Source organism: Globicephala melas, chromosome X, assembly GCF_963455315.2.
Source record: "Globicephala melas chromosome X, mGloMel1.2, whole genome shotgun sequence".
In the NCBI taxonomy this organism is placed as follows: domain Eukaryota; kingdom Metazoa; phylum Chordata; class Mammalia; order Artiodactyla; family Delphinidae; genus Globicephala; species Globicephala melas.
In genome coordinates, this window is record NC_083335.1 from 13,351,271 (window position 1) to 13,423,359 (window position 72,089).

The window sequence follows — 72,089 nt, forward strand, 5'->3', positions numbered from 1 at the left end:
AAAGAAGGCAAGAATATACAATGGAGAAAAGACAGTCTCTTCAATAAGTGGTGCTGGGAAAACTGGACAGCTACATGTAAAAGAATGAAATTAGAACACTCCCTAACGCCATACACAAAAATAAACTCAAAATGGATTAAGGACCTAAATGTAAGGCCAGACACCATCAAACTCTTAGAGGAAAACATAGGCAGAACACTCTATGACATAAATCACAGCAAGATCCTTTTTGACCCACCTCCTAGAAAAATGGAAATAAAAACAAAAATAAACAAATGGGACCTAATGAAACTTCAAAGCTTTTGCACAGCAAAGGAAACCATAAACAAGACGAAAAGACAACCCCCAGAATGGCAGAAAATAGTTGCAAATGAAGCAACTGACAAAGGATTAATCTCCAAAATTTACAAGCAGCTCATGCAGCTCAATATCTAAAAAAGAAACAACCCAATCTAAAAATGGGCAGAAGATCTAAATAGACATTTCTCCAAAGAAGATATACAGATCACCAACAAACACATGAAAAAATGCTCAACATCACTAATCATTAGAGAAATGCAAGTCAAAACTACAATGAGGTATCACCTCACACCAGTCAGAATGGCCATCATCAAAAAATCTAGAAACAATAAATGCTGGAGAAGGTATGGAGAAAAGGGAACCCTCTTGCACTGTTGGTGGGAATGTAAATTGATACAGCCACTATGGAGAACAGTATGGAGGTTTCTTAAAAAACTAAAAATAGGGTTTCCTAAATTTTCCTAAAATTTTCCTAAAAAACTAAAAATAGGGTTTCCTGGTGGCGCAGTGGCTGAGAGTCCGCCTGCCGATGCAGGGGACACGGGTTTGTGCCCCGGTCCGGGAAGATCCCACATGCCGTGGAGTGGCTGGGCCCGTGAGCCATGGCCGCTGAGCCTGTGTGTCCCGAGCCTGTGCTCCGGAACGGAAGAGGCCACAATGGTGAGAGGCCCGTGTACCGCAAAACAAACAAACAAAAAACAAAACAAAAAAACCCCCTAAAACTAGAACTACCATACGACCCAGCAATCCCACTACTGGGTATATACCCTGAGGAAACCATAATTCAAAAAGAGTCATGTACCACAATTTTCACTGCAGCTCTATTTACCATAGCCAAGACATGGAAGCATCCTAAGTGTCCATCGACAGATGAATGGATAAAGAAGATGTGACACATATATACAATGGAATATTACTCAGCCATAAAAAGAAACAAAATTGAGTTATTTGTAGTGAGGTGGATGGACCTAGAGTCTGTCGTACAGAGTGAAGTAAGTCAGAAAGAGAAAAACAAATACCGTATGCGAACACATATATATGGAATCTAAAAAACAAACAAACAAAAAGGGTTCTGAAGAACCTAGGGACAGGACAGGAATAAAGATGCAAACGTGGAGAGTGGACTTGAGGACCCGGGGAAGGGGAGGGGTGGGCTGGGATGAGGTGAGAGAGTGGCGTGGGCATATATACACTACCTAATGTAGAATGGATGGCTGGTGGGAAGCAGCTGCATAGCACAGGGAGATCAGCTCAGGGCTTTGTGACCACCTAGAGTGGTGGGGAGGGAGACTCAAGAGGGAGGGGAAATGGGGATCTGTGTGTACGTATGGCTGATTCACTTTTTTATACAGCAGAAACTAAGGCACAATTGTAGAACAACTATACTCCAATAAAGATGTTGAAAAAAAAAAGACACAGGAAGAATAAACTAGAGACTAACAAGATCCGTTCCCTACAGGGTGTGGGTGGGAACATGGTTGAAAAGTAGATACGAATGGAGTAGGCGTGACACTTCTCTGAGGATTCCTTTTTGAATATTTCTAACTCTTGGAACCATGCTAATGTTGCACATACTCAAAAAAAGAAAATCAATAAAATCAACAAGGATTGGGGAAAACCCTACAGTGGAACACAAATAGTAACAAATGTACTGAACTTTATATTTTTAAATGAATAACATAACTACACTAATTCACGTAACTTTTTTCTTTCACACGTGAGGTTGTATTGATTGTCTTGAAGATCAGCACACAGATATTATAAACAATTTGTTCAAATTTTAATGAACACACCAAAAATATACAAAGCCATGTAGTTGTAAATCTTTTCTAAGTAGTTATTTAAGTGACTTTCAGTTTAAAATTTGGAGGCAAATTTTCCCTAAGAGGATATCAAGTACCAATACCTTCAAATGTTTGGTAAGCTGCTACACTGTAAGTCTCACTAATTCACAATTTAATATCATACATGCTACATACACGAATTTTCAACCTTTCACAGCATATAACAAAGTTATCAGGAAAACTGGACTACCATAACCAAAAATACATTACAAAGTGCAAACAATTCTGACAGGGAAAGACAAGGTAAGGGGGTGCTTTTCTTTAAGAAACAATTCTATTAAAAAATGACATGGAATAGAAATCATTTAAAATGTTGAAGACATTAAATGCATGACTGTGGCTCCAAATTGCCATTTCATATGCTCTGTATTATAGGATATATTTAAATCTGCCTCTTCTCAATCTACAGAATGTTAAGTTTACACCCAAGATAGTCAAATCTGCCCATAATTCAATATCGCACCATTTTCTGTTTGCACCCAAACAAAAAACAAAGCAAATAGAAACCAAAAAACCCACCCAGCAAATGATTTCATTTCTTGAATAAAAGCATTTACACTTAACAAATGAGATGAAGCAGCATTCCCTTCTTAAGAAGTTTCCTAGAGCTACAAAAAAAAGCTTGCATTCACAAAATAGTTGAGAAAGATATTCCTATGATAGTACAGAGATATAGGGCCCACTCATACAACTTATAAACAGACTTGGCTTCTTTCTCTCCTGCTTCATTAGAGGCTGGATTCTTCTTGGTTTCAGTTCTTTTTCAGCAGGTCAATCTTTAGTTGCTCCGTTAGTCACTTAGGCCTGTTTGCCATTTGTTTCCCTTTTCGCTTTTGTTTGCGCTTTCTTGCCTGAGGATTTATGCTTTCCTGCTGCCTTCTGAGGATTCATTTTCACATTTGCAGGAGCAGGTTTAGCTGACAACCTCGCACATCTCTTGGGCTCTCTCTTCACTGCCCTTTGGACTGAACTGACTTTCCTCTGGGGCATCTTGGCAGCGGAGGGGTGTATGCCCGGTGCCTACAGGCCTCTTAGTGCAGAGAACCTTCTTGAAGCTGGGCTGCCAGTCTGCTATCCCTCCTTCCGCCCTCCAATAACTTTTGAACACGGTATTTGGACAATGACCTCAGAGTAAAGATAAAAAGAACTCTAAAAAATATTAAACTCTAGTTTGTAGGCTTCTTTTTCTCAGAGGCATGGGTTAGCCATACTGAATTACTTTCTGTGTATTCTAGGGTTGACCAAACACATAGATATATTGTGGATAAAGCCAGCCAGGTTTCTCCTTGTCACTGAAGGGAGTCACAAATACAAAAAATTGGAAAAAAAATATAATGAACACTGTATTGTTGCATTGGATTTGGAGGTATCAGTGTGACCAAATGGATGTTAATATATAGGTATGTAAATAGATATAGATGTATATGGGTGAATATATGTGTCTACTTTCTAGCTTTGCTCTCAGAGGAGGCCTAGAAGGAATGACACCCAAGAAACACTGGGCACATCTAATGCCCAGATCTTGGTTTCTCAATACTCAAAGGAACCTGAACTCATTGAATAAATGGCTGATTTCAAGGCTGGGGCAGGAAAAGAACAAGATGAGTCTGTAATACCTTGGTGTGCCAGAAACTGTTCAAACCATGAAGGGAATATGTCAAAAGGAAATAGGAACCATTTGTTAGGGGCTTCCACTGACCAAATGAAGGATAATTTGAGTTTCTAAATAAATGATAGTAAGAGATTTTATTTCATTAAATAAAATAAGAATTCATGAGTCGATATTAATATACTAAATAAATAAATAAGAAATGAAAGGAGAATGGGAAGATCCTTCTTAGACTAGAAAGCCAACTAATAAAGGTAGAAGTAAGCCAGACAGAGAAAGACAAATATCATATGATATCACTTATATGTAGAATCTAAAATATGACACAAATAAACTTATCTAAAAAACAGAAACAGACTCACAGACATAGAGAACAGAATTGTGGTTGCCAAGGGGGCGGAGAGATGGGGGAAGGATGGGTTGGGAGTTTGGGATTAGCAGATGCAAACTATTATATATATAGAATGGATAAACAACAAGGTCCTACTGTATAGCACAGGGAACTATATTCAATATCCTGTGATAAACCATAATGGAGAATAATATAAAAAAGAATTATATATATATACAACTGAACCACTTTGCTGTACAGCAGAAATTAACACATTGTAAATCAACTACACTTCAATAAAAAAAATAAATTAAAAAAAATTAACATTACCAGTAATGGGACTGATCAACATCATGTGTCCCCTAATGTGATGCACAAAGAACCCAACTTCACTTCAGAGTTATTCCTGCCCAAATTGCATAACCTGAATATAATTAGGAGTAAACATCAGACAAACCCAAACTGAGGGGTATTCTATCTAGTCAGTGCTGTTAAAAACGTCTTAAAACATAAAGAAAGATTGTGTTTCAGGTTAAAGGAGATTGAATAGACATGACAACTGAATGCACCACGTGTTTCTGAATTTTTGGGGCAATTGGCAAAAGCCCCAAAGAGCATTATTGGGGCAATTGGCAAAACCTGAATGAGGTCTGTAGATGGATAAATAATATTGTGTCAATGTTAATTTTCTGATTTTGATCATAGTACTGTTGTTATATCAGATTCTGTCTTTGCTTTTAGGAAATATACACTGAAGTATTTAGAGATAAAGGGCCATTATGTCTACAATTTATTCTCAGAGGGTTTGGAAAAATAGACATAATAAAAAGAGCATTATTGGGGCAATTGGCAAAACCTGAATGAGGTCTGTAGATGGATAAATAATATTGTGTCAATGTTAATTTTCTGATTTTGATCATAGTACTGTTGTTATATCAGATTCTGTCTTTGCTTTTAGGAAATATACACTGAAGTATTTAGAGATAAAGGGCCATTATGTCTACAACTTATTCTCAAAGAGTTTGGAAAAATAGACATAATAATATGTATATAAAATAATAAGTGTGTATGCATATATTATATGTATATATGTAATATGATGTGTATACAATATACATATATGTTACATGTACATGTGTAGAAAAGTCCTTACTTTGTAGAGATATTTTAAGGATTAAAAAGAAAGTTGTATAAAGGGATTAGTACCGTGCTTGGTACACTACAGATGCTGTATACATGTTAGCGATTGTTGTCATTTTTGGCACTTAGAATTTAGTTTCTTCACCTCTAAAATGGGATCATTTATGCATACCCCAGAGGGTATTAACCAAGATAATATCTGTAAAAGTGATATGTGAACTCTAATGTTCTCTGAAAAAGTAGTCATCATTACTAAAATTATTTTTAAATTTTTTGAGTGCTTCCATAGCACTTATTGTGTAGCAATCTTGACTCATTTAATCTTCACAGCAACACTTTTGAGGTAGATACTATTGTCACCCCATTTCACAGAGGGGCTAAGTAACTTGCCCAAGGTCATACAGCTAGTAAGTTGTAGATACAAGCTTTGAGACCAGGCAAAATGACTCGTTTGTATTCTTAACCACTAGTCTATGCTGATTGTCATTTCTTTTACTACTTCATTTTAATTTCATGTATCCTAACACCTTCTTCTCCAGGTTTTAGGATGAGGTATTAGACTGCTAATATTCCAGGATTTGCTGACAACCCCATGGTGGCCTTCTCTATACAACTTAACACAGTGCCATTTTGAGTTTCATATATATATATATATATATATTTTTTTTTTTTTTTTTTTTTTTTTTTTTTGGTACGCGGGCCTCTCACTGTTGTGGCCTCTCCCGTTGCGGAGCACAGGCTCCGGACGCGCAGGCTCAGTGGCCATGGCTCACGGGCCCAGCCGCGTTCCCGGACCGGGGCACAAACCCGCGTCCCCTGCGTCGGCAGGCGGACTCTCAACCACTGCGCCACCAGGGAAGCCCTGAGTTTCATATATTTTTTATACACTCCTTTTCTCTTCATACTGAAAGCACATTTTCTCTTTTGTATGTCATTCTGCTACTCTCCCTTATATAAAATTATGAGCAAACTTTCTCATTTCATTTTCTTTTTCTGAATCTTCCCCAGAGCTGCACATAGTGGTCTACGTGTGACAGAATTATGATTTTATAGAAGAAATGAAGCATGATGTTTTCCATTTTGTTTCCAGTCCCATTTCTGAAAATGACCAGCCTTTGGTCAGTAATTTGGGAGGATAAGCTGTTAGGTAACCTGCCTTCAACAAAACTGGTGCTCTTAATCCTGTCTCTGGGAAAACTATTAAAATAGGACTCTGAAAGTGACTTAGGGGAGGAGTCTAGAAATAATTTGCTTCTCTCATGCTTTACCTTTTGCTTTCTTGGTTAGAGTTAATTATTCTAATTATTCAGTTTTATATGTTTAAACATGATAACTAATTTCTGGAAAGGTGACAATAAATACATAACAGCTATTGAAGTTTGTAAGAGATACTGCAACAGTGAAATTGCTGTTTACCTAAAATTCTGAAATATGAATTAAATTTTGGCAAATTTGCTCCTAAATGCTAGCTTTAGAAATCTACAACTTAGCTCTTCTCCCAAGGGACTGCTCCTTCAGTTCACGAATTGGCAAATATATGAGGCAATCATGGCTACAAGTAACAAAAAAATCAACTCTTGTTCTTTTAAGCCTGTCATAAAACAGTTGTGTTTTAACTATTTCTCTTTTAGGAAATTAGGAAGCGTGACTGTTTGGGTGTTTTCATCCTCACTCTTAAAGAAATAACCAGCAAAAAGTGAAAGCAGTAGGGAAATGATTAAAACAACAACAGTAGTTTGGTGTACTAAATGATGCTCCACACTTCCCTGAAGATCTGTTCAATTTTCTTCATTTTAAAATTCTCTGTTCTTCAGATTGCATGTTGTGGTCTGAATGTTTGTGTCCCCACAAAATTCACATGTTGAAATCGTAATACCCAATGTGACAGTATTAGGGAGTAGGGACTTTGGGGGTGATTAGGTCATGAGGATGGAACCCTCGTGAATGGGGTTAGTGCCCTTCTAAAAGACACCCCAGAGATCTCCCTCCCATCTCCCACTTTGTGAAGCAGAGCTGTGGAGCTCTTCACACTCATGGCTTGCCTTTCCCTCTGGACAGAATCCCTATGCCACTGCGCTGGAGCTGGGGCCAGGCAAATTTTCCTGGAGTGACAATCTCACCCTATGAGACTGGTACTGGGCAGTGGTGGCAACCTCTGATCTTCTTCATTTCCCTCTCCAGGCTTAAAACCTTCACCCTGTGAGCAAGCTGGGTTGATTCAGGCCAGTATCCTTGGCTTGCTGCATGTAGCATAGAGCTTCCACCCTACAAGTGGGGCCTTGGTGGGGGAAGAAGACCCACTTCTTTTGGCCACATCTGCTTGGAATAGAGTTTGTACAACATGATCCAGGGAGATGAGAAACACCAGTATCTCGATCCTCCCAAGTCAAGTCCCAGACTGGAAACTGTGGGGAGAGGGAGCTCCTCTCTTCCTGGTTGCATGTCCCCAAGTCAGAGCTTCCATAATACAGAGCTGCGAGGGGTGAGCAAGGCTTTTGCTATTCTCGCAGACATTTAGTAAATTTGCTTGAATGAATGTTTCTCAATTTGGTGTATACCCTTAAGACACTATCCAGAGATTTTAAATGACTGCTTGATGTAAATTTCAACAGTTTGTTTTTTGCTGGAGAGGGTTCACTGAGTTCTTTGTTCCATCATTCCAGAAGTCCTATTCCCCACACCCTTTTTTTTTTTAACAGGATGAAACTGAAGTCCAGAGAAATTGTAAATTGCCTACACAGTGATGGGGCTGGAACCAGAACCCAAATCCAATAGTTTTTTCAGTATTCCAGATGCTTCAGAGGGGTAAAATGCCCATTTCTGTTTGAGTCATAGTTGAGTAGATGTGATCCAAGTAAAGGGTCAAAATCATAGATAGATTCAGTAATCCAAGTTCAAATCTGGTTCACTGAAGTAACGTGTTGTCAAGTGACCCTACTGTTTCCTTGATGCTTTTCTTCTGATTCTTTTGTGATTCACTGATCCTCCCTCTCTCTACTTTATCTCTCACCTCACCCTTTTCATAAACTACACAGGGTCCTTGGGCAGTGGTGAAATTTCCAGAGCAGTTATTCTACTGAGAAGGCACAGGTAGCTTTGAGTCTTTCTGGTGAGTATTGGTTTATCAAACATAAATTTCAAACTGGTGGGTTGATGTAGTAAATAGAATATAGGTTTTGACATCAAACTCAGTTTTATTTCAGATGGGAATGGAAAGTTTATTAAATTGGTAAATGTTATATATCAAAAACTTACAGTGTACCTCATAATTTATGAAGAAACTTTAAGAGGCATTCCCTTCAGAAACAAAATCAGGGACAAAATTACTGTTAGTATTTAACAAAGTATGAGGTATCCTGCCCAATGCTATAAAGAAAGAAAAAGAAAGAAGTATATTGATTGGGGGAAAAAGAGAGAAAACCATCATTATTTGCAGATAATATAATCCTCTAGCTAGAAAAAAACAACAATCATAAAATTATTATAATTAGTAAGATAATTCACAAGTTTGTCAGTAAGGTCAACTTACAAAAAATAAAAGCATTTTTTCCTCACCAACAGTAACCAATTATAAAGTGTATCAAAAAAAAACAAGATATCATTCAGATTACAAGCTGTTTTAGACCACAGCTTGCCCACTTTCTGGTTGGGTGTTCTCTGGCATGTTGGACAACCTTTCAGAAGCTCAATTTCCTGCATCTGAAAAATGGGAATAATAATACCCTACAGAATGTTGTGAGGAATCAGTGTATATAGAATTTAGCCCAGAACAGAGACTCAGTCTGTGGCAGCTCCTTTCCATTCTCAACATCTTTGCTGTTAAAGAAATGTTGGTTATCAGGGTTTCACTCACTGCTCCTTTTCTGCCGATTGTTGCTTAGTTTCTTGTTCCTGATGGTATCTCTTTTGGACATTATGTTGTTCAATTGACGCACGTCCTTAGTACTTTACATAATATAGTGCTTTACCTCATATTTAATTCAGTACATTACATAATATTAAAAGGGCAGAACTACCTTGGAGATAGATAGAGTCTGAATGTCTGGTCATTTTGTCCTAGGCTGTGAATTTGGTGTTCCTACTTCCATCCAGCCTCTTATCTGTTTGTGTGGCTGTCCCATTAACCTCAGTTATCAGAGCATCTAGAAATAGTGAAGTAATTCACTAAATTAGTAGTCTGTAGTTCAAAGGGCAATTGTTTTATGTAAGTGTTTTAAAAGATTCATATCCTCCCAAACGTAAGCAATTCAGTAAATCTGTCCAGTCTAAGTGTGTTATGATTAGGCTGGATTAACCTCCTTCCATTAAAAGAAAAATGCAGAACTTTGTCCTGCAGCCAAAGGGAACTGGTTAATGTCCATCAGGGATCGACAAAGTAGTTGTTTGGTCCTAGGCTGACATTTCATTTCCCAACTTCGGAGTTTGTTCATGAAATTGGTATGAGCCTTAGAGTCTGCTGAGAGTGCACAAAGAATGTGTGTGTGTTTGTGTGTGTGCATGTACTTCAGTAGGAGGGGTCTACCTATGACCTTGAAGGTTCATAGAGAGGTCATGACAGGTCACCAAGGATCATAAAAATAATTAAGAATTACAATGTGTTTATAATGCTGAGGCCCTATTCTAATTGCTTCCTCAGTCTTCATTCCTTTAATGCTCACAACAATCCCATCAGGTAGTTATGATTATTATTCCCATTTTTTTAACTTTTTATTTTATATCGGGGTATAGTTCATTAACAACGTTGTGTTAGTTTCAGGTGTACAGCAAAGTGATTCATTTATACATATATTTGTATCTATTCTTTTTCAATATTCCTATTTTATAGATGAGAATCCTGAGGCACAGAAAAGTGACTTGCCCATGGTCAAACAGAGTTGGTGTAGAAACTAAGATGGTCAGCTTCGAAATTGATACTGTTAATTACTATGCTGCCTCTTGCATAACAACGTGGGCTATGAAGCATCCAAATGGCTTTTCATTATCCCTAAAGCTGCATTCTTACATTTTTTTCAAAATTTTTTGTGGCAAAATACATATACTATAAAATTTACCATCTTAACATTTTAAGTGTACAGTTCAGTGGTATAAAGTACAGCTTTTCTTTTTAAATTTATTTTTTTTCTTTTTTTTCCTCAGCTTTATTGAGGTATGACTGACAAATAAAAATGGAATATATGTATTTAGGGTGTACATTCTTCACCCAAGTAGCCTAAGTAAAGGCTGCCCAGTGAGCAGACAGCAAGATATACTCCTCCCGAACCTTGCCACTGACAGTGGAAGTCTGGCTCAACAAGGATGTCTCTCAGTCAATCTGGGTTTGAAAGTTCTGCTTATCTCTCTTATGGGAAACTGAGAAGATGTTACAGAGAAAGCAGCCACTTTGAGAGCAGCCTACTGACAAGGAGCTCAGCTGGGAAGCAAGGGCAGTGCTCCTGGGCACCTAAGATGCTGGAGCAACACTTCCATCTAAAGTCGACCTTAGGGAGGACCCACATGCCAAAAGCTATCCCAACTCTGAGTCTTCTATTGGACAAGTCCACGTGTCTTCCAACACACAAGATATGGCTGCTGACATCATTAGCTGCTGTTTGTCAATTTAAATGGCATCAGTATGCATAGGATGCATTCTATTTGTGTTGAATCTTTTATTCCTGAGGCTAGTTGCTTGTTTCTTACTTTAAAAAGTATTTCTTTGATGTGATGTAGGCCCCTAAAGAAAGTAGCTAAATAAACCATTGACTACAGAACTCAGATTCAACACAAGCATATTGTGATAATTTGCTGACCATCAATTATAGATTTTTGTCTGCCATTTGCTCTGTTGGGAGAGAGATGGAAAGGGAAAAAAACCTCTGAAAATCCATCTTAAATTCATCAGTAATTGTACCAAAGCAAATGCTGGAGGGGTATTTTCTACCCTGATCTTCAGCTTCATGAGAGACCTTTGCTTTCTTGTCTACACATTAGAAAGTGTCTTTCCTGATAGGATATTGTATCTTATGCCTTGAAGAGGGAAGGAGAAAAAAATTGTATAATAAACTAGAGTTACACACATCTAAGATGTCATTCTCAACTGTTAATTCAAGCAGGGGGCTTATCTAGATTTTTGTCTAATGGAATGAAGCATTTGATACATTGTCTATATTCAAATTGATTTCCTCTTACAAAACAGCAAGTGAAAATGACTGCTCAACATGGATTGATTGATACCATACCTCAGGAGCCACTGACGGAAAATCCCACTTGTTGAGAATCTCAAAAAAGCTTTTGTCCCACCGTGGAATCCCAGTGGGGAGATGGAGAGCAAAGGAGCTTGTTCAACTCCCGCCCCATAGAAGGGAGATAGGAGAAAGGAGATAGACCCGCTTTGTGCTCTGATAGGTTTTGCCGGGACCCTAATGGACCCTGTGCTGATAGGGGTTTCTGTTCTCTCCCTTCCTCTGCCAACATCCTCTCCTCTTAAGCCCTCCACATCCTTCTCCGTTTCTCTTTCTCTCTCTTGTCTTTACCTTTCTTCCACTGGCCCCTTTTCTCAATTTCTTCTTTTCCCTTGCCTTTTCATTTCGAGTTTTCCCTATTGTCATGATGGAGTTTAATTTGCATTTACCTAATGGATAGGCATGTTGAACGTATTTGCATGGTTTATTCGCCATCCTTATATCTTCTTTGCCCATCTTTTACAATTAGGTTGTTTGCTTTCTATTGGTAGAGTTTGAGAATTCCCTGTCTCTCTGTGTCTCTTTCTGTCTCTCTGTCTCTGTCTCTATAGATAGATACACAGATACTTAAATGGATAGATATACATATATAAAATCTATATCTATGCACTGGATCCAAGTCCTTCGGCAAATATTTGATTACAATTATTTTCTCTCATTCTGTGCTTTGTATTTTCATTTTCTTAACATTTATTTTTGAAGAACAGAAGTTGTAAATTTCGATGAAATCAGATTTATCTATTTGTTATTTCATGTTTTGTGTTTTTTGGTGTCATATCTGAAACTCTTTGACTAATCACGGTCCCAAGGATTTTTCTCCTGTTATTTCCTGACAGAAGGTTTTATAGTTTTAGGTTTTACATTCATGACAATGATCTATTTTGAGTTAATTTTTGTGTATGGTGCAAGGGATGGATAAAAGTTTATTTTTTTCACATATGGATATCCAGTTTTTCCAGCACCACTTGTTAAAAAGTCTATCATTTCTTCACTGAATCACCTTTGTGCCTCTATCAAAAATCAGTGCAGCATATATGTGCAGGTCTGGATTCTCTATTCTGTTTAATTGTTCTATTTGTCTATCTTTATGCCAATACTACAGTGTTTTGATCACTGTAGTTTTATATTGAGACTTTAAAACAGGTAGTGTTAATCCTCCAACTTTGCTCTTCCTTTTGAAAGTTACTTTGTCTATTCTAAGTCCTGTGCATTGTCTTGTGAATTGTAAAGCAGCTCATCAAACTCTGCAGAAGTTTGAGTGGGATCACATTAAATTCATAGATCAATTCTGAGAAATTTGACATCTTAACAAAATTGAATCTTCTAACTCATGAACATGACATACCTCCCCATGTATCAATAATAAAGCATAATATGCTGAAAATGTTGTTTTCTTCCATCTTCAATATTAAAATGGCTACACAAAAATTCACCAATTTTGATAAGGTTTTTTTAAATGCACACTGATATGACAGCTGTCATAATATAATCTAACAAAATTGTTTCAAATGAAGTTAAGGACAACTAAGTGCTACTAGAGCCATCTTACGGAAAAAACGAACAAAACTTTTAGCCAACCCAATACTTTGCAACCTTACTAACCTCACTGATCAGTTTCAGGAGCTTTTGTAGATTCTATCATGATTTCTACGTAAATGATTATGCCATCTGCAAATAAGGACAGTTTTGCTTTTTCCTTTCTAATCTGTATTCATGTTATGTCTTTTTCTTGTTTACTGCATGGAATAGAACTTCTAGTACAATGATGAATGGAAATGATGGTCTTTTACTGGCCTTAAAAGGAAATCGTTCAGTTTCTTACTATTAATTATAATGTCAACTATAGATTTTTGGCATATGCCCTTATCAAGTTGAGGAAGTTCCCTTCTACTCCTAGTTTGCTCAATATTTCTATCAAGAATGGTTGTTGGGTTTTGGCAAATGCTTTTACTGCATATATTGAGATGATCATATGGTACACATTTTTTGTTTAATAGATTGAATGAATTACAGTGATTGACTTTCAAATATAAAACTAAGCTTGCATTTCTGAGAAAATCTCACTTGGTCATAATATATTATCTTTTTTATATATCAGTGGATTCAAGTTGCAGAACTTTTGGAAATAATGTTTGTGTTTATGCTCATGAGAGATATTGGTCTGTACTTCTCTTATAATGTCTTTGTCTAGTTTTAATATCAGGGTAATGCTAGTCTTAAAGAATTAGTTGAGAAGTATTCTCTCGCTTCCATTTTCTGGAGGAGTTTATGTATAATTAGCATTATTTCCTCCTTAAATGTTTGGTAAAATGTACCAGTGAAGTCAACTGGGCCTGGAGTTTTCTTTGTGGGAAGGTTTTTAACTACAAGTTCAATTTCTTTTATAAATATGGGGCTATTAATGTTATCTATTTATCCTTGAATGAGACTTAGTAGTTTGTGTCCTTCAATGGATTTGTTTATTTCATCTCACCTGTCAAAATTATTGACATATAGTTCTTCATGATATTTCCTTATTACCCTTTTCAGATCTGTAGTATCTGTAGTGATGACATCTCTCTCATTCCTGATACTAATAATTTGTGTCTTCTCTTTTTTTTTTGATCAATTTGGCTAGACATTTATCAATTTTATTTCTCCTCCAAAAGAATCAGCTTTTGGTTGCATTCATTATTTTATCTATTGTTTTTATGTTTTCTATCAATATTTCATCGATTGATACTCTGATTTTTATTACTTCCTTTGTGCTGGTAACTTTGTTTTAATTTGCTCTTTTATTTTACTTTCTTATGGTAGAACCCGAGGTCATTGATTTGAAGCCTTCATTCTTTTTAATGTGAGCATTTAGTGCAATAAATTTCCCTCTAAATACTTCTTTAGTGACATTCAACAAATTTTGATATAGAGCATTTTTACTTTCATTAATTAGACTTAATGTGTAGATTGCTTTAGGCAGTGTAGACATCTTAACAATACTAAGTTTTTAAATCTACAGATACGAAATGTCTTTCCATTATTGATTTACATTTTTTAAGAGATTAAACATTTCCAAAGAGTATTTCATGTAGGGAAATGCTTTTAAATTTTAACTTTTTATATACAATGCACTGTGCAAATGTAAGGAAATGTAGATAAGTGAATGCAGAAATAAAATATCCTGCAGTTCCACAACTTATAGAAAATCAGTGTTAATCTTTTGGGGTATGTACATATCCAAAATATTTTCTATGCAGTCACACCTCTAGACATCCATTTTAAGAACTGGAGTCAATTTTAAATGCTATTTTTATAACCTGAATTGTTACTTAACAAAGATCATAAATATATCGTAGTAACGGCAAATAGAGATTTATGCCATCACTGCCAATAGCTGCAGAGTATTCCATGTTATTGTCCCACCATACTTCTTTTAATCACCCTTTATTTAAAAAGTATTTCAACTGTTCGTTTTCAAACAAAGCTGTAATGAAAACATTTTTAAAAATAGGCTGGATTTTACCTATAATAACAGATAATAGTACCTCAAATTCATTTACCTCTGGAAACCACAAATACACACACACACACACACACACACATAGAATGCACCACTTAACTGTGTACCCCTTTCTGGCATTTGGCTCAACTGTGCACGAGTTCAGAGAATCATCCCAATTTGTATGATCTGAGCACACACCAGTCCTATGAAAAAAGGGATTTGAATGCCCTCCACCACAGAGGAAAATAAGTAAGTACAAAGCATAAATAACCCCAATATCATTCACGCAATCATGATAGAATTAGTAGAGAGCACTAATGTATAAGAATAAAAACACAAGTGGCTTTTACTGTTTTATTTTTTTAAAACCCTCTCTTTACACCATGGTCAGGTGGGGTTTCTCCCAGAAATGCAAGGATTCTTCAGTATATGCAAATCAATCAATGTGATACACCATATTAACAAATTGAAGGAGAAAAACCATATGATCATCTCAATAGATGCAGAAGGAGTCTTTGACAAAATTCAACACCCATTTATGATAAAAATCCTCCAGAAAGTAGGCATAGAGGGAACTGACCTCAATATAATAAAGGCCATATATGACAAACCCACAGCCAACATAGTTCTCAGTGGTGAAAACCTGAAACCATTGCCTCTAAGATTAGGAACAAGACAAGGTTGTCCACTCTCACCACTATTATTCAATATAGTTTTGGAAGTTTTAGCCACAGCAATCAGAGAAGAAAAAAGAAATAAAAGGAATCCAAATCGGAAAAGAAGAAGTAAAGCGGTTATTGTTTGCAAATGACATGATACTATACATAGAGAATCCTAAAGATGCCACCAGAAAACTTCTAAAGCTAATCAATGAATTTGGTAAAGTAGCAGGATACAAACTTAATGCACAGAAATCTCTTGCATTCCTATACATTAATGATGAAAAATCTGAAAGAGAAATTAAGGAAACACACCCATTTACCACTGCAACAAAAACAATAAAATACCTAGGAATAAACCTACCTAAGGAGACAAAACACCTGTATGCAGAAAACTATAAGACACTGATGAAAGAAATTAAAGATGATACAAACAGATGGAGAGATATACCATGTTCTTGGATTGGAAGAATCAACATTGTGAAAATGTCTATCCTACCTAAAGCAATCTACAGATTCAATGCAATCCCTATTAAACTATCAATGGAATTTTTCACAGAACTAGAACAAAAAATTTCACACTTTGTATGGAAACACAAAAGACCCCAAATAGCCAGAACAATCTTGAGAAAGAAAAACGGAGCTGGAGGAATCAGGCTTCCAGACTTCAGACTATACTACAAAGCTACAGTAATCAAGACAGTATGGCACTGGCACCAAAACAGAAATATAGGTCAATGGAACAGGATAGACAGCCCAGAGATAAACCCACGCACATATGGTCACCTTATTTTTGATAAAGGAGACAAGAATATACAATGGAGAAAAGACAGCCTCTTCAATAAGTGGTGCTGGGAAAACTGGACAGCTACATGTAAAAGAATGAAATTAGAACACTCCTTAACACCATACACAAAAATAAACTCAAAATGGATTAAAGACCTAAATGTAAGGCCAGACACTACCAAACTCTTAGAGGAAAACATAGGCAGAACACTCTATGACATAAATCACAACAAGATCTTTTTTGACCCACCACCTAGAGAAATGGAAATAAAAACAAAAATAAACAAATGGGACCTAATGAAACTTCAAAGCTTTTGCACAGCAAAGGAAACCATAAATAAGATGAAAAGACAACCCTCAGAATGGGAGAAAATATTTGCAAATGAAGCAACTGACAAAGGATTCATCTCCAAAATTTACAAGCAGCTCATGCAGCTCAATATCAGAAAAACAAACAACCCAATCCAAAAGTGGGCAGAAGACCTAAATAGACATTTCTCCAAAGAAGATATACAGATTGCCAACAAACACATGAAAGAATGCTCAACATCATTAATCATTAGAGAAATGCAAATCAAAACTACAATGAGATATCACCTCACACCAGTCAGAATGGCCATCATCAAAAAATCTACAAACCATAAACGCTGGAGAGGGTGTGGAGAAAAGGCAACCCTCTTGCACTGTTGGTGGGAATGTAAATTGATACAGCCACTATGAAGAACAGTACGGAGGTTCCTTAAAAAACTAAAAATAGAACTACCATTCCACCCTGCAGTCCCACTACTGGGCGTATACCCTGAGAAAACCATAATTCAAAAAGAATCATGTACCACTATGTTTATTGCAGCTCTATTTACAATAGCCAGGACATGGAAGCAACGTAAGTGTCCATCAACAGACGAATGGATAAAGAAGATGTGACGCATATATACAATGGAATATTATCCATAAAAAGAAACGAAATTGAGCTATTTGCAGGGAGGTGGATGGACATAGAGTCTGTCATACAGAGTGAAGTAAGTCAGAAAGAGAAAAACGAATACCGTATGCTAACACGTATATATGGAATCTAATAAAAAAGAAAAAAATAATGGTCAGGAGAACCTAGGGACAAGACACGAATAAAGATGCAGTCCTACTAGAGAATGGACTTGAGGATATGGGAGGGGGAAGGGTAAGCTTAGACAAATTGAGAGAGTGGCATGGACATATATACACTACCAAATGTAAAATAGATAGCTAGTGGGAAGCAGCCGCATAGCACAGGGATTTCAGCTCGGGGCTTTGTGACCACCTAGAGGGGTGGGATAGGAAGGGTGGGAGGGAGGGAGATGCAAGAGGGAAGAGATATGGGGACATATATATATGTATAACTGTTTCACTTTGTTATAAAGCAGAAACTAACACACTATTGTAAAGGACTTATACTCCAATAAAGATGTTTAAAAGAAGAAAAAAGAAAGAAAGCGATTAACCACAGAAGATTGGGAGAAAACATTTACAAAACATATATGAGAAAGGATTTGTATCCAGAACACATATAAAACTCCAGCTTTTACATATACATTATTATTTTCTATAGGCACTGTGTTGCAATTAGATCTCTAGGACTTATGTTGCATAACTGAAACTTGTACACTTTGATTAATAGCTCCCCATTTCTTCCTCCCAGAGCCCCTGGCAACCACCATTTTACTTTCAGTTTCTATAAGTTTGACTGTTTTAGGTAGTTAATAGTATTGTATACTTTATTTATTTATTTATTTATTTATTTAATATTTGGCTGTGTTGGGTCTTTGTTGCTGCATGTGGGATTTCTCTAGTTGCCACGAGCAGGGGCTACTGTTCGTTGAAGAGCACGGGCTCTAGGTGTGTGGGCTTCACTAGTTGTGGCACGTGGGCTCAGTAGTTGTGGCTCACGGGCTCTAGAGTGCACGCTCAGTAGTTGTGGCACATGGGCTTAGTTGCTCCACGGCATGTGGGATCTTCCCAAACCAGGGCTCGAACCTGTGTCCCCTGCATTGGCAGGTGGATTCTTAACCACTGCACCCACCAGGGAAGTTCTGTACACTTTAAAATTGCCAAAAGGGTAAACTTTATGTTAGGTGTCCTTATCATATAAACAAAGAGACAGATAAATAAATAAAAAAGGTGGGAGAGAACTTTTGGAGATGATGAATATGTTTAAGGCATTGATTGCGGTGATGGGTTCAATGGATATATACTTATCTCCAAACTTATGAAGTTGTATACATTATATATGTACAGCTTTTTATATGTCAATCATATCCCAATAAAGTGGTTTTTATAGAAAAAGCTGCACTTTATAGCTTACTAATTCCAAGCAACAGTGGACAATAACAGGACTAGATCCTCTGATTTCATTATTATTGAATTTGACCTGTGTGTTTTCAGGACTGCTCTGAGAGAAAGGAGAGTATTCCTGAATAGATTACTGGATTTCTCTAGAATTAAAGGAAAAATCTTACAGGAGAATATACCTATTTTCTCTCACAACTTTAGATTTCCAATGAGTAATTTCATGCTAGAAATACCAAAGAATGTTATTTTCAGTTAAAAATATGTACATATGCCATTTAAAAGTATGTACACATATATACACAGTCTAAATAATCTTATATCTATATATCTATGTCACATCTATAGATATAGATATTAGATTAAGATTAAGTTACTAAAAATAGAAACATAAAATCCAGGCTGCAGCATTAGGCACCATAATGTGCAGTGAACATAATACAGAGGATATTTATGCCTCATTTTATTTTATGTCATCTCATCCTGTTTACATTATTGTTTGATGTGTTCATAGGATATAGATTACCTTCAAACATTCTTGTCAATGACATTTTCTAAAGAGATGCCAACATTCTAGGAAATCACTGTTGTACTTGGAGTTGCAAGGATGTTTTAATCTGTTATGACGCTTCACCTCTTATCAAAAACTCCTAGATCTTATTGAACCAGACTGTGCAGATTCTTCTTCTGCCAATGTTTAGTTTGCAAATTTTTCCAGCCATAAAAAGTAAATTACTTCTTTAATGTGAATGAATAAATATGTATCTTTGCTTAACTTACTTAGCAGTTCTGCAATTAGTACAGACATATTCCAGTTGTAATTTTACAACCTTATCAATATTCAACAAATATTTGAATATTTGTCAATTATTTACTATGTGTAAAGCACTGTATTAGGTGCTAAAATGGGTGTTACAAAGGTGCAAACGATGTCATCCCTGGAATCAAAGACACTAGTAAGGGAGAAAACATGTATGCAAATAACTTTAGTAAAAGCACTAAATTGTAGGTGTGGCTCCAGTAAAGTACTACTGAAGTTTAGAGCAGGGATCAGGAAATGCATAATGCACGATATGGCTTTTGTTCATGGAATGGCAATAGCCACTGAGGCTGAAACGAAGGTTGTGTGAAGATGAATACATTGCCATCAGGCTAGAAATTTAGATTGGTATCGACTATGAAAAATCTTGGATATCACAATAGAAAATCTGACACAAAGAAATTAGATGTTTTTCAGTACACAAGATACTCAGTCCCTTCTGCTGCCATTGGCCACTTTCCCTCATTCACCAAAGACTTTGACTCACAGCCTTCTTCTCCATTCCAAACCTTGCCACCTTCATCATTGGTTACATCAATGTCCACAATGGACAACCCTTCTAATACACTGGCCTCTCTATTCCTTAATCTCTGTTAACTCCCCACTTTAACTCCCCACTTCCATGGCAACATTCTGGACTTTTTCATTACCAAAAACCGCTTCATCTTTGAAATCTTAAATTCATATTTCCCATTCTATCAATAGACACTCATTTTTCCAGTTCTTTCATTCTGTTGCTCTTATTACACCTGTACTTTGATGACACCAAGAGCTCTATCAGGTCGCTCCCATTACTCCCTTTTCTATGTAGCCTGGATCCTGTGGTTCATAACCTCCATATTCTTATTAGTAACTTCACTTACTTGAAACATAATTTTGTATTTACACCTCCTGGCAAAAATTGAACTTCTGGATCAATCAATTTGCTTTCTCTACATCGATACCAAGGTTGCTGAAAAAAAAATTCTCCAATATACAGAACAATTTCATGATACTTTCCTAATTTTCTATCCCAACTGGCGCATCCACATTACTCAGCAAACCTTCTGTATTTCCCTGGTCTGCTGCTTTTCTCTTTTCCACCTCCAACCTATGCTCTCTTTTTCAGAATATAATCTCAACTCCTCCTTCACAGAGAAACTAGAAGCCATCTCAAGGAAATGTTCTCGATTTCCTTGTATGCCAGCTATGAACTTAATCCTCCTCCACATCCAGTATATAGTTGGTAACTGAAGCCATGAGAAAGACTAACATTGTCTAGGAGATAGTGTGTAAATTGAACATTGATTTTCAGTATTTAAGGTATATCTTGATCACCTAGGATGCTGAATTAAAATGCAGATGCTAGGATGCTGTGAGATTCTGAAATGGTAAGGGGCAATTAAATTTGCATTTCCACTGAGCACCTTAGGTCATGATGACACAAGTGATCCCAGAATCACACTTTGAAAAATAACAGTGTGGAGTGAGTATAGAACGGATCTAAGAGCAGAACCTTGAGGCATACCACCATTTAAGAGGAACCCGTATGAGTGATCCAGTAGGGAAGGGTAGAGGGGAAAACCAGGAGAGCATTATACCATAAAGAGGGGGAAAGAGGGAATTTAAAGTAGGCAGATGAGGTCAATAATGCCAAACATTCCAGAGATGTCAAAAAATAAGACTAAATAGGTCTGTTTGATTTATATTAAAAAGGTGGGGGAGATAAGTTGATGGTTTGGTAAGAAGGATTTCACTATGAGGAAAATGGTATATTGCAGTAGTTTATGGAGAGAACTGGAGATAAGGCAGCATATGCAATGAATATAGACTTTTCAAGAAATGCAAGTACAAAGTTGAAAACATTAGGGCAGCATTTGGAAAAGATCATGAGATTCTAGACGGAAGACTCTTGGAAGGCAGGGGCTGTGTTTGCTTTGGTCCTTAGGATCCAGTCCAGTCCCACTACATGTTTGCTGAATAAAATAAAATAATTCCTTCGATTGTATGTAATTATGTGTTTCTCTCTGTGATACCAATTTGATTGGAATAGTCCTCAAAGACCCTTAGTGGCAAAGTCTGAGGAGGTAAAGAGTTGATGACCCCAAACCGCTTAAACTCACTAGTGACTGAGGAAGGAGGAAGGTGGGTATTTCATTTACAACAGCTGAGGGTCTAGCTCATGGGGCCCCTACTGCTTTTTTTTGTTCAATTAATGACTGAGTCAGAAAATACTCAAAGAGAGAGTAGGAAGAAATAAGTCTTGAAATGTGAGTGGGGCCAGGTCACAGAGAGCTTTGACTTCCAGGTAAGAAATTTGTTATGCCAGACAATTAAAGGTTTTTGAGCAGAGAAGTGACAAAATCCATAGGTAGTTAAGCGGATGTTTCAAACTTAATTATCTTAGCTCCTACCTGCCTCATGTGAAATATACCTCTTTCTTTTTGCTCACGGCATCTCTAGCCATATGCTGGGAGCCAGTGGAACGGGCTGGTCAAAAGCAGGGGCTCTAGAGACAGACAGACTTGCTTTCATATCTGGCTCTATCATTTACTCATGGGGTGTTTTAATGAGTCTTCGTTTCCTCATCTTTAAAGTCAGGTTTTGAAGATTCAGGGAGATAACGTGTGCAACGTATTTGACATAGGTTAAACACGAAATACAGGTTGGCCACTATTACTGTTATTATGGAGAATTATAGGTAAGTCCTGCTGGTGTGCCCTCTCTCCAGAGAGCGCCTACTTCTGAGCCAGAAACAACAATTTTCTTTTCTCAGAGCTTTACACCTTTCGAGATGGCAAGGGCACAGATCCTTTTAACTGTTACATTAAATGCATCTTAAACATATCACATGATACCCCACATGAATAATTAAGGTGAAGATAAAAAGCAATTGTTGCTGAAAGCTTGATTACCACTTTATCACTTCACAAAATGGAGTTGTGATGCTTCCATTCTAAGCACTTTTTTAACGTTTCTATTTCCAGAAAGCTTGTAAGAGACTCAGGCAATGTTGGCCAGCATTATTTTTCCTATCTCAGCTGACACACACATGCTCAAATTGAGAAAGTTAAAATATAATCCAATATGGAGTAATTTTTTGATGGTTGAATTTTAAAAAATATTCTCCTGTAGATGGTCTGTGCGCTGGACAGCTGAGATGGCTATGTAAGAATCCTCAATGCCTTGCTTCCATATTTGTGTCAGGAAAAGAGGATGGATCTGTCTTTGCATTTAGTAGGGCATTAAAGTGTCTGCTAGTTATACATTGCCCATCACCAAATTTTATGTATTGTTTTCAAAGGATTGAGCTATAAAATGCTTTTTGTGGGCACATAGCGCTTAAAGTGAGCATCTTGTTAATGATTTGTTTAGCTGATTGCCTTTAGCTAAGATACAATTACCCATCAGGCTGTTTCAAGCCCTTGGACGTCAAATGGGGATTTTTAAGCAATTAGAAGGCAGCACCTCTTGCTTTTGGGATCCCTGAAGCAATAAGCTGATGCTTAAACTATTTATTATTCAATAGTGACTGAGAGGACAATTTGCTGTGCATTTCTTGTAACACAACCACATCAGGTTTTTTTCTTTAGAAATTCTTCAATTGTGCTGGGATGGCTTCAATGATTTCCACTTCTGGTATGGGTTCTAAATCCTCAAAATTACTTAATGAAAGAATTGTTAGGTCTTTGGTTAAAAACCCATTTTCAGTACCAAAAAACTAGAAACTGGATTTTGTGATGTGAATCATAGATATAAAGCAGACTCATCTTAAAAAAAAAAACTAACAGTGAGGGAATGGCAAAATCTCAGAATAAGGTCTTTAATCTGGGATGACTTTTCTAATAGATGGACCAGTAGTTTCAAGAACTGTTACAGAAACTACTGTAGAACATAAAAATAATGGCAACTTTCTAATAGTTTTGTTTTAATCAGGCCATGTTTTCCTCTTTTGAGCCTTTTTCCCATCCTTAAAAACTCCTTGATTATGAGCTTCTTAGCTACATAAATTGTGACATTGAGTACAAAATGAACATGTGAGATCCCTTGCTCAAAAATTATTGAGTTCCAAGATGGCAACAGATGAGCATGAAACCAAGTGCAGGGCCCTTCTAAGTGTGAAACCGTGTGTGACTGCATAAGTCACATACTCATAAAGCTAGCCCTGTTCCTAGCTTTATAGAATCCCAATGTGGGAAACATTGCAGATAAATGTCACCTTTTCGTTGAGTCAACAGTCCAATGATCTTCAAATTTTTGCAATGACTAGGACTTCTATTACCTCTTTCATCTCCTCTCCTTTTCTTTTTTTTTTGCGGTACGCAGGCCTCTCACTGCTGTGGCCCCTCCCGTTGCAGAGCACAGGCTCCGGACGCGCAGGCTCAGCGGCCATGGCTCACGGGCCCAGCTGCTCCGCGGCATGTGGGATCCTCCCGGACCGGGGCACGAACCCGTGTCCCCTGCATCGGCAGGCGGACTCTCAACCACTGCGCCACCAGGGAAGCCCTCCTCTCCTTTTCTTAATGGCTCTTATGAGATATCTTGAAATAGAGCAATGTGCTTATTTTGGTATTATAAAAATTTTCTATGCTTTGCTTCCTTTCAGATTTTTGTCTTTGATCCTTGTGTTTAAAAATCTTGGAAAATATCCCTTGGGTGTGCACTGAACTTTGATGATAAAGCCCCCACTCAGTAAGTGTTTACTGTCATTGGGACTTTTCTTCCTCCTAGTTGCAAGGTTTGTGCTAACCAATTAGATGTTAGAGTGCATATTTTTTTTCTGTTTGCTTTTCTAATCAAGAAACATATACAACTCTTCCTTTGTTTGTGAGTATGAGTATTTAAACTTAGAGCTACTTGTCTCACTTTTAACCTAGGAACTTCCTTTTGATGCTAATTCTGTCTCTATACATAGCTTTATTGGCTCTAGCTGTTACAGCTCAAAGCTTTGAGATGATTTTCATCAATATTCAGTGATTGGATTGGGGATCTGCCTAATTTTTCATATAACAGATTGGCTTAGTTGAATATTTTTTCCAGGTTGAGTTAATGCTCTCATTAGGAGCTCTTGAAGCACAGGTTAGTCAGCACTGGTATATTCATTTGGAGAAGACTCTGTTTGCATTGTTCAAAGATAAAGTAGGAGTGTTCTTGATATCCCTGATAATGTGTTTTCTTCATTGACCTTTCATAGATTTGTTTGTTTAGAACTCTATTATTTATTACTTTTCTGTATTTTCACTATCTCCACACACACTGCCCTATCATATATCTCAATATCCATGAAGCTTTTTTTTTAAAGTAAGTCTCATTTTGCCTAGTAAAAAACTACACATGTAGTAGAGAGTTATCTGGGAAGAGTTCTTTTAAGGTATGTTAAATGCAGTGATGCTCTCAGGAAAAACCTTCCATGGGGACACACTACTTATGAGAAAATTGATTTTTCTTGTCCTTCTTTAACTTCATAGCAAAGAACCCAGGCTCCACCTTTGCTTCAAATCTGAGACCAGACTTTGTAGGTAGTTAAGAGTTAATCATTACTCCTAAGTGGAATCTTACTCATCAGTATTTCTGAGATGAACTCCATCACTTCCACTTCCCAGTACCACTTTTCCCCTTACCAACAAAAGAAACTCGTAGTAGAGCTCAGGCTGCTGGTCACAAGTGTGGAATACAAAGCACAGTAGAAGTGGTGAGGTCCACAAATAAATCAGCCTGGGTTTGGGGCTCCCTGTGAATGTTACGTAGGCATATTAATTGCTTACCGTACCCTCACAGGACACTCAAGGTCTTTTGCTTTTTTTCTGGCTGTCAATTCAGCTCAGATTCTCCAAGGTTCACCATAATTTCAAAAAGCAAGTGGATCATGACACATGGTAGTACAAGTCTGACACTCTTATAAGGCTCAGTGTATATTTGGTAGAAGCCATATATTTGTGTCATAAATATAAAAAAAGCAAGGACTCTAAGCGGCCCTCTGAAGGTGGTTCCCCCCACCTTCTTGCTTTCCCCCACTTGCTAAGCTCAGGGATTGGGGTGAAATTTTGGGTAGAGATCGATTACGGAGGAATTCCATTCATCTCATTGGATAGCAAGGGCAGTCACTGAAGGTCAGGGAATTTCAAATAGGTTTGGGAAATTCTGGGAACTGTTGACTACTCTGCTTTCAGGTGAAGCTACTGTTAAGATGTCTAATTCCTATGACATTAAGTGAGTTGCGGCATTTATGGTTTTACCTAATGCAATTTGCATGATAAAAAGTCTGAGAGGGCTCCCAAGCTTGGCTCAACAGCTGTTGCTGATCATCCAGTGGAGCAGAGGTGTATCCATGGTGATCTTCTTGTTTCAGCCAGAATAGGGATTCCCATAGGGCTTAATGGCCTGACATATTTCTAGCATCCTTAGTAAATAAAATACTGCATCACACAGGGGGAAATCTGAAACATCCTTTCAGAGAGAGGGTGAAGGTAGTGATATTTGCTATATTATGTCAGTCGGGGGTAATAGTAAGAAGAGATTCAAATTGGAGGTTATTAAAACACTTCTACTCTTTGAAGGGTCTCATTTTCTCCATTCTTTAATCATGTAAATGACCAATGATTAACGTTCCCAGGGGTATGCGGTTGATTGCACATTACAAATGATGAGAAGGATGCCATGTTGAGGGAGACAAATAGTAAAAGAAGCGAATTTGATGGAGAGGCATTTCTCATTTTATATCCTGTTAGTTTGGGAACATTTAGGAGAGGGGGGAAATGACAAACGTGTGACAATTTGGAGAGCATCTGTAGCTGGGTATGGGTGAGCATAAGCCAGGGATTTGATTACTTAAAGCATAATGGGAAAGATATTAAATCTTTCTCTCCCTCCCTTTCTCATCTATTCTAGGATATATTTCCCAGATGAGGCAACAAAAATGGTACTGGTGTTGAGAGAGAGGGGGGGAAAGAGAGAGAGAGAGACTGTAAAGTAAAAGGCATGGTCATTGGAGATCCTAGAGGGGAAGATGGCACAAGAGTAAGACACGGAGATCACCTTCCTCCCCACAGATACACCAGAAATACATCTACACGTGGAGCAACTCCTACAGAACACCTACTGAACGCTGGCAGAAGACCTCAGACCTCCCAAAGGCGAGAAACTCCCCACGTACCTGGGTAGGGCAAAAGAATAAAGAATAAACAGACAAAAGAATACGGATGGGACCTACACCAGTGGGAGGGAGCTGTGAAGGATGAAAAGTTTCCACACACTAGGAAGCCCCTTCGCGGGCGGAGACTGCGGGTGGCGGAGGGGGGAGCTTCAGGGCCGCGGAGGAGTGCACAGCAACGGGTGCGGAGGGCAAAGCTGAGAGATTCCCGCACAGAGGATCGGTGCCGACCGGCACTCACCAGGCCGAGAGGCTTGTCTACTCACCAGCCGGGGTGGGCGGGTCTGGGAGCTGAGGCTTGGGCTTCGGTCAGAGCGCAGGGAGAGGACTGGGGTTGGCGGCGTGAACACAGCCTGAAGGGGGCTAGTGCACCACAGCTAGCCGGCAGGAAGTCCGGGGAAAAGTCTGGAGCTGCGGAAGAGGCAAGAGACTTTTTCTTCCCTCTTTGTTTCCTGGTGCGCGAGGAGAGGGGATTCAGAGCGCTGCTTAAAGGAGCTCCAGAGACGGGCACGAGCCGCGGCTAAAAGCGCGGACCCCAGAGACGGGCATGAGACGCTAAGGCTGCTGCTGCCGCCACCAAGAAGCCTGTGCGCAACCGCAGGTCACTATCCACACCCCCTTTCCGGGGAGCCTGTGCAGCCCGCCACTGCCAGGGTCCTGGGATCCAGGGACAACTGCCCCGGGAGGATGCACGGCATGCCTCAGGCTGGTGCAACGTCACGGCGGCCTCTGCCGCCGCAGGCTCGCCCCGCACTCCGTGCCCCTCCCTCGCCCCGGCCTGAGTGAGTCAGAGCCCCCGAATCAGCGGCTCTTTAACCCCGTCCTGTCTGAGTGAAGAACAGACGCCCTCCAGCGACCTACACGCAGAGGTGGGGCCAAATCCAAAGCTGAGCCCCTGGGAGCTGTGAGAACAAAGAAGAGAAAGGGAAATCTCTCCCAGCAGCCTCAGGAGCAGCGGATTAACTCTCCACAATCAACTTGATGTACCTTGCATCTGTGGAATACCTGAATAGACAACAATCATCCCAAATTAAGGAGGTGGACTTTCAGAGCAAGATTTATGATTTTTTCCCCCTTTTCCTCTTTTTGTGAGTGTGTATGTGTATGCTTCTGTGTGAGATTTTGTCTGTATAGCTTTGCTTCCACCATTTGTCCTAGGGTTCTATACGTCCGTTTTTGTTTGTTCGTTTTTCCTTTAAAAATTTTTTTCCTTAATAATTTTTTTATTTTAATAACTTTATTTTACTTTATCTTTATTTTATTTTATCTTCTTTCTTTCTTTCTTTCTTTCCCTCCCTCCCTCCCTCCTTCCTTCCTCCCTCACTCCCTCCATCCCTCCCTCCTTTCTTTCTTTCTTTCCACTTTTTCTCCCTTTTATTCTGAGCTGTGTGGATGAAAGGCTCTTGGTGCTGCAGCCAGGAGTCAGTGCTGTGCCTCTGAGGTGGGAGAGCCAACTTCAGGACACTTGTCAACAAGAGACCTCCCAGCCCCACATAATATCAAATGGCAAAAATCTCCCAGACATCTCCATCTCAACACTAGCACCCAGCTTCACTCAACGACCAGCAAGCTAGAGTGCTGGACACCCTATGTCAAACAACTAGAAAGACAGGAACACAACCCCACCCATTAGCAGAGAGGCTGCCTAAAATCATAATAAGGCCACAGACATCCCAAAACATACCACCAGACGTGGACCTGCCCACCAGAAAGACAAGATCCAGCGTCATCCACCAGAACACAGGCACTAGTCCCCTCCACCAGGAAGCCTTCACAACCCACTGAACTAACTTTAGCCACTGGGGACAGACACCAAAAACAATGGGAACTACGAACCTGCAGCCTGCAAAAAGGACACCCCAAACACAGTAAGATAAGCAAAATGAGAAGACAGAAAAACACACAGTAGATGAAGGAGCAAGATAAAAACCCACCAGACCTAACAAATGAAAAGGAAATAGGCAGTCTACCTGAAAAAGAACTCAGAATATTGATAGTAAAGATGATCCAAAATCTTGGAAATAGAATAGACAAAATGCAAGAAACATTTAACAAGGACATAGAAGAACTAAAGATGAAACAAACAACAATGAACAGCACAATAAATGAAATTAAAAATACTCTAGATGGGATCAAGAGCAGAATAACTGAGGCAGAAGAACGGGTAAGTGACCTGGAAGATAAAATAGTGGAAATAACTACTGCAGAGCAGAATAAAGAAAAAAGAATGAAAAGAACTGAGGACAGTCTCAGAGACCTCTGGGAATTAAACACACCAACATTCGAATTATAGGGGTTCCAGAAGAAGAAGAGAAAAAGAAAGGGACTGAGAAAATATTTGAAGAGATTATAGTTGAAAACTTCCCTAATATGGGAAAAGAAATAGTTAATCAAGTCCAGGAAGCACAGAGAGTCCCATACAGGATAAATCGAAGGAGAAATATGCCAAGACACATATTAATCAAACTGTCAAAAATTAAATACAAGGAAAACATATTAAAAGCAGCAAGGGAAAAAGAACAAATAACACACAAGGGAGTCCCCATAAGGTTAACAGCTGATCTTTCAGCAGAAACTCTGCAAGTCAGAAGGGACTGGCAGGACATATTTAAAGTAATGAAGGAGAAAAACCTGCAACAAAGATTACTCTACCCAGCAAGGTTCTCATTCAGATTTGATGGAGAAATTAAAACCTTTACAGACAAGCAAAAGCTGAGAGAGTTCAGCACCACCAAACCAGCTTTACAACAAATGCTAAAGGAACGTCTCTAGGCAAGAAACACAAGAGAAGGAAAAGACCTACAATAACGAACCCAAAACAATTAAGGAAATGGGAATAAGGAGATACATATTGATAATTACCTTAAATGTACATGGACTAAATGCTCCCACCAAAAGACACAGATTGGCTGAATGGATACAAAAACAAGACCCATATATATGCTGTCTACAAGAGACTATTTCAGACCTAGAGACACATACAGACTGAAAGTAAGGGGATGGAAAAAGATATTTCATGCAAATGGAAACCAAAAGAAAGCTGGAGGAGCAATTCTCATATCAGACAAAATAGACTTTAAAATAAAGACTATTAGAAGAGACAAAGAAGGACACTACATAATGATCAAGGGATCGATCCAAGAAGAGGACATAACAATTGTAAATATTTATGCACCCAACATAGGAGCACCTCAATACATAAGGCAAATACTAACAGCCATAAAAGGGGAAATCGACAGTAACACATTCATAGTAGGGGACTTTAACACCCCACTTTCACGAATGGACGGATCATCCAAAATGAAAATAAATAAGGAAACACAAGCTTTAAATGATACATTAAACAAGATAGACTTAATTGATATTTATACGACATTCCATCCAAAAACAACAGAATACACATTTTTCTCAAGTGCTCATGGAACATTCTCCAGGATAGATCATATCTTGGGTCACAAATCAAGTCTTGGTAAATTTAAGAAAATTGAAATTGTATCAAGTATCTTTTCTGACCGCAACACCATGACACTAGATACCAATTACAGGAAAAGATCTGTAAAAAATACAAACACATGGAGGCTAAAAAATACACTACTTAATAATGAAGTGATCACTGAAGAAATCAAAGAGGAAATTTAAAAATACCTAGAAACAAATGACAATAGAGAGACAACGACCCAAAACCTATGGGATGCAGCAAAAGCAGTTCTAAGAGAGAAGTTCATAGCAATACAATCCCACCTTAAGAAACAGGAAACATCTCGAATAAACAACCTAACCTTGCACCTAAAGCAATTAGAGAACGAAGAACCAAAAAACCCCAAAGTTAGCAGAAGGAAAGAAATCATAAAAATCAGATCAGAAATAAATGGAAAAGAAATGGAAATGATAGCAAAGATCAATAAAACTAAAAGCTGGTTCTTTGAGAAGATAAACAAAATTGATAAAACATTAGCCAGACTCATCAAGAAAAAAAGGGAGAAGACTCAAATCAATAGAATTAGAAATGAAAAAGGAGAAGTAATAACTGACACTGCAGAAGTAAAAAAGATCATGAGTGATTACTACAAGCAACTCTATGCCAATCAAATGGACAACCTGGAAGAAATGGACACATTCTTAGAAAAGCACAACCTTCCGAGACTGAACCAGGAAGAAATAGAAAATATGAACAGACCAATCACAAGCACTGAAATTGAAACTGTAATTAAAGATCTTCCAACAAACAAAAGCCCAGGACCAGATGGCTTCACAGGCGAATTCTCTCAAACATTTAGAAAGGAACTAACACCTATCCTTCCCAAACTCTGCCAAAATATAGCAGAGGGAGTAACACTCCCAAACTCATTCTACGAGGCCACCATCACCTTGATACCGAAACCAGACAAGGATGTCACAAAGAAAGAAAACTATAGGCCAATATCACTGATGAACATAGATGCAAAAATCCACAACAAAATACTAGCAAACAGAATCCAGCAGCACATTAAAAGGATCATACACCATGATCAAGTGGGCTTTATTCCAGGAATGCAAGCGTTCTTTAATATATGCAAATCAATCAACGTGATACACCACATTAACAAATTAAAGGAGAAAAACCATATGATCATCTCAATAGATGCAGAGAATGCTTTCGACAAAATTCAACACCCATTTATGATAAAAACCCTGCAGAAAGTAGGCATAGGGGGAACTTTCCTCAACATAATAAAGGCCATGTATGACAAACCCACAGCCAACATTGTCTTCATTGGAGAAAATCTGAAAGCATTTCCACTAAGATCAGGAACAAGACAAGGTTGCCCACTCTCACCACTATTATTCAACATTCTTTCGGAAGTTTTAGCCACAGCAATCAGAGAGGAAACAGAAATAAAGGAATCCAAATTGGAAAAGAAGAAGTAAAACTGTCACTGTTTGCAGATGACATGACACTATACATAGAGAATCCTAAAGATGCTACCAGAAAACTACTAGAGCTAATCAAATGAATTTGGTAAAGTAGCAGGATACAAAATTAATGCACAGAAATCTCTGGCATTCCTATACACTAATGATGAAAAATCTGAAAGAGAAATCAAGAAAACACTCCCATTTACCATCACAACAATAAGAATAAAATATCTAGGAGTAAACCTACCTAAGGAGACAAAAGACCTGTATGCAGAAAATTATAAGACACTGATGAAAGAAATTAAAGATGATACAAACAGATGGAGAGATACACCATGTTCTTGGATTGGAAGAATCAACATTGTGAAAATGACTCTCCTACCCAGAGCAATCTACAGATTCAATATAATTCCTATCAAACTACCACTGGCATTTTTCACAGAACTAGAACAAAAAATTTCACAATTTGTATGGAAACACAAAAGACCCCGAATAGTCAAAGCAATCTTGAGAATGAAAAACGGAGCTGGAGGAATCAGGCTCCCTGACTTCAGACTATACTACAAAGCTACAGTAATCAGGAGAGTATGGTACTGGTGCAAAAACAGAAAGATAGATCAATGGAACAGGACAGAAAGCCCAGAGAGAAACCCACGCACATATGGTCACCTTATCTTTGATAAAGGAGGCAGGAATGTGCAGTGGAGAAAGGACAGCCTCTTCAATAAGTGGTGCTGGGAAAACTGGAGAGGTACGTGTAAAAGTATGAGATTAGATCACTCCCTAACACCATATACACAAATAAGCTCAAAATGGATTGAAGACCTAAGTGTAAGGCCAGAAACTATCAAACTCTTAGAGGAAAACTTAGGCAGAACACTCTATGACATAAATCACAGCAAGATCCTTTTTGACCCAACTCCTGGAGAAATGGAAATAAAAATAAATAAATGGGACCTAATGAAACTTCAAAGCTTTTGCACAGCAAAGGAAACCATAAACAAGACCAAAAGACAACCCTCAGAATGGGAGAAAATGTTTGCAAATGAAGCAACTGACAAAGGATTAATCTCCAAAATTTATAAGCAGCTCATGCAGCTCAATAACAAAAAACAACCCAATCCAAAAATGGGCAGAAGACCTAAATAGACATTTCTCCGAAGAAGATACACAGACTTCCAACAAACACATGAAGGAATGCTCAACATCATTAATCATTAGAGAAATGCAAATCAAAACTACAATGAGATATCATCTCACACTGGTCAGAATGGCCATCATCAAAAAATCTAGAAACAATAAATGCTGGAGAGGGTGTGGAGAAAAGGGAACACTCTTGCACTGCTGGTGGGAATGTGAATTGGTACAGCCACTATGGAGAACAGTATGGAGGTTCCTTAAAAAACTACAAATAGAGCTACTATATGACCCAGCAATCCCACTACTGGGCATATACCCTGAGAAAAACCATAATTCAAAAAGAGTCATGTACCAAAATGTTCATTGCAACTCTATTTACAATAGCCCAGAGATGGAAACAACCTAAGTGTCCATCATCGGATGAATGGATAAAGAAGATGTGGCCCATATATACAATGGAATATTGCTCAGCCATAAAAAGAAACGAAATTGGGCTATTTGTAATGAGGTGGGTAGACCTAGAGTCTGTCATACAGAGTGATGTAAGTCAGAAAGAAAAAGACAAATACCGTATGCTAACATATATATATGGAACTTAAGAAAAAAAATGTCATGAAGAACCTAGGGGTAAGACAGGAATAAAGATACAGACCTACTAGAGAATGGACTTGAGGAAATGGGGAGGGGGAAGGGTAAACTGTGATAAAGCGAGAGAGCGGCATGGACATATATACACTACGAAACGTAAAATAGATAGCTAGTGGGAATCAGCCACATAGCACAGGGAGATCAGCTCGGTGCTTTGTGACCACCTAGAGGGGTGGGATAGGGAGGGTGGGAGGGAGGGAGACGCAAGAGGGAAGAGATATAGGAACATATGTATATGTATAACTGATTCACTTTGTTATAAAGCAGAAACTAACACACCATTGTAAAGCAATTATACTCCAATAAAGATGTAAAAACAAACTGATAAACTATTTTTTAAAAAATAGGCATGCTCATTAGAAGTCTCTGCAAAAGGAACATGTCACTTGGGAGCAGATGGGCAACTTACTGGCACATCTCAATGAATAATTTAACAGTTTGACTAATTGCCGCTTTGAAAACCACAGTTCTGATCCAGAGATGGGAATAGAGGACATTGTATTGGGGGTAGTAACATGACAAATCAGTGATGGTGTGGAGAGCAATGGGCGGTGGGCTTGGAAGGGGAAGCCCGTAATGATGGAGTGCTGACAGGGTAGATGCCCACGAAATGAATTAGAGCCACAGGGAAATAAAATGGTTATATTCATGTCTGATAAAGAAGCCAGAGGCTTCTTTGTTGTTGTTGTGTTAGTTTCAGGTGTACGGCAAAGTGATTCAGTTATACATATACATGTAGCTATTCTTTTTCAAATTCTTTCTCAAATTCTTTTCCCATTTAGGTTATTACAGATATTGAGCAGAGCTCCCAGTGAAGCCAGAGGCTTCTTGGAAGGGCTTCAGTTTCCGTGATAACAAAGGAGGATGACTTGGTGACTTACATGATCCATTCTAGTCAGAGCCTGTGGATCAAACTGAAGCATTGGCTCCCAACCCCGGAGTCTTTTATTTAGTAGCTATGAATGGAAATCAATAACAGATTTTTAAGGTCTTTAGGAGATTCTGATACATGACCAGGCTTGGCAACCACTGTTTTAGAAGGAAGTAATTGCAAAAATGACCTGAATTCTGTCTAGGCTATATTATCCCACAGTTTTGGGGAAAAAAAAAGAGTTATATAATAGATAAACAATTTACAGATAATTTCTATTTTTAAATCTGTGATATTAAGCATAAAATTCCCTTCCCTTTTCAAGACAAAACGAATCTTTAAGACTGTGTAGTTGAACAAGCACCCAGTGGATCTATTGCTGTTTGGTGATAGAACACTCAAATATTCAGTGTTTTTATTTCCTTATTTTTTTGCTTGTTTGTTTCTTTTGGCTGTTGATGGTAAGATTTTTTTTTAATTTTTGGCTTGTTTGCTTAAGAGGGGAAAAGACCAGTTTTGAAAAGTTAGTCCTCTATCCCTTGAGTTAGAGGGAATAGCAAACATTATATGTGTTCGTATAAATGGATTAAGCCTCAGATGGAAAATACAAGTAAAAAATATTGACAGGCTCTAGTCACAATAGCTAAGAGGTGGAAGCAGCCCACGTGTTCATCTATGGATGAATGGATAAGCAAAACATGGTATATGTACACAATGGAACAGTATGCAGCCTTAAAAAAGGAGATCCTGACACATGCTACAACATGGGTAAAGCTTGAGAACATCATGCTAAGTGAAATAAGCCAGTCACAAAAAGACAAATGCTGAATGATTCCACTTATATGAACTATCTAAAAGTAGTCAAATTAATAGAAACAGAAAGTATAATGGTGGCTACCAGGTGCTGGGGGGAGGGGGAAAGGGGAGTTATTTTTTAACAGGTAGAGTTTCAGATTTGCAAGATGAAAAAGTTCTGGAGATCTGTTTCACAACCACATGATTATACTTAACACTAGGGAACTGTACACTTAAAAATTGTTAAGTTGGTAAACGTTATGTTATGTGTTTTGTTTTGCTTTTTACCACAGTTTAAAAAATAACATTAGCAGTCTCTCACAACCCATCAAGCCATACAGGACTTTCTTTTCCAAGCATGTGAGAATTTTGAACTCTGGCATACATTTGTTCTGAGCTTCCAATAAGTTGTTTTAAAATTGTCTTCAGACATCCTGTAAGTTATTAAGCTTATAAATTCTTCAGTTTTTTCCTTGACGTCCACAGCTTTTCCATGGTTCCCCTTTCCAAATATTGAATGCACAATGGATTTATTTCTTTACTTTTCTATTCTGAATTTCATTGTGTCATGATCACTGTGAAATAGGAAGTACCTGTGGGAAATGCAAACTTCCTGCTTTTCCTTACTTTAATCCCAGATAGCCTACTTCTAGCTCCTATGCAGCAAAATAACACTTCTGTATTCTTGGCACTTACATTTTCCAAGTAATCATGATGCTATCACCCTGCCCCTGTTTATCCCCCTGCTGGTGCTTATTCAAACTCATATCCACTTCAATTATCTTTATAAGAAGTCTCTGTAATCCATCTCTTATTTAATCATGGCATTGCACTTTTCAGAACTCTCTCCAATTTGTTCTGCCTTTTTGGACCTGAAGATCCCTGAGCAATTTATTTGCTCTTTCAGGGGTGGAAGTGGGTTCTGTAAAAGTATCCAGAAATTCATTTCTGAGTGAGAAAATTTTCTTTCGCATAAGGAAACTTTGATGATTGTATAGTCCAAAGGATGCTCATCTTTTGAAATATGAGCATAAGAAAAGTTGTGGACCCTCCATAATAGCATTTTGGACTTTAGCTGTCTGTTAAATGAGAAAATGCACAGTGACCAAAAAATCTCCTCTGAATTCAGTAACAATGTCTTATCAATAACAACATCTAGACACATTTGAAGAATAGGAATATACATATGGGAGAGGTGTATCATTTATTCAATCTCCACACCACATTTATTGGACATACAACTCTAGACAACTTCTCCAACACCATCCCACCCACCACCCTCCAAGAGCTCTACGATCCAAAGTCTAGGAGAACCATTGTATAGACCAGTCTCTGATTCCAGGTAAATTTCACGGAAGTTACTCCAGAGAGAGAGTTATATGATCTATCCTAAACACCTCCAGCAAAGGGGATTCCACAGGCTTGCACTTCCATTCCACAAGCTAATGTGGCAGCACTTAATAATTCCTTTGTTTTAGGCTCCCTACTAGCCTCAGGCATCAGTGTCAGCGAAAGGCAGTAACTCAGGGCAGTTTTTCGTTTCTCCAAGCCTGTGCTTCTCCCCAAGTTGATATATGCAGTCATTTCAGGGGATGGCATATATGCCTCACCTTCATGTTGCAGAGGTGAACAACAGGGAGCCAGTTACAGGGATAAGGATCTAGAGAGCCCAGGTCTCACATCAAATACATCAAATGCATCCAATGCTATATCTGGAAAAGATGACAGCTGTATTTCAAAAAGATACATGAATCCCAATGTTCATAGCAACACTATTGACAATAGCCAAGAAGTGGAAGCAACCTAAATGTCCGTCGACAGATGAATGGATAAAGAAGATGTGCTATATATATATACAATGGACTACTACTCAGCCATTAAAATGAATGAAATAATGCCATTTGCAGCAACATGGATAGACCTAGAGATTATCATACTAAGTGAAGTAAGTCAGGCAGAAAAAGACAAATATTATATGATAACACTTATATGTGGAATCTAAAAACTGTTACAAGTGAATTTCTTATTTCAAAACAGAAACAGACTCACAGACATAGAAAACAAACTTATGGTTACAAAAGGGGAAGGGGGGGAGAGACAAATTGGGAGTATGGGATTAACAGATACACACCACTATATATAAAATAGATAAACAACAAGGATTTACTGTATAGCACAGGGAACTATATTCAATATCTTGTAATAAGCTATAAAGGAAAAAGAATCAAAAAGAATATATATATATATGTATGTATAACCGAAACACTTTGCTGTACGCCTGAAACTAACACAATACTGTAAATCAACTATACTTTGATTAAAAAAAAACAATGCATCAAATGCTGTTTATTGTCATTTCATGTGTTGATCTTGGACAAGTTACTTAAGCTCCCTGAGTTTCTATAGCTTTGTTTGGTAAATGGAGGCAAAAGCAGTGGACAGGCCACTGTGGGGCTTAGATAATTAAGATTCTGGCTCTGGGGAATTTTCCGGCAGTCCAGTGGTTAGGACTACTCGCTTTCACTGCTTCGGGCCCGGGTTCGATCTTTGGTCAGGGAACTAAGATCCCACAAGCTGCGCAGTGTGGCAAAAAAAAAAAAAAAAAGGATTCTGGCTCTGGACTTCTGTTTTCTAAAGGCTGCAAAGCTGATGAATACCTGCCCTCCTCTTTGAAATCATTCATAAAGTTGTTAAAGAAAGTGTGCTTAATGGTGACCCCTTGGTGGAGAGCTACACCCAGACTAGAACCAAAGTGTATAGCTATTAACTATGCTTAGAGTCTTTGTAGAATCTTGGAATTCACAGGGATCTCCTTTATTTAAGTATTTTGGTTTAAAAAATATTGTATTATTAATATTTTTTTACTTTTCGGTGAAAGAAAGTGTAGCCAGAAATGTAGTATCCGGAAAATAGCACTGGACAAAAATCAGATGATAGCTGGTACTGGCTGACTTTATGACCTTAGATACACTCTTACATTGTCTGTGCCTCAGTTTCTTCACCTTTAAAATGAGGTGTTGGAGTAGCTGATCAACAAGGGCTCTTGCAGCTCTGCTTTCTCAAATTCTGTGCTCAGATCACATTGCAGTCAACTGAGACTAATGGCATTATTTTAGAAAACACGTATTTAAGATATAATTTGTGGTAAAAATGATACAATCATATTAGGCTAGTAATTCTCCAAACAGCTATTTAGCACTTATTTCACTATGTAGACTTACCATCTATAAACTAATGATTTGCAAGGTAATAAATACTGGAAATCTGAGTCAAGACCTTGGTTTCTAACATCACTCTGCACGTAAGGGAACTAGGACAACAGAGAGAAATGACTGATTCCAGGTTGATGACAGAGAAGGTACAGATAAACCTTGGACATCTTGTCATATCAGAAAGCAATGAAGTGCTCAAAAAATAATGGAGACGTGTCACAAGGACACAGGAGCTGTCTTGGAGGAGCTCCCATTGGCCAAATCTGGGACAATTTCAGCATGATGATAATTAAGTAATAATTATAAATCGTTGTGGAAAAAGTAGGAAATCATAAAGTCCTATCAATAATAAATAACCAGGGAGAAGGGATAGCTCTTGCCTACAGTTGAATGCTGAATGCTAACTGGGATATGTGAACGAGGTGCTGGATTTGAAAAATCAGTATTTTGTGAGCATCATAATGAAGACTGGATAAAATGAAAATCAATGGATATTAAATCTAGGTGGAGATTTTGGTGAGGAGCAGGATATTTGCATGGAATTAAAGTGTCTTCCTGGGCTTCGCTGGTGGCGCAGTGGTTGGGAGTCCGCCTGCCAGTGCAGGGAACATGGGTTTGGGCCCTGGTCCGGGAGGATCCCACATGCCGCGAAGTGACTTGGGCCCGTGTGCCACAACTACTGAGCCTGTGCTCTAGAGCCCGCGAGCCACAACTACTAAAGCCCGTGCACCTAGAGCCCGTGCTCTGCAACAAGAGAAGCCACCACAATGAGAAACCCGCGCACTGCAACGAAGAGTAGCCACTGCTTGCCGCAACTAGAGAAAAAGCCCGCGTGCAGCAACGAAGACCCAATGCAGCCAAAAATAAAATAAATAAATAAATTTTTTTTAAAAAGTGTCTTCCTACAGACTGCTTATTAGTTGCAAGGGGAAAAGTAGTAATTATACAGTGAAGAAACTGGACAACAATTAGGCCAGGTGATCAACATTAACATCACTATTGATAGACGGGTGAACATTGTGTGCCTTCAATGCAATGCCCTGAGATCACAACACTGATGTAGTGTTCAAGCCTAGAATGCACAGCGGGAATCTAATCATGGATCAGACAAACCCCTCCCCACAAAAAAGGAATGTTGAAAATGTCAATGTCATAAAGAATCAAGAAAGCTTGTGGAATGTTCCAGATTAAAGGAGGCTAAAAATCATGACAACTATATGTAATACCTGATCCTAGACTAAATTCTGCACTGGAGGGAAAGAAACGCTATAAAGGATGTTATTAGGTAAACCGAAAAAAATGTGCAAAATGGATATATAGATGGTAGATTAGATAAAAGTAGTATATCAATGTAAATTTATGAAGTTGGTGACTCCCCTATAGAAGCATACACTGAAGTATTTAGGGGTGAAGGGACGTGATGTATGTAAGACACTTTCAAAGCGTTCAGGAAAAGAATGCATAGGAAGAGAGAGACAGAGAGAGGAGGAGTGAGGGAGGGAGGGAGGGAGAGGGAGGGGGCAAGTAAATGATAAAGCAAATGAAGTAAAATGTTAACAAGAGGTGAAGCTAGATAAAGATTATACATGTATACTCTATGCTATCCGACTTTTGCAACATTTCTGTATGTTTGAAATTATTTCTAAATAAAAAGGTAAAAAAAAAACTTTAAGTAGTAAGAGTTTTCTTAGATACAATCCCCAAAATACAATCTATAAAAATATTGGTAAATTGAATTTCATCAAACTTAAAAACTTCTGCTTTTGAAAGACACTGTGAAGAAAGTGAAAAGACAATCCATGTACTAGGAGAAAATAGTTGTAAATCATATGAAAGACTTGTATCCAAATAAAAGACTTGGATCCAGAATGACCTGCAAGATGATAAACACTAGAAATTTTTTTAAAAGCTGAGCCTGGACCTTGGTCTCTAACACCATTCTCCACCTAAAGGAACTAGGGCAATGCAGAGAATGGCAGAAAATACAGCATGTTAGAAGTACAGAAAAGAACTCTCAACACCAAATAATAAAACAAACAAGCACCAGAGAAGATATACAGATTGCCAACAAACACATGAAAGAATGCTCAACATCATTAATCATTAGAAAAATGCAAATCAAAACTACAATGAGATATCATCTCACACCGGTCAGAATGGCCATCATCAAAAAATCTAGAAACAATAAATGCTGGAGAGGGTGTGGAGAAAAGGGAACACTCTTGTGCTCTTGGTGGGAATGTAAATTGATACAGCCACTATGGAGAGCAGTATGGAGGTTCCTTAAAAAACTAAAAATAGAACTACCATACGACCCAGCAATCCCACTACTGGGCATATACCTTGAGAAAACCATAATTCAAAAAGAGTCACGTACCACAATGCTCATTGCAGCTGTATTTACAATAGCCAGGACATGGAAGCAACCTAAGTGTCCATCATTGGATGAATGGATAAAGAAGATGTGGCACATATATACAATGGAATATTACTCAGCCATAAAAAGAAACGAAATTTAGATATTTGTAGTGTGGTGGGTGGACATAGAGTCTGTCATAGAGGGGTGAAGTAAGTCAGAAAGAGAAAAACAAATACCGTATGCTAACTCATATATATGGAATCTAAGAGGAAAAAAAAAAGGTCATGAAGAACTTAGGGGTAAGACGGGAATAAAGACACAGACCTACTAGAGAATGGAGTTGAGGATATGGGGAGGGGGAGGGGTAAGCTGGGACAAAGTGAGATAGTGGCATGGACATATATACACTACCAGACGTAAAATAGATAGCTAGTGGGAAGCAACTGCATAGCACAGGGAGATCAGCTCGGTGCTTTGTGACCACCTAGAGGGGTGGGATAGGGAGGGTGGGAGAGAGGGAGATGCAAGAGAGAAGAGGTGTGCGGACATATGTATATGTATAACTGATTCACTTTGTTATAAAGCAGAAACTAACACACCATTGTAAAGCAATTATACTCCAATAAAGATGTTTTAAAAAACAAACAAACAAACAAACAAGCAAACAAAACTAATGAAAATGATAAAAATATTTGAATAGGCACATCACCAAAGAAGATACACCCACAGCAAATAAGCACATGAAAAGGTGATGAATCTCAATGATCGTTAGGGAAAGGCAAATTAAAACTGCAAGATACCTCTTCACAATCACTAAATTTAAAAAAGCTGACCATACCAAGTGATGCTGAGGATGCAGAGCTGGAATCTTACATACTGGTGGTGGGAACTGAAAACGATACAACCAATTTGGGAAATATTTTGACATTTATTTAAAAAATCAAACCCGAACTTATCATATGATCTAGCCACTCTACTCTGGTATATACCCAAGAGAAGTTAAAGCATATTTCCACACAAAGACTTGTATAAGAATGTTCATAGCAGCTTTATTTGTATAGTCAAAACTTGGAAACTGCTCAAATACCCATCACCAGGTGAATGGGTAAACAAATTGTGATGGGAAACTACTCAGCAACAAAAAGAAATTAGCTATTGATACATGCAACAACTTAGATAATCTCAAAATATTTATACCTAGTGAAAGAAACCAGACAAATGAAAGCACATACTGCATGATTCCATTTATAGAAAATTCTAGAAAATGGAAACTAATTGGTAGTGACAGAAAGCAGAAGAATGATTGCCCGGAGCAGGAGAAGAATAGGGGAGGGAGGAAGGGGAGAGATTCAAAGGTTCATGAAGAAACTTTGGGGAGCGAACGGTAATGAATATTATCTTGACTGTGGTGATGGTTTCATGGGTGTGTACAGATGCCAAAGCTGATCAAAATTTACACTCTAATTATGACCAGTTTATTGTGTGTCAATTATATCTCAATAAAGTTGTTTTAAAAAGTGGCTAGCGGGCTTCCCTGGTGGCGCAGTGGTTGAGAGTCCGCCTGCCGATGCAGGGGACACGGGTTTGTGCCCCGGTCCGGGAAGATCCCACATGCCGCGGAGCGGCTGGGCCCGTGAGCCATGGCCACTGAGCCTGCGCGTCCGGAGCCTGTGCTCCGCAACGGGAGAGGCCACAACAGTGAGAGGCCCGCGTGCCGGAAAAAAAAAAAAGTGGCTAGCATGGCTGGCATTCACTACATATAATTTCTCATCTATTTCCTCTAGGAACCGCTACTCCCCATTCTTTACTATCTACTTAGGAGGGGCAAATAACACTAATATTTGTTACAGTAGTTTTTTTCCGGAAATTTAAAGACAAAAATAAAAACAAAAAACATATACACGAAAGCTGAGCATTAATTAATTGTGTTCACAAAAAAGGGATGGCAATTATCTGTTCTCCTAGATTTTCAGATAGATAAATGAAGAAAAGAAGGATAGGCAAATGGACAGATGATAGATTCCCTCTCCTGCTCCAACTCTCCACCCCTCCTCTTCCTCCTTCTCCTCATTCTTCTTCTGGCAACTAGGTTTTGCAAAGATTTAATGTAAACAAGATCCACCACCTTGGGATAGAACTTTCCAGGTTAATTTACGAGCAAAAAAAAAAAAATTCAGATTTCATCTCAGAGCACCAGCAACTCAAAAATTCATGGGAATGTAGGCACATGTGCACAAACAACAACAACAACAAATTGAAAAGGGCTAATTGTTCCTAGTTCTTCTTCACAAAGATGGAGATTCAGGGAGGTAGAAAATTATTCTATCCTTCTTGGGGGATATACTCTTACTTGAAGAGTGGGGTGGGGTTGGGTAGCATGCGTTTGAGGTAGGCAATCAGAAAGGGGTTCCTCCTATAATGGAAGAGAATGTAAAAAAGAAAGAATACATATATAACTGAATCACTTTGTTGTACACCTGAAACTAACACAATATTGTAAATCAACTGTATTTCAATAAAAAATTTTTTAAAAAGAAAGGGGTTCCTCTTCATGCTTTGATTTAAAATGAAAATAATGTCCTTTCTTCCAGACTTGGAAATTATCTTTAAGGCAAATGTATTTATGATGCTCACATTAGGTTTTAGGCTAAATAAAATATTTATTCTTTGAAAATGCTGACTCTCTTCTGAGTAGAAACTGGCATTAGTACTGAGGAAGAGTTCTCTGCACAGGTTCATCAGACACCATTGAGAGGATCCAAAGATAGATTATTGTCAATATTTAGTCTAACCCCTTAGATGGGTCACTGAAGTTGTCCTAGAAATGTATATTAATGAGCAGCAGAATAAAGGTAAAGGATTGAAAGACAAATGAATGAGCAAAAAATTGCAAGAGAAACATTTAATCCAAGTTTTAACTTAATACCATCCAACCAGTGGGGCAAGTACCAATAGGCAGAATGATATATGCCCATTGTGAAGATATTAACTAAAACTATGGTTTAAAATATTTTGGTGTGTTCAAATAATTTAAAGGTTTTGAAAAATAAAATAAAAAGGATAAGCTTTTATGGCTTATATGCTTTCTGGTAAAAGAGATAAGTTTAAAATTTTTTCATATAGTGCAGGTCAGTAAGCCAAACCTTTCTCTAAAAATTCCTGTAACTCTTTGGATACTGAATGGAGTTAAGAGGGAATACTACGACAGCTTAAAATCAGAGAGCCCTAAATGGGTCTACAGTAGACTCACAGAAGGAATAGAGTAAGCTGGCAATTTAGGACATGATACCCTAAAAGAAAAAGTAGGCATTTACAAGGTTTTGATGCTCCACAAGCAGACAAGATTGTTTCTCTGTGTAAACAGCAACACTAGATTTTGGAAAAACTGGAAGGGCTAAGAGGCTATACTGAGTTTAAGACCAAGGTGAGTTTAAGGGGGCTGTAGCTTAGCCAGGGAAGGGAAACCAGTGTAGAATTAGTTCAATATTTGAGATTGAAGAAAACATCAATTTTTACCTACATATTTTGTATCTTAAAATTTGTGTTTACATTTTTATATTTATTCATCTCCTAAAGATAACAGCCATATTGTTATTTTTTGTAGATGGCTTTAAAAAAAAAAAGAAAAGAAAAGGAAAAGAAAGGAGCAACATTTGACTGCATTGCATCTTTTAAAATTTGCTTCTCAATTATGTAACCCTGGGGAAAGCTGAACTACAGAGACCTATGCTACACAGACAAGTGCCATTAATAGGGCAGTGACCTAAATGACAGATGTGATATCAAGGAAACTCTAACCCATCTCTAGATCGTTGAGTGTTTCATAAATGTCACCTGATCTAGTAAGGTCTTATCAGAATGAAGATTTTTAATTCATGAAATCCAGTTATGAAAAATGCCTACTTGATCTTAAATGTAATTACACTGGCTTTTAGTTCAGCTTTGTGTCATGCTGTTTCTCCACGAGTGTCAACTAGAAAGAAAACAAAACAAGCAAATAAAGAAATGAAAATAGAAAAAAGGGAACTAATAAGGTAACCAGGTAATTAATTTTCCATATATCAAGACTTTGGAGGTCTAGCTAGTAAATTTAAAACATCTCCAGGATTCCAAAAGAAATACCCAACACATTCTTTTTCACACGTGCAAAGCCTTTCAGATCCTGTGAGAAAATAAAGGCTCCTTTTAAAAATCAATTTTGAAATTTGAAAACAAAGGCAGAAATGTGATCTTATAATGCAGAAAAGAGGGTTTAAATTTGCTAGATTTTCTTAAACTTCTAAAATGCTCGCCAACTTTTCAAAGGCCAGTGTCCACACCAAGACCCTTGGGGAGTTCCACCACCACCTTCCCCAGGAGATTCCATCCCTATCTTTTCCCCTCATGCCTTTGTCACTACGTGAATATCCATTTTTTCTTTCTCACCCAATCCTTGTTCTGGTATCATCTTCCCTGTTCCCTCCATCCTCCTTTGCCCACCCTCCATGAATTGGCTATAACATAGAACAAGGTTTAAAAAAAGATAATATGCGAGCGTAATGTAACCTTTTAATTTAAAAACCAGATGAATAGAAAATTCTATATATTTTCCTCTTGGGGGGAGAAAATGATTACTTTTTACTTATATGACCTTGGATTTTTTTCCCCCTGTGGGTCAACGGTCAGAAGGAAAAGTTCCCCACCCTTGATTTATGTAGCCAGCGCTGGGCACTGCAACAAGGGTAGCGGAGTAAGGAACCAGCAGGAGTCCAGGAAAACTTCTGCTCCATTCCCTGTTGTGAAGGTTGTTCCATTATTAAGCTCTTGCTTTCAACACACTTCCTGAGCAATGGAAGAAAAATGTCCTTGCAATGGTTCTGCCGCCCTTACCATGGAACATGGTTCCTGCTTCTCTTGGTGGGAGGGAGTTGGCCCCTCCAGACTATGTAATGCTTTGGAGATATAGGAAGACGGAGCTTTTACTTGTTAAAAAAAAAAAAAAAAAGCTTGTGGGACTGGCTGTGGAATTTCCTATCCAACAACTCTTGCTACCCCTCCTGTTGTTTTCCTGCTCTCCCATCCACCTAATCCTCTGGCTCCCCTACATCCTGTTGCTGTGCTGCCAACAATTCCACAGGCCCTGGGACACTAACATTTACTGAAACATGTGCTTGTCCTCCATGTCCTTGTTTAGGCTTTGAAGGAAGTGTCGCACAGGGCTTTGTAATCAGGAGATGCCCAGTTGAAACTGAACATGTTCACAAACAACATTCTATATTCAATGTATTTCTTTCTTTCTACAGATGCCTGGCCTCACACTCCCCTTGCACCCCAGCTTCCTTTCTGTCATAAGATCTTATCCTAGAGGCTGACTCAGTACTTTGATGTGAGTGTTCTTAGAATTATCTTATACTTTCTAAACTTAGAACATAACCAGTGCACCCCCCCCCCCGCACACTGCTATTTAACACTTTCGGTGCTCATCAGATGCTGTGAACACAATAAAAAAGCAATATTATCAACAGAAATCTAAGGGTTCAGTCCTCAGAGAATCTTGAGGTTACAGGAGACCTTATTTTGGCTGTTGGGCAATGTTTTTAAGAGGCCTCAGAGGAACAACCATAGGGCAGCCAATGGCCTGTTTAAAATGGCCACAGGCTGAAAGATGCCTCTGCTGTTTCTCTTAGTTTCTAATCCTCAGCTATGATTTTTTTTCAGGGTGGGGGCGCAATCTCCTCATTTTGTATCTTGGCCTCTCCTAGTGACCACTGGATACGGACCCTTTCCAACCTGTCATCTTAGACCATGAACCGTAACTACAACCCGCTCACTCCTGTCCTGTAGAGACCCCGCTGCTCCTGGTTTTGAGGTTGCCTGAGGTGCCAAGGCCAGTGGCTCTTGAAGGGAGTCAGCATTTAAAATACATGTTTCGGGTTTCCCTGGTGGCGCAGTGGTTGAGAGTCCGCCTGCCGATGCAGGGGACGCGGGTTCGTGCCCCGGTCTGGGAAGATCCCACATGCCGCGGAGCAGCTGGGCCCGTGAGCCATGGCCGCTGAGCCTGCGCGTCCGGAGCCTGTGCTCCGCAACGGGAGAGGCCACGACAGTGAGAGGCCTGCGTACCACGAAAAATAAAAAAAATAAAATAAAATAAAATACATGTTTCCTAGACCCCACCTCCAGAGACTGTGATTTGGTAGGTTCAAGGCAGAGCTCAGGAATCTGCATTTTAACTCATCCTTCAGGTGATCCTGAGAAAGTTAGCCCACACTTTGACAAACAGCTGTCTCTTGACACTGCACTCCTATTTCTCCTCACCTACTCCTCTTCCTCAGTCTTTATAAATTTTTTTTCATACACTCTCTGAAAAATAAGGGTTCCTCAGGAATATAATTCACAACCTGTATAGGGCAGACCTGAAAATCTGCCTTTTTAAACAACACCCCAGGTAATTTGATGCATGTTCTCTACAGACCACATCTTCACAGAGATTGCATAAAATATTTTAAGCGGGGCAATGGTCTGATTATATTTGTATTTTGGGAAAACCGCTCTGGCAGCTGTGTGGAGAGTACAACACAAAACCAAAGTCTGGGCTTTGTCGCTTGTGGCCATGTGCCCCCTGTTTCTCTTTCCCTCCCTCCCCTTCCTAGATGAATGGATTCTGAGAGTCTCTGCCTGCAGCCTTTCTCTTCTCTGTGGATGAGCTAGGCAGACGTATGCCTTCAAATGTTATTTGCCGGGCTTCCCTGGTGGCACAGTGGTTGAGAGTCCGCCTGCCGATGCAGGGGACACGGGTTCGTGCCCCGGTCCGGGAAGATCCCACATGCCGCGGAGCAGCTGGGTCCGTGAGCCATGGCCGCTGAGCCTGCGCGTCCGGAGTCTGTGGTCCGCAACGGGAGAGGCCACAACAGTGAGAGGCCCGTGTACTGCAAAAAAAAAAAAAAAAAAAAATTATTTGCCTAAGGATGGTTCCAAAATCTCTCTGCTGTCCTTTTTGCCATAGTCTAGCCCCTCATTTCTGGATGCCTCTTCAGTATATGCTAAATGCAGAATATCCCCAAATTCATTCCACATCTTCTCCATAGAAAGTGTTCATCCTCCTGTGTTTGCTCTTTGAGTGGCACCGCCCTTCCAGTTACCCAAAATCCTCTCTCGTTCCTCCATCACCCTTGGCTTTCACATTCAAGTCTCCTCAATTCTACCTTCTCAAATCTCTGGTATTGATTCCTTTCTATTTGCAATTTTATTGTGCTAGTTCATTCCTGTGTTTCCAAAACTTTCATGACTATTAATTTTCTTCATTCACTGTACTTGTTAGGCTGGCTTTTAAGACATTCTTTTATCTGACATAAATCTGTTCTTCCAACTACATGTCCTACTACTCTGCTTTTATGGAACTTTGATGACAACCTAGTGGGATTACTCATCCTTCACCCACACACACATTGCTCCATCCATAAGATATGCTTCTCTTTATACATTTTGCCTGGATTATCCTTCCCTCTATTACCAACTCATCCTTCCCTGGCTAGCTCAATTGACACATCAACCTAGAACTTTCCCACCCCAGAGCACTGAATCAATGCCTCTTCTCTGGTACTTAACACTTTCCACCATGTGTTGTCAATTATTTACAAACATGGCTTATATGCCATAGAAGACTTTGAGCTCCCTAAGGACAATACTTGTGTCTGATTTTTCTTTTCTTCTTTATTTATTGTGGTAAAATATACATACGTAAAATTTACCATTTTAAACATTTAAGTGTACAGTTCAGTGGCGTTCAGTATATTTGCACTGTTGTGCAACCATCACCTGTCCTCATCTAGAGAAATCTGTCATCATCCCAGACTGAAACTCTGTACTCATTAAACAGTAATTCCCAATTTCTACCTCCTGCAGCCCCTAGAAACCACCGTTCTACTCCCTGTCTGTGAATTTAATGATTCTAAGCACTCACATAACTGGAATTATATGATAATTGTCTTTTTGTATCTGGTTTATTTCATTTAGCGTAATATCTACAAGGTTCATCCATTTTGTAGCATGTGTCAGAATTTTATTCCTTTTTAAGGCTGAATAATATTTCATTGTGTGTGTGTGTGTGTGTGTGTGTGTGTATCACATTTTGTTTATCCATTTATCTGTCCATGGGCTGTGTCTGAATTTTTAACTCCTATGCCCTCAGTACTTAAAGGAATGCCTATGCCCAACAGACACTTGATGCCTGTCGTTTGCATGGCCACTCTTTGGTAAGCCTCTTCCTTTCTCCAAGCTTTAGTTTACCTATGAAATGAGGGGTATAGATTACAATGCCTTTAAGGAATGTTTAGCCTGACATTTAGTAATAATGACTGGGATGGCATTGGTTGCTTGAATGCTTCTGGTGAGTGGAAGTAGGAGATAACCTTTCTGCCCCATATTTACTTACATTAGCTATTTTACATTCAGACTCTATTGGTTAGGGTTCCTTGGCTGCAAGCAACAGAAACCAATTCTGGCTAATTTAAGTAGAAAATGGATTTATAGGAGTGATATAAAGTAGCTCATAGTATCAACGGGGAACCAAATTTTTTAAAAAAAGAACAAATAAGCAGCTTCAGAGATAAGAGTCAGGAACTACTCACTAGTCTTGTTAGGGTGAGCACACTAAAATAACCAAGTTTCAGCCATTTTCCTAGCCTTAGGTATTTCTTCTCAAGACTAATATTCTTGGGAGAGTCCAATGGCTTATCTTGGGTTATGTGCCCACCCCTTGGGCAAAGGTACACCAGGACAGCATATCATGGGAAAGAGATCATTCTTCATGAGAAAATCAAGATGCTAGGTAGCCAAAACCCAACATTATATTTTTCATTATAGGGACTGAAGAACCTACTGAAGGAAAAGAATTTAACTTGTGTCCAACTTCTGGGTCTCATGGACTACAACGACCCTAACTGAGGCCGTATTGCACAGATGAACAAAACAGATTTCCAGAGAGATCTTAAAATGAAAGAATAAGGACTGTATAATGATGAGTAGATCTTCCCAAAGAGCCTGCCTTTAGAGAAGAGGGATGATTCAGGATACCACCCTGACAGAATATGTGTGCCACAGGGGACCATAACTTTGCTGTGGGCAGCCTATCTAGCTGCAATTAATAATGGAGAAAAGATAGTGTTCTCACTTTGCAATATCTAAGGGGAGGTAGTGATCGTGTTGATTTAAAACACAGTTCTAGTCTCAGAGGAGACTGTGGTGGACCTATTTGGAGCCTGCATCTGTGGATTCTAAGCTCTGCTAACTGATGTGGTAAGTGACAACCAGGACTAATTTGTCATCAACTGACAACACTTATGGAAATTCTCAGAAATTTGGGGGTAACTGTCAAAGACTATATTGGTTATATAGTCAAATAAGTGGGATCTGCAGAGTTGGCAAGATTTTGACACTAGTGATACAATCTCAGTACAATCTGGTTGGTGGAATTGGGAAAATAGACAATATTTCAATGAATTTTTGAAGCTATGAAAGCATCCCTCAAACAGGAGGGTTGGATATTGCAGATAGAGTCTGTTAACAGTAAAAATGTAGAGCAAAGTGAGAAAAAGGAAACCACTCTTAGCTCCATTTGTGATGGGACAAAAAATGGCTAATATGTGAGAAGGAACATGCCAATTTTTCTTATAACTGCATGTCACATCCCTATCTGAGATTTTCCTTGTTTATTTATCTATTTGACTAATTGTTTATCTCCCCCTACTACAAGGTAAGCTCCAGAAGAACCTGAATTTTTGTCACTTTTGTTCCCTGTTGCAGATAGCAACACTCAATAAAAATTTGTTCAATGAAAGAATAAGTAACATAGTACATTCCTTGAAAGTTTAAGCAGCATTCAACAAAAATAATTCAAGTATTTGATGGGTGGCCAAAGTATGTCCTTCAAATTCAAGGTGGTGAGTTTTGGGGGGCAGGGTTACAGTGAATTCTACAAGTACCATTTTGCATTCATCTGACATTTGTGTAGTTTGTTTTTTTGTTTGTTTGGTATCTCAGCAACCAATGCTTCATGCAAGTACCATATAACCTGGACTTCAGAGAACTAGGTCCTCTGAAGCATGAATCACGCTAAGCCTGATAAACTTTAATTAAATTTGTGTGTCTCTTGTTTCCACAAGGGCATTTAATGGTTTTTTAGAACATTAATAGGAATTAGCCTTGCAGTAAATTTCCTTGTACCTTACATCGTAGTGTCTTGCATAGTGTTATACATAGAGAAATAAACAGTAAGTAGTTGTAGAATAAATGAAGGAAAGAATTGAATGTACTCTAGAACCAGGTGAACTTAGATTATTGTGCCAAGGTAACTGAAATAAATAAATAACCATGAATCTGATCTAACAGTAGCTCCCATTTTGCTCTGGTAACTGAAGTAGAAGATATTGAGGTTTTTGGAAATATGAGTTATGTGCTCTTCAAGTTTTCTTTCTTTCCTTCCTTCCATCTTCCCTCCCTCTCTCTTTCCCCCCTCCCTCTCTCTTCCCTCTCTCCTTTCTCTCTCTCTCCTTTCTCTCTCTTTCTTTTTATTTTTCTTTTAACAGAACAGATGTTCCAGGACTTTGTGAAGGCTGTGCTGGTTTCAGGGTGTTGTGTTGAGGGAAATAGTTTGTGAACATTATTGAATGTTATTCCTTTTAGAATTAAAAATGACAGCAATTATCTTGGAACACTTAATTATTCCATTAAATCATTGGACCAGTTACCTTAAGGGAAAAAAAAAGACAAGCTCATGACTGTGACTAATAACATCAGAATGCTTTACATCAAGAAGAGTATCTGGTACAGATAAAGAGGAGGATGAATCCAATAGGAAAATATTTGAATTATACATTGGCATCCTTATTTTTAGAAAAGAGAAAAATAAGAAATAATTCAATTGGAATGTAAAGTCAAGCACCTGTTGTCTTAATGTTTTTTATGAAAAAATAAAGAGTGATAGAGAATAAGAGCAAAGGTTGGTAAGGCGTATCATAGGAACAAAGAAAGTGATAAAAATAATATTTTTCAAAATTAGTGTTAATGAAGAAACTACCACATAGCTATGTTGTTAAATTGATCTTAGAATGGTTTTGCACCAGGAGTGGTTCTAGAGAAACAGAATATAAGGATGAGTTTTATGAATTGGTTCTAGGGTTCCTGGGATTGATTCTCTAATCTGATTAGATTTAAAGACACTAATGACTATTTCCAGTAGTAGCAAGAACACTGATTGTCCGTAGTGTGATCTGGCAATAGAGGTATGCAAAACATCATCATTGGGTACTCCTAATCTACTACTTAGAAGAAGCAAGGAGCTAGGTGACTTTCTGTATAATGCTTTTGAACATTTTTGGAAAACTAACAAGTATAATGATGCTGGTTGGTTGCTCCTAATGTTCCTGGACAAAATGGTGAAAGAAAAGGATGAGCTCAAGGATTCAAATTCTCAGCTCAAACGCTGCATGAATGACCTAAAAGCTTCTATATGTGCCCTGAAGGAGACCCTTGTCTCCCATAGCTGCAGGGCTGAAATTGCTGAAAATCAGAACTTGATCTTGCAACTGGCTGAATTACAGCAAAAGTTGAACTCCCAGCCTCCCAGGGTAACTACTGTTAAAGTGAGAGCATTGGTTAGGAAAGAATGAGTTGGGATGAGAACATGTGGAATGATCTTGATGAAGTTGGGTATGTTGAGCCCCTACATTCTGTTGAGTATCTTTTTAATCAGTAGAAGACGTCTATCCACCCCCAACAGAAGTATCCTCCTCCACCCCAGAAAAGCTGCCTCCCCATTCCGAGTGGCAGGGGCATCCCTACCCACAGTGGTTTGGGTCTTTCCACCTTCACCTGCATCACCTGAGGAAACCTTAATGGCCTCCCCTTGAGGCATTTGTCGTGCAAGGCAATGCTGATTCTCCTCAAGACCCACCCCACCACCCGTCCTTCTTCTAGACGTATAGCTAGACTCAAATCCCAGCAGGCCCCTAAAGGAGAAGTACAATGTGTCACAATGAGGAGATATCTTATACCTGAAAAGGACTACTTGAGTTTTCTAATTTACACAAACAAAAATCCAGGGAACACTTGTGGGAATGGAGACTAAGAATATGGTATAATGATTGAACATAAAGTAGGATCAAGCTGAATTTACTGACATGTACTTACTAAAAAGAGATTCTACATTTAACATTGCAGCTTGGGGAGTTAGAATGGTCTCAAACAGTTTGGTTGGTAGACTCAATCATGGACTAAAAAATGGCCCATTTTGGGGTGAATTGGAAATGCCCGACATCCCTTGGTTTATTATAGAGGAAAGGACTCAAAGGTTTAGGAAGATTGGAATGTTACAGTGGAATTTTCATTTAAGACTTTCTCACACGTGCTGGAAGACATACTTTTCATCAATACTGTGAGGAATTAATTTGTGAAGGGAACTCAGGCATCCTTGAAGAGCTCTGTGATCAGTTTTCTCAGTCACTGAATTGAGAAACCAAATGCAATGGGAGTACTTGGATCCCAGAGTGTCAGGCAGTTTAGAGGCAACATAGTCTTTATTTGGGTGTGTTACTCCAGCCATTTACCAAATAACTAAAAAAGTTTTGAATGGGGCTTATAACCAAACAAGGCTCAGCACCAGGTCCAGGCTGCTGTGCAAGTTGCTCCTCCACGTGGGCCACATGATCCGGAAGATCCAAAGGTGCTTGAAGTGTCAGTGCAGATAGGGATGCTGTCTGGAGCCTTTGGCGGCTACCACAGGTGAATTGCCTTGCAGGCCTTTAGGATTTTGAAGCAAGGACCTGCCATTATCCACAGATAATTACTCTCCTTTTCAAAAATAGCTCTTCGCCTATTACTGGGCCTTTGTAGAGACTGAACGCTTAACTATGGGCCACCAAGTTACCATGTGACCTGAGCTGCCCATCATGAACTGGGTGTGATCTGACCCACCAAGTCATAAAGTTGGGCGTGCACAGTAGCATCCATCATCAAATGGAAGTGACATATACATGATCAGACAGGAGCAGGCCCTGAAGGCACAAGTGAGTTACATGAAAAAGTGGCCCAAATGCTCATGGTCCCTACTCCTGCTACACGGCCTTCTCTCTCTCAGCTGCACCTATGGCCTCATGGGGAGTCCCCTACAATCAGTTGACAGAGAAAGAGAAGACTTGGACCTGGTTTAGAGATGGTGCTGATAAGCAGGCACTACCCCAAAGTGGATAGCTGTAGCACTACAACTTCTTTCTAGGACGTTTCTGAAGGACAGTGGTGGGAAAAAAATCCTCCCAGTGGGCAGAAGTCCAAGAGGTGTACTTGTGTGTTCACTTTGCTTAGAAGGAGAAATGGCCAGATGTGCAACTAGATACCTAATCATGGGCCGTATCCAATGGTTTGGCTGGTAGTTCAGAGACTTGGAAGGGTCATCGTTGGAAAATTGGTAACAAAGAAATTTTGGGAAAAGGTATGTAGATAGACCTCTCTGAATGGGCAAAACACTTGAAGATACTTTGTGTCCCGTGTGAATGCTCACCAAAGTGTGACTTCAGGGGAGGAGGATGTTAATAATCAAGTGGATGCCAGTTAGCCTCTTTCCCCAGCCATCCCCATCATCGCCCACTGGACTCATGAACAAATTTGCCACGGTGGCAGGGATAGAGGTTATGCATGGGCTCAGCTGGCTTAAAGATGGAGGGGGCCACAAGGCAAGAAACGTGGGTGGCCTCTGGAAGCTGAGAATGACTCCTGGCCTGTAGCCAACAAGGAAACAGAGACCTGACTCCTATGACCACTTGGAAATGAATTCTGCCAGCAACCTGGATGAGCCTGGAAATGAATTCTCCTCACAACCTCCAGAAAGAAGCACAGCTCTGCTGACACTTCTTGTCAAACCTGGAGCAGAGAAATGTTAAGCCCGTCTGTATTTCTGACTTACATAAGCATGAGTTAATAGATACATGTTGCTTTCAGCTACTACGTGTGTGGCAATTTGTTACACAGCAGTAGAAAACTAGCTGCAGATTTGAAATTTGAAGACTGACTAGGGTTTAGTTGGGTGAATGGTAGAGGGGTGGAGAAGACAGACTTGTTATAGGTACACAGGGTAATATGCACGGTCCTGAGCAGGAGGAAGGATGGAAGGGTGAGGACTGAACGAAAACCAGAGTGACTGGCTCACAGAGAGAGACAGCAGCACAACATGAGGTTGGAGAGAGATGCAGGAGCCAGGTCATGAGGAGCTTTGTGGGTCAAGGTAAGAAGTTTGGTCTTTCTTCTAAAGCAGTGGTCATTCTCAAAATTTTGTCCTCAAAACCCCTTTTTGCTCTTAAAAATTAATGAGAACCCACACCAACTACCACCAAAGCTTTTGTTTATATGAGCTATATCTTTAGATAGTTACTCTATTAGAATTGAAAGCAGGGAAGTGTTTAAAAGTATTTACTTACTAATTCATTTTCAGACAATAAACCCATTAACATTTTAAAATGAAAACTAGCTATATTTCCTAAAACAAACCAAAAATAGTGAGAAGAGTGGCATTGCTTTACATTTTTGCACATGTCTTTAATTCTGGCTAAATAAAAGAAAGATGGGTTCTCATCTCTTTTTCTGCATTCATTGTGTTGTGCTATGTTGTTTTGGTTGAATTATTTGAAGAAAATTCAGCTTCACCAAGATATATAGTTGGAAAAGGGAGAGGTATTTAAATAGCCATCTCAGATAACTGTGGATGTTCTTTTTTGATACTAGACCAAAACTCAATGTGTCTCAAAAGTTAGCTGTAATGTGAAATTTGAAGCCATGTCAACAAAATTTGTAAACTCATTTTGAAAAACATACATTGGTATATCTTGCACTTTGAATGAGTCTTTTACCCACTCATAATTTTACAACACACTGCCTTGGTCGTTTGAATTATATTGGTTCAGTGATTTATGCAGAACTTCCAAGTGTTGACATATATTATACAATATTAAAAAATTGCATTCATTGATTTCACTACCAATCTCATCAGAAAAGTCTTATATATTGGGAATCTTTCATATTCACAGTTGCAGATGTAGGTTTTCCAAAATTCTAATTTTCACTTGAAAGAGGGAATTTCATCATGGCCAAAAAATACTGTCTTTTCCTTGAAGTGACAGGCTCACTTATTTCATTTTTGAGAAAATGTCTGCAAAATACCTGAGACTGAATAACCATAGTTTTGGGGGTTTTTTTGGTTTTTTTTTTTTGTTTTTTTTTTGCCAGTAGTTCTGTCATGTAAAAATGGCGTTCCATGGGGAAAAGCGGCTAGTTCAGCTCACGATTCAAACAATTATACAGGTGCTTTTCCTCAAGTCTACAACAGAAATGCATTATGCAGTTTTCATTTTATAACATTGAACATATTAAAAAAAATATACTCAAGGGTCAATACTTAATAAAAAGTAATAATATTTACTGACTTATCAAGAACACTGTTACATGAAAATGGCTTTGTTCTTTTAAACTGTGAGTGTGTGGTGGTAAAGAATATAATTACTAACTAGTACAGTTTGGTGCCAGTGCCTTGATTTACACCAAGGCACCAGCAGTTTTACTGTCTGTTGCTTTTGCACCATCTGTGAAAATGTCAACAAGTGAAAAAGGCAAATCGTCTTTTAGTATTACTATGAATATAGATTTGACCTTGTCAATCCTTGAAAGGATCCTAGGGATGCCCAGGGGTCCACCAACAACTCTTTGAAAACTGTCGTTCACAAAAAAGAACATTGTCTGTGATGGATTTTAAGCCAGGCAGAGACACAATCAGAATTAATTATAGTAGAAAGTCTCAGTTGCCACATCTGTGAAATGAGTATAATAATAGTACTGACTATCCATGGCAATTGTGAAAATTAAATTAAATAATGCAGGAAAATATGCTGAAAATAGTGCCTGGCACATAACAAGCACTCAATAAATGTCAGTCATTATTATCATCCCTGGTTGAAAGTTCTAAGTCTTATAAGACGGAGAAAGCCTTTTGAAGTAAGTGCATTTTATTCATTGGTGAAATATTAATTGTGCACTTATTATGTGAAGAATCATGTGCAGATGGTTAAATCAAAGCGATAAAGTGTTGTTGTTTCATAGAACTTTGTTTAAGATGATACATGTATCTTATCTGCCTGTTAGGAATACTAACACATACCTAGTAGAATTGTTGTGAAGACTAAATAGGATAAACCTGATCCTAGCTCTAGATATGGCAGAGAAAACTGCTAAATGTACCAACTGCCTTAGTGAATACTAAGAAATTAAGAAGCAAGGCAGTTTCCTGAGGTTCATGGAATATCTAATTCAAATCCATTTTGCTTTCCATTTCTGCATAGTTAAGGATGGGTACATTTTGGCCTGAAGTAGCTGGCAAATGGTTATAGTTCTCTCTTTCTCCTCTGTAGATACAGTGACACCCAGGCTTTGCTAGAAACATCTTCATTGCTCTGTGTTTGACCTCAGAAAAAAAGGCAATGTTCTCAATGTACTGGATAGGAGCAGATGTGACAATAACATCTGACTCAAATTCTATAGCCCAGAGTTCTTTTAGCGGAATTCTTTTGTTGAAGGTCACATACTCTGGAGTCACAAAACTGCTACTTTGATTTATAAACAAAGATCTAATTAGAGCTTAATATGTAATTCTTCAACTTTATAAAGCCAATGATCTAATAGTACTTGTAATATCCTAGAATTGCTCTTTGCTTTGTAAATTAATTACGGACATCTCATCTTGGGATATTGTGCAAAGCCGGAAGAACAATATGGAGAAATTGTGAAAGTAACAGAAATAAAGACATGCAATTTCACTTTTGTAGCCATGTTTTGTCCCCAGTCATTCTTCAAGCCTACCACCCACATTATTTTCCATATGAAGTAAATAATCAAGTGAGTCAATCTTCTCCTCCTACTTTTGTTCATTTTCATAGAAACCGTAGATTCCCAGACTCTTATACTAATGCATAGTTCTTCATCTGTGAAAAAAAAGGTTTCAATATCTTGAAATTAAGTATGAAAAAAATGTAAGGATTTTTGGGAAGTGTTGGTTTTGTCTGATCTAATATTTCTGTTTAGATTCTCTCTAAAAATCACATTCTGGCTTTTTATAAGTCAGTTGGACATATGCCCGGTGGCATAGGGTGCAGCCTGTACTTTGTGCACTTTTAAAGCAAAAGGAGAGCGAAACCTTTGGGAATTTCCTTGGCTTGTTTTGTGTAGAGCTGTCAAACTCTGTAACAATCAATCAATCATTCTTTAATTGACAAGGAACCTTGTGTACCACCCATAAAGTCACGTTAGAGAATGATAGTACATAATCCGTATCTGTGTGTGCCTGTTCCACTTAAAAGGCCCGGCAAAAACTGCCAGATTCTACCCGTAGGCAGTTTCTGCAAAGAAATAAACGTTTGCAACTCTGTCAGTGAACTTAAGATGTGGACTTTTAACACAGAGAGATCTTCAGTTCATCTAAGCAAACTCTTCATTTTGCAGATAAAAAAAAAATGAGGCCCATAGATGGGGCTGACTTGCCCAAGGAAACAGAACAAGCTACAAAGTAGAGCCAAGACTGGAAGTCCGTTGTTCTCCCAGCTCAGTGCTCATTCACGTATGTAGGCTCCAAGAATGGAGGTCATGACACAATGTGAAAAGTTAAAAGAAGGCAAAATAGTTTTATATCCAGTAACATTCCACAGAAATAGTATTATTCCACAGAAATAAAAGTATTAAGCATTGTTATGGCATATTTGCCAAAAAATAGCCTCAAAAGTGTCAATAAGGAACTTAAGGATAGAGGGAAAATGTCTCTGATAGTTTTCTTTATTTTTTTGGCCATACCACGCTGCTTGTGAGATCTTAGTTCCCCGACCAGGGATCGAACCCAGGTCCCTGGCAGTGGAAGCATGGAGTCCTAACCACTGGACCACCATGGAATTCCTTCTGATAGTTTTCTTATAAGGGCTGACTAGTTTGGTTATTACTCTTAGGTTCAGGTGAATTTTCTGAATCATATAACATGCTAGACTACATTTTTCTAATCTGTCATTGGCACTGAGTTCTTAGTCTCATTTTCTTGATTACTAGGTAAAGAAAAAATAAAACTTGAAAAATAATAAAAATTACATGGCCAAATGATTTGCAATTTGCTGGTGACTATATTGCTGTTGAGAAATATGATAAAGCCACACTGCTGGGTATTTTCCCAGAATGAGGTTTCATAGAGTTTGGGCACATCAAAAATTATACATTGATTTATATATTGTCAGTTTAATTCAATGTCATATTCTGTAGCTGATGATATGGTAGCCTGTGGGTTGGTGAAAAATCTTGAAGTACATGAAAAATCTTTGCACACAGATTCTGAGTGTGCTATAATGTGTCTGCCTGCAAACAGAATTTTCAATAACATTGAAGTGACTTGCCAAAAACAATTTTAATATGAGTGTGATCTAATCTAAACCTGAACTTCTGCACAAAAGGTTAGATTTCTATTTGTATGTATATGAATGTTAGAAGAGGTACAAAATATTACCTGTAAATTACAAAGTTTGTTTTTATTTGGGAGGGAAATTACCATTGGACTTATATATAAGAGCTGAGTTATAGTCCAAACACATCAGAATACTGGTATCCTTTTTTTTAAAAAAGTAATCCTTTCCTTTTGATCGGCATACAGAGAAAGTATAAGGTGAAGGTGGAGGAAAAGGAAGAATTTTTCAATAAATGATACTAGACCAAATGGCTAGTCATCGGGGGGGGAATTAAATCATATCTGATGCCTTAAATCAAAATAAATTCCACATAATTTAAAGATTTAAATGTAAAAGAAAAATGAAACACTAACGTAAAAGAAATATTAAAAGTGCTTGAAGAACCTATAGATGAATATTTTTAAAACTCTGTAGTGGAGAATGCTTTTCCAAAGATGATATAAAAAGCAGAGGTCATAAAAGGTTGACAGATGCGAATACATGAATGAAAAACATTTATATATAGTAAGAACAGCATAGTCAAGGTAAATATCAAACTGAGGGAAAATAATTGTTACATATAACAAAAGGTTATTAGATATAATATACAAAAAGCTCTAACAAGTAATTGATAAATGCATATCCCAATAGAAGGTAGGAAAACAATGTAAATAGCAATTCAGAAAAGAAGATATGTAAATGTCCATGTCATACATGAAAAAAAGTCTCACTAGTAATTATGGACTTGGAAAAAAAAAGTGAGACTATTTTTTTTTTGGCCTATCACATAGCAACTTTAGTTTGTTTTTTATTTGAAACACTTGTGTTGGGAAAAAGAGTATATTATATGGGTTCCATTGTCATAGATGTGATCATTGTCATTTTATTTTCCATAAACAGCAATACCAGATTCACTGAAGCCCATTGTTGGGTGTTTGGCAAATTAAAGGCTATGATTATTTGGTCAGGCAACTCTGCCATCTCCTCTGAATCCGTAATATCGTTTAGTGCTGAGTAGGAGATGTTTTCAGTCTGGATCTTCAGGTGGCATGAGCTCTGCATGCCCATGGAGTGATATGCTCTTTGGGGAATGGAGATCAGGCATGGAATGGTGAAATTTCTCCCACTAGTTTTTGGACAGACTGACATTAATGGTTCTACAATTAACACTTGATACTTAAACACAGTTGGAATGTAATCAGTCTCCTCATAAATCAGCAAACCCTGTGATATGACACATAGTCCAGGCTAAATCCTAGTGATCTTTTTTCTTTCAAATTTTATTGTTTGATTTTTTTCAGACATACAAAAAGGTTGAAAGAATAGCAACATGAACAGTCAAATAGCAACCATGTCAACTGAACAATGAAACCACCATATTTTAAACACATTTTGGAGACCTGTTTCTAAACATCTTTCTAGATCTAAAGGCATACAAATATGCATTTACAAGAATGAGGTCATACTTTACATGTTATTCTGCAGTGCTTTTTGAATTTTTTACTTAAAAATATATTACAAATATCTTTTCAAATTTCACTAAATATTCTTCCACAACATCATGTTTAATGGTCCCTTAGTATCTGTTGTATGGATCAGTTATACTTTTCATAACCAATTCCCTATGGTTGTACATTGGTGTTGTTTCTAATTCTTCATTATTATGAAAAAAGAGATCAATGAAATTCATGTGTCTTTTTGCCTTTGGGTGAAAATTTCCTGGGGTAAATTCCTAGACTGAGGATTGAGAGCCAAAGGACATGTGCATTTTATATTTTGCTTAGTCTACTTTTGAGGCAAGATTAGTGGCAGACAGCTTTAAAAGTCTACTTTAGAGATTTGATGACGTCATTTACATGCTACCATTGAGGAAATCGTAGTTCCTTGGAAATAAAATATACCAATACCTGAAGCATACCTATTTTGATACCAAATAATTGTTGGCTACTTGAGCTAAACCATATCCTTACAATGTACCACATAGGGGCTTCCCAGGGGCTTCCCTGGTGGCGCAGTGGTTGAGAGTCCACCTGCCGACGCAGGGGACGCGGGTTCGTGCCCTCGTCCGGGAAGATCCCACATGCCGTGGAGTGGCTGGGCCCGTGAGCCATGGCCACTGAGCCTGCGCGTCCGGAGCCTGTGCTCTGCAACGGGAGAGGCCACAACAGTGAGAGGCCCGCGTACGGCAAAACAAACAAACAAACAAACAAAACCACATAGCCTCCTGATTTTTTAAAAAGACTATGTTCAACATAGTTTAATCAATATTACTTTTTTAAACGAAGATTCAAGTCATGGTGTGTTTTTCTGGACTATTTGCTCCCACACTAAATGGCCCCGGATTCTCCTATCTTCCTTACATTGTCAGATCCTGGTGTGTGGGATACAACATCCCGCTCTTTTCTGCCTCCTTCTGCTCCTCTTCCCACGTCAATAATCTAATAAGAACTGAGGAACAAAAACAATAATTAAACTTATTAAGCCACAATTTATATCCAATTCTAAGTCAATAGACTCTGACCTGAAGCTACTTTCACTCCAGTGTTGCACATCGCTTCTCAGAATCCTTTGACACTGACTTCCCAATTGACATCTTTGTACAGTTGTTGAGATTGGTAAGAATTGACTTGAAGATAATAAAAGTGTTTCCATCACAATGCAGTAAGTTCTTTTTTAAAATTTTTTATTGGAGTATAGTTGCTTTACAATATTGTGTTAGTTTCTGCTGTACAGCAAAGTGAATCAGCTATACATATGCGTATATCCCCTCTTTCCTGGATTTCCTTCCCATTTAGGTCACCGCAGAGCATTGAGCAGAGTTCCCTGTGCTATACAGTAGGTTCTCATAGTTATCTATTTTATACATAGTATCAATAGTGTATATACGTCAATCTCCACAATGCAGTAAGTTCTTATCAACGTAAAATACTTTCAGTTAAGGCCAAGTCTACATAAGTTTATATTATTTGTCTTGACTCAACTTTGTCCCACAGCCTAGCCTCTCCAACAAAAGGAAGAAAATATTAGAGGCAGAAATGTCCACTGCTGACCAGGTTTCATTAAACTTTTTCTTCCCAGTAATTGTTTCCAATTATGCATTAAACAGGAAGTCCTATACTTTTATTCTGTAAAGTGATTGTTTTGTCACCAAAATTAGCCTATAAACATAGTGTGCCAGGCACATTTTATGGGAGAAAAAAAAATGATGCCCATATAGCAAGAAATTATCTGCTAAATTCACTCACACTCAAGCATGAGCTGGGTCTACATAATCAAAGTGAAATGGAGAATTTAAGTAATTTGAGATAATTCAGACCAGAAAAATCTACCCCAAAACCTTTCACCTAATTGCATCAATTATCTAATTGAAGCAGACCTTGGAGAATTGGGGCTTGAATTATTCTGATAATGGATTTAATTTTCATTTAGTTGTGTGTATGAAAATACACCCACATACACTCTACCTTGAAGCTTTCTATTTAGTGACAAGCTAATGCAGCCTTCATTACTGCAACTGACACAATATTTCACTTGTCATTTCCTCACATTGGCATATCCTGACCATAAGATCTCATTGGCATGGTTATAATACAGCTCTAGGGGGAAAGTTTCAATTTTCTACAACTTGAATTATGTAACTGGATATTGTTTTAGGAGGTGAGGAATGGAGAATTCGTACACTTCTGATATAGACTCAAATTTTTTCTATTTTCCTATTTTTGCTTTTTACAAAATGATTTCTTACTTTTCTTGTATATCTGACATTTTGCTGGAGAAGCTGGAAAACCTTCGTTGGAGAGAAGAGGGCCAGGGAAGAGTTTCACTGCTCAGTTCTGCTAATTCAATAAGAAAGTATTGATATACTGTGCTCATACAGAGCTCAAAAGATTCCACACATTATCAAATATACAGCTCCCCACATTAATTAAACCCTCTGAACTGGCAGTAGGGGCCCACTAGTTAGTCCCTCTGCTCTTGAAAGCAAACCATCCTCTTTCTGCTTCCCTGCTCAATCACTACTAACATGGAGTAGTTCAGAAGCATCAAGTATTTGCCTATTCAGACTTTGCCACTAATGGATACCTAAAGACTATTCAATCCAAGCCAGTATCACAAACAAAAACTTATAAGTACAGACTATTGTAGGAGTTATTTCATTCAACAAACATTTAGTGGCACTGCGATGGGCCCCGGAGATACAAGATAAGTACAGTCCCCACCCTCCAAAAATCTTCAGCGTAGTCAAGGAGGAGACAAATAAACTGACAAATTTCAATCTAAACTGAGAGTGTTCCAGGAGGGTAACTGATCACAGGGTACTGGGGGAACACACAGAGGGGCCTCTGACCAAGGCTTGCCCTGGGGGTCAGAGAAAGCATTCCAGGCTATAGTCAAGCTTCAGTTTTAGGGTAATAGGACACTATTCAAGAGTTATAAGGTAGGAAATGAAGTTATGAGATCACTCTGGCTGTGTGCCAAAGAAATTGGTGGGGAATGGGAAGGATGGAAATAGGAAATGCAGGAGGACCAACTATCAGGGTGTCACAGTGGTTCAGGTAAGAAAGGATGCAGTGAAAGATGGAGATTAAGTGAAGAGTTGAAAAAGATATTAGGAGAGAGAATCAAAAGGATTTGGTGATTAACTGGATGTGTGGGGTGTGAAGGAGGAGAGGGAGAGATGTTCAACAAGTCTCCTTCATTTCTGGCTGGGGCAGCTGGGCGAGTGATGACACCATTCATTGAGCCAGGAAATGCAGACAGGAAGAGGAGCAGGTTTGGTGTAGGGGAAAGATGATGAGGTCAGTTTTGAACCTGTAGAGTTTGAGGTGAGGTGTCAATAGGATTTTCAAGTGGAGATCCAGTAGGCGGTGGGCAGTTGGCAATATGGGTTTAGACTCAGGTAGGAGCTCTGAGCTGGAGGCACTGAGGTGGGATTCCTCAGTATATAGCTGGTAACTGAAGCTATGGGAAAAATTAACATGTCCTAGAGGAGAGTGTATAGAGTTCAAAGAGACAAGAACCCAGGATAGAAACAGCAAGAATTCCATTACATAAAGAATAGGTAGAGGAAGAGGGGCCACCATAAGACAAGAGTAGCCAGGGGAGTAGGAGAAAAAACTGGATATTAGAGTCAGATAGACCTGGGTTTGTTCCCCTGCTCTAGTTACTTGTGTCCTTATGCAAATTACTTAGCTTTTCCAGCTTCATTTTCTTAATCTTTATTGAATTAAAATTAGTAACATCTACTTCCATGTTGTTAGGACTAAAGAAATAAACACAAGCAAAAAGAAAGCTCATGACATAATAAATCACAGTCAATCATAAAGGAAAGAATCATTTTACCTATAGATTTATTCTGGGAATGATGGAAGCAAATGCAGATTTCTGTTTGTTTTTTAAGATTATTCAATGACATATTACTTATTAATAGCAAAATCTTTCGTATGATCTTGAACTAATACAAAGTGTTAGATGTCAATTAAGATACACAAGAATAAGAGATTTTATCCCATACCAGACTTAACTATTTTGAAAGATACAGGCTATTTAAACAATAGAAGTAAATGTACTGGCAAAACCTAGAGAAGCACGGGATCAGCAACCCTTTGGTGTAAGTGAAGAATTTTTCTTTAGTATAAATAATTGCCTATTCTGATTTATCAATTTCATAAATTCAAATTTTATTACAACAGATTTTCTTAAATCAGGGCCCACATCTGGTTATATTTACAGCCATTGTTAAAGTACATGAGCAAGAGTATTATCGATGCCATCTTTTTATTATCACTCTTAGATGGATTTGCGGTAAAATGGATGTTTAAATTAATTACTCTAAATACAGATGTAAAGTTATTGAATATTCCCATTTTTTTTCACAGAACCTTCTGTCTTTCACTTTGCTAACAGCATTTACAAATTTAGCTCATCATGATTGAACCCTTAAAAGTTAGCTAGAACTCTCAACATCTATAGCAACATCCAGGCTGCAATGTCATTAGTATTTTCAGACTTGCAGTTGGTCACATTGGCTAATGTTTGACAAAAGGCAGAACATGAATGCAGCTGGGTTCCTGGGAGCCATTCATGGATGTGGCCAATCAGAGTGTACCTGCAGGCCTCTGGTCAGGATACACTGACCACTCTTTGGCAGTCTCGTGCAGTGAAAGAACATTTACGGTGTCAAGTGAGGAGCAATTGGATGTGCATGTGACAGAACAAACAGGGTAATAAACTCTACAGCAACCAACTGCAATCCTGAAATCTGAAGGGTTGTTTTCCATTTGAGAAAGTAGGAGAGGAAGAACTGTGAGAAAAAAGGACTCCTTCATATAAAGGACAAGGACAATACTGGACCACCCACCTATCTACTCCACTCTCAGGTGATTTCTATGATCTAAAATTACAACAATGTTATTCACGTTAACTTCTGTGTATTGAACATGCAATATGAGCCAGGCCTAGAGCTACAAGGATGAATACAGCAGTTCCTGGCCTCTAGGAACTCATAGTTCGGTGAGGGTGACAGGCACATTAATGAGTAATTACCCAACAATGGAATTAGGGCTTTAATAGATGTGTGAACAAAGTGCTGTGTTGGAGCCAGAAAGTACAGGGACTTAACTGCATCACAAAGGGTTTGTACTTTGTCCAGTAGAGAGTCCTTGACGCTTTGTGAGCAGGGAAGTGACATGGACAAATAAATGTTTAATTTAAAAAATCTGGTGGCTTAGTGTAGTAAGAACAAGGATATGGGAGAAATTATAGGAAAGAAAATACTTAGGAGACTAATTAATTCTGACATATTACAAGAAGGATTTGAATTAAAAGAGTAATGGTAGTAACTGAAATAAAAGAACATATAGAGGTGTCTGTTATTTCAATGGAAGAATTGGAATCAACAGGGCTTGGTGGTTGAGGAGTTGGGAAGGACAAGGCAAGAATGGTTTTGTGTCTATGTAACTGACAGTGTGGTGGTGCCATTGATAGAAATGGAAACTTTATGACAGGAGAATACTGTGAAGGAAAGAGGCTATGGTGTGTTTTCAACATGCATGTTTTGGGCAGCAATTGAGCATCTCAGTAGAAATGTTCAGCATACAGCTGGACACATAGGCTTGAGCACAGAAAGGAGGACAGGTGTAAGGAGGAATTATAAGTGTTCCACAACTAGAAGACAGCTGAGGGGGTAGGAATGCATATATACTTTGAGAAAGTGAGTGGAACAAGAGAAAAATGAAGAGCCATAGGACATAACTTTGAGGAATGCTGATACTTATGGGGTAAGAGTAAGAAAAGCAGATAGGGAAGAGTATAGGAAAATTCCAGATATGTTTTCCCAAAAAACACAAAGGAGAGACATTCCGTGTTAATCCTATGGTGAAGTCACAGAGGAGGATGGAATTAGAAGAAAAGGCTATGGTTTCCAGATTTTAGATATCACTGGATATCTTTGAAAAAACTTGTTGAGTATTGCAGGAGGAAGCCAAAGTGCATGGATTCAAGGGAGAATAGATGGTGAAAAGTAAAGGCAGCAGAGATAGAGATCACTCCCTTTCACCAAATGAGCCTTTTCACCAAGCTTCCGTCCAGTCCGGTGGAAGTACCACTCCATAATGGAGCATTTGCCAATGATTCAATCTAGGGTTTTGACCATGAACTGAAGAAAATGTAATACTCTGTTGGGGGAGCAGCACCAATATCTTTGAGATATAAGGAAAGGCCTTGGAGGATGGACAGAGAGAGAGAATGCATTGAAAACTCATACTGTATTGCTTCTATCTTCTTCAGAACATAGGCAGACAAGTGAAGGAGAGACCTGGGTGGGTAGAAGAATATGTGAGGCATGAGTTGTATGGAGATTAAAAATAAGCATTGAGGGGGCTTCCCTGGTGGCTCAGTGGTTGAGAGTCCGCCTGCTGATGCAGGGGACACGGGTTCATGCCCCGGTCCCAGAAGATCCCACATGCCGCAGAGCAGCTAGGCCCGTGAGCCATGGCCGCTGAGCCTGCGTGTCTGGAGCAAGTGCTCTGTAACGGGAGAGGCCACAACAGTGAGAGGCCCGCGTACCACACACACACAAAAAAAAACCAAAAAAAGCATTGAGGAGAGTGTGGACAAGAATCAACAAGAGAGGAACTTCCTCGGTGGTCCAGTGATAAAGAATCCACCTTCCGGGCTTCCCTGGTGGTGCAGTGGTTGAGAGTCTGCCTGCCGATGCAGCGGACACGGGTTCGTGCCCCGGTCCGGGAAGATCCCACATGCCGCGGAGCGGCTGGGCCCATGAGCCATGGCCGCTGAGCCTGCGCGTCCGGAGCCTGTGCTCCACAACGGGAGAGGCCACAACAGTGAGAGGCCCACCTCAAATAAAAAAAAGATTAAAAAAAAAAAAAAAAGAATCCACCTTCCTATGCAGGGGCTGCGGGTTCGATCCCTGATTGGGGAACTAAGATCCCACATGATGCGCCACAGCTACTGATCCCACGCACCTCAATGAGACAGCCCATGTGCCATGAAACTACAGAGCCTATGCACTCTGGAGCCCGCATACCACAACTAGAGAAGAGAAAACCTGCATGCCACAACTAGAGAGAAAGTGAGTGGAACAAGAGAAAAATGTGCCACGTGCCTCAACGAAGAGCCCGTGCCACAACAAAAGATCCCACGTACCTCAACAAAGATGCCACGTGCTGCAACTAAGACCCAAGGCAGCCAAAAAAAAGAATCGATAAGAGAAAGAATAAGAGGGAACAGGAAAGGGACTCATATTCTTAGCACTCCTACTATGAGCCAGGCACCCTACTAGTGATTTGTCAGATAAGTAACAATAGTGAGTCTTGAAAGGAGTAGTTGGTCCAAATTAGAATGTTAATGGAGGGAAACTAAGTGCAAGATCTCAGAGTAAGAGCATTTCTTCATGAAATTGGAATTCAGGAAGTCACCAGTATAGTGCATAACTAATGTAGCATGGAGTCTGGGCTCAGTGGAGCTGAGGATAGGATGCCATTCTGTTTGCTGAAGTCATCAAGTATATACCAAGGGAAGGCAGGGAAGAGGAGAAAACCATGAACTAGTCACCAAAATAATTGAGGAAGGTAACTCCCAGAGCACTAGGGGGTGAAAATTTAGCTAACGTTTATAATTAAAGAAAAAATTCTCAACCCTTCTAGTGAAGAGAAAACTAAACCCAAATCAAGCAAGAAATAAATGAAAAAATAAGGATTAGAGTGTAAATTTAAAAATAGAGAATGGAAAAACAATAGAAAAAATCAACAAATTAAAAGTTAATTGTTTGAAAAGATAAATTAATTGACAAACCTTTAGCTAGACTGATAAAGAAAAAATAAGCAAACTCAAATTATTAAAATTAAGAATGAAAAATTACTACCTACCTTAGAGAAATAAAAAGAGTTATAAGGGAATACTATGTATGATTGTATGCCAATCAATTCAATAACCCAGATAAAATGGAGAAATTCCTAGGAAGACACAAATTATCAAAACTGACTCAAAGAAGAAATAGAAAATCTGAAAAAAGCTATGACAAGTAAAGAGATTGAATTAGCAATAATTTTAAAAAAAGAAAACCCAGGCTCAAATGGCTTCACTGGTGAATTCTACCAAGTGTTTAAAGAAAAATTAACACCAAGTTTTCACAAGCTCTTCCAAAAAATAGAAGTGGAGGGAACACCTGTGAGCTCATTTGATGAGGCCATTATTACCCTGACACCAAAACCAGACAAAGACATCACAAGAAAAGAAACTACAGACCAATGTGTCTGGTCAATGTAGATGCAAAAATCCTCAACAAAATATTAGTAAGCTAAATTTAGCAGCTTAAAGGATTTTTATACCATGACCAAATGGGGCTTATCCAAAAATATAAAGTTGTTTCAACATACAAAGATCAATCAATGTAATACACCATATGAAGGGATTAAAGGACAAAAATCACATGGTCATCTCAATATGTGCAGAATAAAGCATTTTACAAAGTCCAACACCCTCTCAGATAAAATCATTGAACAAAATAGGAATAGAAGACAACTCCCTTAACCTGATAAAGGCCATCTATGAAAAACTCATAGTTAGCATCATACTTAATTGTGAAAGCCTTAAAGCTTTCCCCCTAAGAACAGGACCAAGACAAAAATGTTTACTTTTGCCACTTCTATTCAACAGTTTACTGGAGGTTCTAACCAGGGCAGTTAGGCAAGAAAATGGAATAAAAGGCATGCAGATTGGAAAGGAAGCTATAAAACAATCTTTATTCATAGATAACATGGTCTTGTATAATACAGAAAATCACAAATATTCCACTAAAAAAAAACTATTAGAGCTAATAAAGGAGTTCAAAGTTTGTAAGGAACATGATTAATATACAAAAATCGATTGTACTTCTATACAGTGTCAATGAACAATATGAAAATGAAATGAAGGAAACAATTCCATTTATAGTACTGTCAAAGGAATAAAATATTTTGCATCCAATTTAACAAAGAAAGAGAAAGACATGTGCACTGAAAACTATAAAAACATTTTTAAAGGAAGTTAAAGAAGACCTAAATAAATGGAAAGATGTGCCATGGATTGGAAGACAATGTTGTTAAGATGGCAGTACTTCCCAAACTGATCTACAGATTCAACATAATCCCCCTATCAAAACCCTAGCTGAAAATTCAAGGGACGCAAAATAGGCAAAACAATCTCAGAAAAGAACAAAGTTGGAGGACTTACACTTGCTGATTCCAAAACTTACTACATACCTCCAGTAATCAAAACAGTGTGGTACTTGCATAAGGATAGACATATAGATGAATGGAATCAAATTGAGAGTTCAGAAATACACCCTCAAACTTAGTCAATTTATTTTTGACACATGTGCCAAGACAAGTGAACAGGGAAAGAACAATATTTTCAACAAATGATGCTGGGACAATTGGATATCTACATTCACGAGAATAAATTTGAGCCCTTACATATCACCATATTAACTCAAAATGGATCAAAGACTTAGACATAAGAGCTAAAATTATAAGAAACCTAGAAGAAAACATAGGGGTAAATGTTCAAGACCTTGAATTAGCAATGTTTTTTCTTATATATGACACCCAAATTATAAGCGACAAAAGAAAAAATAAATTGAACATTATCAAAATTAAAAACTTTTATGCCGCAAAGAACATCATCAAGAAAGTGAAAAAACAACCCACAGAATGGCAGGAAATATATGCAAATCATAAATCTGATAAGAGTCTTGTATCCATAATATATAAGTAACCCATAACTCAACAATAAAATAACAAATAACCCAATTAAAAATGGGCAAATGATTTGGATATATATTTCTCCAGAGAAGAAATACAAATAGCCAATAAGCACATAAAAAGATGATCAACATCATTAGTCATGAAGGAAATGCAACTCAAAACCACAATAAGATACCAATTCACTTCCACTAGAATGGCTATAATTTTTAAAAATGGACAGTAACAACTGTTGACAAGGATGTGGAGAAATTGGAACTATCAAACATTGCTGATGGAACTGTAAAATTTTGCAGCTGCTGTGGAAAATAGTTTGACAACTCCTCAACAAGTTAAACATATAATTACCATAAGACCCAGAAATTCCACTCCCAGGTATATACCCAAAAGAATTGAAGAGAGATATTCAAACAAATGCTTTCACATGAATGTTCATAGCGGCATTATTCACAATAGCCAAAAAGTAGAAACAACGCAAATGTTTGTCAACTGATGAATGTATAAATAAAACGAGATGTATTCATACAATGGAATAGTATTCATCTATAAAAAGGGATAGATTTTAATGATGTAATATCGATGAATCTTGAAAATATTATGCTAGTGAAAAAAGCCACCCACAAAAGACCACGTATTGTATGGTTTCATTTATAAAAAAGGTCCAGAATAGATAAATCTATACAGAGAGAAAGTAGATTACGTAGTTGTTGCCAAAGTTCTGAGAGGGGAATGGAAAGCAACTGCTTAATGGGTATGGGGTTTCCTTTTGAGGTGATGAAAATACTCTGAAATTAGATCATTTTGATGGTTGCACACTTTGTGAATATACTAAAAACTACTGAATTGTATGCTTTAAAATGGTGATTTTTATAGTATATGAATTAGATCTCAATAAAAAAGCAAATAGCATAAATAAAATCCGAATTCAAAAGAGAATTAGAGGTAATCCAAAACCTCCCTTGTGACTGTGAACACACACACACACACACACACACACACACACACATTTGGTTTAAAAATAGATACGTAGTAAAAATATATATATATAGCAGAATAATTATGTTAGATAAATGGTCTGAGAGAGGTCACTGGGATTGAGAAAAGCCAAGTTTCCATTAGGACAAGCCAGTGAAGGGAACAGGAGAGTAAAATATTGGTGATGGAAAGGGAATTTTCACACTATGGAGCAGGAATCTCACAAAGCTCAGAGAGCTACCCTACTAGAAGAGCTCCTTTATGGGAAGTGGGGGGGGCAACAGGTGGGACTGTGGGTTTAAAGAGGAACTCTGGGGTAGGTGGGCAGACTAGGTCCATGGAAAGCAGAGATGAGGTGTTGTCAAGGAGGCACATGATCGAAGCTAAGAGAACCAGAGTTCAGAGTAAGTAGATTAAGAACCTGGGGCACGAGGCAGGGGAGGAAAAGGCAGCATGCACTGCAAGTAGAAGACAGTAATTACTGCTCTGAAAGCTGAAAGAGTGGTGCTCTAGATTGCAGAGGCAGATAGGTTAGCCCAACAAAAACTGCACAGAAAGTATGACACAGTGCAGAGAAGGGCGGCTTCTCGATTCAACATTGGTTCAGAATTCCTTGTAGCCATCTCTGGGCTTGCTATACTTGTTTCAGAGTGTGAAAAATAAACAAAAAAATAAAAATGTGATTAAGTGTTCAAGAATTTTAGAAGTTCAGTCATGACACAGGTAAGGAAGATCCTAATGGTCTGAAAAATCTAGTTTAAAGCAATTCCCTCATCAGCTGCCATAAGAGTTTGCGTAGTCGACA